The sequence below is a fragment of the Crinia signifera genome, chromosome 8 (assembly GCF_055691185.1).
Source record: "Crinia signifera chromosome 8, ASM5569118v1, whole genome shotgun sequence".
NCBI classification, from domain to species: domain Eukaryota; kingdom Metazoa; phylum Chordata; class Amphibia; order Anura; family Myobatrachidae; genus Crinia; species Crinia signifera.
This window is the reverse complement of record NC_139224.1, coordinates 142,013,009-142,085,097: the sequence shown is the minus strand read 5'-3', so window position 1 is coordinate 142,085,097 and position 72,089 is coordinate 142,013,009. Positions and strand designations below refer to the sequence as shown.

At 47.1% G+C, this 72,089-nt stretch overlaps 1 long non-coding RNA gene across 1 annotated transcript; it reads right to left on the bottom strand.

Annotated features, from left to right (window-relative positions):
- Positions 1-18,466: 18,466 nt before the first annotated feature.
- Positions 18,467-46,379, bottom strand: LOC146027114 (uncharacterized). The gene is made up of 3 exons (XR_014454680.1): positions 46,261-46,379; positions 20,779-20,924; positions 18,467-18,591 (listed from the first exon to the last, which is right to left on the bottom strand). It is a non-coding gene; the product is annotated as an uncharacterized LOC146027114 (long non-coding RNA).
- Positions 46,380-72,089: the final 25,710 nt, after the last annotated feature.

Below are 72,089 nucleotides of genomic sequence, written 5' to 3'. Positions count from 1 at the left end.
TACTCCGTACTACATCACTACACTATATACCCCATATACTCTGCACTACACTATATACTCCCTATAATTCCCACTACATCACTACACTATATACCCCCTATACTTCACACTACATCACTACTCTATATAACCCCTATACTCCTCACAACATCAATACACTATATACCCCTCATACTCCGCACTACATCACTAAACTATATTATATACCCCCTATACTTCACACTACATAACAACACTATACAACCCTTATACTCTGCAGTACATCACTACACTATATACCCCTATACTACCTTTTACATCACTAAACGATATAAACCCTATACTCTGTACTACATCACTACACTATATACCCCCTATACTCTGCACTACACTATATACCCCCTATAATTCACACTACATCCTTATACTATATACCCCCTATACTCTGCACTACATCACTACACTATATACCCCCTATACTCTGCACTACATCACTACACTACATACCCCCTATACTCTGCACTACATAACTACACTATATACCCCCTATACTCCGCACTACATCCAGGGGCTGGCTGGCTACTTTCAGCCTGGGGGGCACACACAGGCAAGTGGCCCCACGCAGCAGATCCGATTTCCCACTCCGATTGGATTTGAAACACAGGCAATTTGCCCACCTTTTCACCGATTTCTCAGCCTGATCTGTCAGAATCGATTGAAAAGTGGCCAAATCGCACTAGTGTAGGGCCAGCTTTAGGGCCGCATTCATCAAACCATATTTGTGGCTGAATCTCCAAAAACACCAGTTTTCAGGGGTTAGCCGCAAATATTAAGTATCACTGAATTGTACCAAAAGGGTACCGCAGCAGGGATCGGAGATTCCTGCTGCGGTCCCCTTTTGGTGCAATTCAGTGATACCCCCTGCACCTCCGCCGGCCAAATCCCCCATAGGTTTCTATGGGGGATGCAAAGCTGCCCGATTTATCAACATCGGGCAGCCCGGCTTCGCATCTTTGGGCTATCGCTATTCTGAGATGGCGATAGCCCATTGTAGCCTATGGGATAGTGATCCCAATGCTGCCAGGGCAGTGCGGTTAGCTGGGTTGTTGGGGGGTCAGCATTAACCGCACCCGCAGATCCCCCGGCATCCGGATGAGCGCATCACAGCGACAGGCTGGCAGGTGATACATTCCACTGCTGGTATTGCATTTTACAATGCGATCCTGGGCGGTAATATTACACCCAGATCGCATTGTAAATGCGATAATTGATAAATGGACCCCTTAGTATCCGACACACATACACAAACATACATTAAAGAAGAAAACAGACCCCCCACACATATATATATGCAACACTTACACATATTTTTACACACAAACACATACACACTGACATGCAGACAGACTTAAGCACACACAACACACACAATAAAGAAAACTACAGACACACACACATGTATGGAACACTGACACATGGATGTTTCCATACACACATTTAGAGTCAAGCACACACATTAAAAATAAATAAATAAAAGCCACTCCCCCCCCCCCAATACACACATGACATACATGTATGCCACAGTTACACACACACACACACACACACACACACACACACACACACACAATAAAGAAGAACCCCTCATACACATGTAAATAACACTGAGACATGTATTGTTCTTCCGTTTATCACACAACTCTTATAGCAGCTATCCCCACCCCTGTCCCTTCTTCCCTCTACTGCACTCACCTAGCCTAGCTCCTGTAATGGGTGAGAAGGGAGGGATCAGGATGGAAGCTGCTGCTGCTTAGCTGCCCGTGAGGAGAGAAGTGGATGAGGTCGCGTTACAGGAGGGGAGGGACCAGCCTGTATGGCAGCACAGTTCATTGGTGGCTGGTACCATGGGGAGGGGCTGGCCACAGCAATGAACAATCCCGGACTGCAGCTGTCACTGTGTGTTTGTAGGCTCCTGGGCTGCGCGGTGCCACTGTCCGTCTCAGTAGGATCCGACTGCTCCAGCCCTGAGCTTGGGTCAGTGATCTCAGAGCAGCCAGGCCAGGAGCACATGCTGCACTGCCTCCTGGCGACAAGTATAGGCAAGCACAGCGCTTCTGCTGAAGTGGCCCCAAACTGTTCAATTGTACTGGCCTGGGGGGCACCTGGCACCCTGCCCCCCTGCCCAGCCCGCCACTGACTGCATCACTACACTATATACCCCCTATACTCTGCACTACATCACTTCTCTATATATCCTCTATGCTCCGCACTACATCAGTACAATACATACCCCCTATACGCCGCAGTACATCACTACACTATATATCCTCTATGCTCCGCACTACATCACTACAATACATACCCCCTATACTCCGCACTACATCACTTCTCTATATATCCTCTATACTCCATACTACATCACTACAATACATACCCCCTATACTCCGCAGTACATCAGTACACTATATATCCCCTATGCTCCGCACTACATCACTACAATACATACCCCCTATACTCCGCAGTACATCAGTACACTATATATCCCCTATGCTCCGCACTACATCACTACAATACATACCCCCTATACTCCGCAGTACATCAGTACACTATATATCCCCTATGCTCCGCACTACATCACTACAATACATACCCCCTATACGCCGCAGTACATCACTACACTATATATCCTCTATAATCCATACTACATCAGTACAATACATACCCCCTATACTCCGCACTACATCACTACAATACATACCCCCTATACTCCGCAGTACATCAGTACACTATATATCCCCTATGCTCCGCACTACATCACTACAATACATACCCCCTATACTCCGCAGTACATCAGTACACTATATATCCCCTATGCTCCGCACTACATCACTACAATACATACCCCCTATACGCCGCAGTACATCACTACACTATATATCCTCTATAATCCATACTACATCAGTACAATACATACCCCCTATACTCCGCACTACATCAGTACAATACATACCCCCTATACGCCGCAGTACATCACTACACTATATATCCTCTATGCTCCACACTACATCACTACAATACATACCCCCTATACTCCGCACTACATCACTTCTCTATATATCCTCTATACTCCATACTACATCACTACAATACATACCCCCTATACTCCGCAGTACATCAGTACACTATATATCCCCTATGCTCCGCACTACATCACTACAATACATACCCCCTATACGCCGCAGTACATCAGTACACTATATATCCTCTATGCTCCGCACTACATCACTACGATACATATCCCCTATACTCCGCAGTACATCAGTACACTATATATCCCCTATGCTCTGCACTACATCACTACAATACATACCCCCTATACTCCGCAGTACATCAGTACACTATGGGCCTGATTCTGGTTAACTCAGTAAATTGCAAAGCTCGCAGCTTATCGAGTGCCAGTTTGCCCACCCCCACGAATCGCTGACCTCCCGCCGCCAGATCCCCTTCGCAACCATGGTATGAAAACACATCCCCTTACATGTCCCGCTGCTGGAGAAATCATTCGATGGTTGGTGACCATCTTATGATTTCTGCAGGGCTCACATATATAGTCAGTGGGCTTCCGGCTGAAGACAGGGCGAGCGGCTAATAATGGGCCCCATACATCAGCAATCACAGTTAATGGATTTCCAGATCCAGGGATTTTTTGGCCAGATAAATGGATTCTACAATCTATCTGACTTGCCCACACATTACAGATTTATTTCAGTGATCGGCAGATTTTTCCATCTAAAGATTGCATCTTCATATCTGGAAATTGCCCAATCGATTGTCATTTCAGCTGTTCATAATGTAAATAGATGAAGAAGACGAATTGGGAATGCCCACACATATAAAAAAGATCTGCAGATAATACCAGATTATTAAACATGTTTAAAAACCTGATTAAGCAATTGATTGGCGATTTTGATTGGGATTGCCAAAAGGGGGAGCCCACACCTCTAAAATTAATTGTGGCAATCATCTCCATATCTAAAAAATTGTCACAATTAATTGCTGATGTATGAGACCCATAACATCATGTGATGTCAGCCACCTGCTACCGGAAACCCCGGGAACGTCCGTGAAATGCTGGGCGTTCCCACGGCCCAAAGCCGCCACAACCCACTCCCCCCTCCTGTATGAGTGCCATGCCGTCAGTGCTGATTATGCGCCATTGTAATGGCATGCGATGTGACCCGATTTTAAAATACTCAGCCCTGAAAAAGTCTGAAATCGGGTCCATCGCATACCTTAATTAGTGGTATTAGTGGATAATACACAAGTCCCCCAAATATGTACCTCAATATATATAAATTGTATTCTAATCAGTCTGCTTATAAAAATGTCCCCCCACCATAATTTAGGAAATCACTATTAAATCCAATGCTAATATCACACACTCCCCCCAATTGATATAACATATACAACTTGTATGTAGTGCACAGATATAACTGGGTAATGCCACAGCACAGCACTTGCTGCTTTGAATGTTGTCATGGCAACCAAGCTGTTTACTTTCCACCCTCTGCTGCATAAGTGGCAGTTGGTAGGCAGATGACAGTTGGTAGCTAGAGATGTGAAGGAGAGCTACAGGCAAGATCGCTACGTGGATGAGGAAGGCTTTGCAGAGAGAAGAGATGAAGAGGACGGCTACGAAGACAGCGATGTGGAGCATGGCGATGCGGAGGATGACCAGGTGGAGTTTGGCCATGCGATGGAAGGCCAAGTGGAGTTTTGGCATGCAGAAAAGGACGGCGACGAGGAGGAAGGCGGCCACAAGGAGAAAGAAGATCTGCAGGAGGATATCACCCTGCTCAGAGGAGACCAGCGCGGTAAGAAAGAAGAGAGAAGACCCACGAGCACATGCAGACCGAAGAAGTAAGTGATACATACATACACACGGTGGTTATACAGGCACTGAATGTAGTTTGGTAGCTGTAGTATAGGAGCTAGGGGCTGAGGCCTCTGTGTCTATTACTTATATTAGAAAATACATCTCCATGAATTTATGTACAACATGCTCAGTTACTTGCATCCAAATCTAATTCAGTGATATCTACTGTACCTTATTGTTAAATCCAGTAACACTTTTATTTAGCAGTACAGGTATACCAAGATAACTGTGTTGTGCTGGATCCCCTGCTCCCGCAGTCTGTCCCCCCCCCCTCCCAGCATGACAACTCCACGCACTGGTCTCACCACCGCAACTCACTCTTTCTGCCCCCCCCCCCCTCAGCATGACTCCCCCATGCACCGTTCTGACCCCCCCTGCAGTGTGACTCCCTCCTGCAGTCTATCCCCCCGCAGCATGACTCCCTCCTATAATCTGTCCCCACTGCAGCGTGACTCCCTCATGCAGTCTGTCACCCCCCACAGCGTGACTCCCTCCTATAGACTGTTCACCCCGCAGCGTGACTCCCTCCTGCAGCCTATCCCCCAGCAACGTGACTCCCTCCTATAATCTGTCCCCACTGCAGCGTGACTCTCTCCTATAATCTGCCCCCTCCTGCAGTGTGACTCCCTCTCTCCGCCAGCAGCAGCGTTTTTCTTGCTGACAGTAAAGGAGATATTTTTGCTGTTTTCTCCCTATGTTTATTGTTATTAATTAAACAGACTAGTTATTCCATCAGTTTTAAAAATTATTTCTGTAAATCATGTTTAATAATAACAAGTGCCAGTTTTATAATAGTCGTTATAGGTAGTGTAAGTGGGTAAGGCCCAGCGCTGATCAGTGTCTGTGAGAGAAGCAGATAGAGGTGTAGATAAATGTAGTCAGCACTTAATGAGAGCGGTACATAAGCTCCTCCCCTCCAGCCCCTTCCTCAGATTAAACATAAAAAGCGTGATGGGTCAAATTGCATAAACAGCTGCTGGCATCCGTCTCCTATACCCAACCAATAAGGGAGGGACGAAGTGTCCACCAGATGTGGTCTCCATCCAACCATACAATAATTCCTCTTACCATGTATCTTACTCAGCCAGTAATTATTTTGTGGTACTTATGTATTAGCTGGGCACCAGGCTACGCTACGCTGACAACGTAGCTTATGCTACGTTGTCAGCGTAGCCACTGACGGGCGCCTGGCTAATACTGTATGTGACTTACTGCTTAGGGGGGCCGGCGGGGGACATACCGGCGGACAGCGCCGGAGTTTCTGCGGGCGGAGGGGGACATCCCGGCGGGCAGTGGCGGAACTTGCGCGGGCGGCCGGAAGGGGGGGGGGGGATATGGCGGCCGCCGGAGAAATGTATGTAATTCACTGAAATGCCGCTGGGGGAGCATCTCATGGTTTCCCTGCTCCCCCAGCGGCAATACGCTAATTGAGTACATTTCTGCCGGGGAGGACTGTCATGGCACCCGCCTGTGCGAGGATCAGACTGCCAGAGGCGCTGTGGACATCGTTGAGGGGTAAGTATGATGCACTACACACAAACACAAACTACAGTACACACACAATCACTAACACAATCATATCCCCACTATCCAAGTCAGTGGTCTCCAACCTTTTTTGGGTCGGGAGCTACTCGTGACAAAATAAACCGCCCGAAGAGCTACTAAAGTAAAAAAAAATAAAAAATCTGCATAATATCCCAAAAAATGCCCTTTACACATAATGCCACAAACTGTAATGCCCCAAAACAAACCTCCCAACACTGGAGGCAGAGGAGAAGAGTCATCTGCGCGTGCCGAAGGCACGCGCCAAAAATTAGAAGGTTCAGCTACTACCGTGGAACTCCTGCGAGGCTACATCCCCCATTTTTTCCACACACACACACACACACACACACGATGCCCATTATACATATGCCCAACAACGTGATACTCCGTTATACAAATGCCCCACACCGTGATGCACCATTATACATATCCCACAGTGATACTCCATTATACATATGCCACACACCATGATGCTCCATTATACATATGCCACACACCGTGATGCTCCATTATACATATGCCACACACCGTGATGCCCATTATACATATGCCGCACACCGTGATGCCCATTATACATATGCCGCACACCGTGATGCCCATTATACATATGCCGCACACCGTGATGCCCATTATACATATGCCGCACACCGTGATGCTCCATTATACATATGCCACACTGTGATGCACCATTATACATATGCCACACACCGTGATGCACCATTATACATATGACACACACCGTGATGCACCATTATACATATGCCGCACACCGTGATGCCCATTATACATATGCCGCACACCGTGATGCCCATTATACATATGCCGCACACCGTGATGCCCATTATACATATGCCGCACACCGTGATGCCCATTATACATATGCCGCACACCGTGATGCTCCATTATACATATGCCACACCGTGATGCATCATTATACATATGCCACACCGTGATGCATCATTATACATATGCCACACACCGTGATGCCGATTATGCCTATGACCCATAACGTGAAGCTCCTTTATACATATGCCCCACACCTTGATGCTCATTAAACATGTGCCACACAAATGATGCCCATTACACATATTGCACACAATGTCCCACAGTAAGGCTTCTAATAAAAAAATGTAAATTACCTGCTTGCTGTCAGGGGTTGAATTTTGTTGCCAGGGGTTAATGCTCATTGACAAGGGGGTCACTGCTTGCCCCCTCCACTATGCCCGTCTTCACATGGTAATTGCTGCTGGTGCTCAGCTCCGTCATCACCCTGCTGGCAATTAGCGTTCTTCCCCCCCACAGCCCCCACCATGCTAGAAGTCATATTTGACTTCTAGCCTGCTGCCTCCGTCATCACCCTGCTGGCATTTAGCGTTCTTCCCCCCCACAGCCCCCACCATGCTAGAAGTCATATTTGACTTCTAGCCTATGACAGGGAGGGAACACAGAGCTGCGCTGCTGCAGCGTTACCCGGAAGTGCCGGGAGCGCTTAGCGCGGTGCTCCCTGTCAGACGCTAGAGGTCAAATATGACTTCTAGCGCCTGTGTGCTGTCTCTGGTCCCCGCGGACTACAGCGGGGCAAGGCGGCGGCTATAGCGGCGGCTATAGCGCCGCAAGCCAGCGGCAACAACGGGCGGGCGGACTGGGCAGGGCAGGCAGCAGTGGTCGAGCCACCCGTTTCGCTCAGGCGAGCTACCGGTAGCTCGCGAGCGACGGGTTGGCGACCACTGATCCAAGTCATACCTCCATTATCCACATGGGCGAGCGGAGCGTGGCGAGTGCAGCGAGCCCCGCGAAGGGACGCCTCGCTGGGCTCGCCACGCTTCGGGCTCAGCTGGCACGCTACACTCGCCACACTTTATAAAATTAACTCCACGCCCCCATGGATAATGGGGGTATGACATGGATAGTGGGGATATGATCCATTATGTATTAGCACAGCTCCAGTTACGAAAATTACGTAGTTTACTTAGCCAGCATAGTGGTGTATTGGTATTCTCATTACACCACTACGCAATGGGCGCCCTGCTAATACATAAGTACCTTATTTGTTGCACACTTATTTGTTGCATTACCCAATGGGGAAGGGATACAGTCGGTGGAGTTGGATATGTACTTCTCCCGTCAGAGCTGCACACGTGTGCATATGACAATGTGCATCGCTCTGTCCTGTTTTCATAAAAGAAAATCTCTAAGCAAAATAGCTTATTAGCCTCCTGATGCTACTGGACTAACATTTTCCTCAGTAGGATAACTGAATGGAAATCTTCATGTCACTTGGCTGATTTTCTGGTCACTTTACCCTGTTTTTCTGCTGTAATACATTCTTCCAAACTGTCCTGATTTTCGCTGAACCATCCCGTTTTTTATGATAGTCTGCCATCCCACCCGGGGCCGGCAGCGTTCCGCAGTGGTGATGGTGCGGCAACAGGGAATCCCCCCTGTGCACAGCATCTATTCAGGCAGGCAGAGGGGCTGGGAGCATGGCCAGTAGCTCACTAAGTGCTGGACACGCCCCCAGAGCTGCATAGATGGGGCGTGCCTCGCAGCAGTTCCATGAGCATAGGTCACACCTATGGAGCATGAGGCCACGCCCACAGAAATTTGGGCGCACACAAGCGTCCTTCTTCCTCATCTGCCAATGTTGGGGGGCATGGTAATATAAATGTCACCTTAATTTATGTTTATATATGGGCACTGTTGAAATGTTCTCCTCTGGCTTCTCTCTCCATCAGAAACCAGCAGTGCTCCATCATCCTGCCTCAGAGATGCAGTCTCTCGTACCATCCAGGGACTGACGTTATCCCATCAGTTAGGCCAAGGTGGTTTTGGGAAGGTAAGCAATGAGGTTTCAGTTGTCACAGGGGAATTACTATATGTCTCCATATTATTAGAGGTGAACAAGGCTGCAGTGCAATATCATTCAATGTCAGATGTGATTCACCATTCCATGTAATGATATTGCACACAGTATAACTGCATGATGTGTAACATTCCCCCGCTATAATATAACACTACAGTGTCCGATGGTTCTGGTAGGGCGACCTCTTCTAGTAGTCACTGTAATAAGGTTACAGTATGTGGGGTGATAGAAGCATGGAAGGATAGACGCACTGTGTAATGTGTGACCTCCTACCGCTATAGAGTCGCCCCTTTTCTTACATTATCAGTGCAGCATCAGCTAGAACATCAGGGAATGTTGCCTGTATTACATGTGGCACTTATATACGTGTGAAACGTCTTTACTGTACATTGTGTAGAAGATGCTGCTTCACTGAAACGCAACCTGCAAGGTGCAAAACCTCTGGCAGTAAAAGTATTATATAATACTCCAGAGTGGGTACGGCCTGGCTGCTTGGGGCATCACATGGTAGCATTCAATGTAGCACTTTATTATTGTTTACCAGTGTAACACTGTCTTATTTATGTCCATCACTTATATATCACTCCTTAGCACATAGCTCATGTTTTTCTTATTAACATATTTCTAGGGTGGTGCCCGGTGGTGGCTGGTCTTTACCGGCATGGGGGGATTCCGTACCCCCGATGTAAAGCTGGCCATGGTGTACGGCCATCCACCCCCCCCCCCCCCTGGAGCTGACCTGGATCCTTCTCGGATGGCAACATCGCTTGCCATCCGTTAGCCTCCGTTATGATAGGGGACCATGCACTGGATCCGATGGCATGTCATACACATGGCTCAGCCCGATCCATCAGATTCGGATGAAATTGGCTAAAATCGAATTCAGCTTAGATATAGGGACCCGCAAGGGATGACGTCCCCAGGACACTGTGGTTATGAGGTTAACACTGTGATATTTCCTCTAGGTTCTCCTGGCCTCACACTCAGCTCACAGCCAGTTGTTGGCTGTGAAGGTCATGAGCAAGAGATGGCTCCTAGAGATCGGCGTAGAACATGCATTCATGGAAAGAAAAGTGCTAGACCTTGCATCTGGGTGCCCATTCCTCATCCATGGCTACTTCTCCCATCAGAGCACGGTACAGCTTTGACTGCCTCTGACCTTTTACATGTCGACCTAATGCTTGTGTCAACCTTTTCATCATGTCCACCTAATGCAAGTCGACATATTTCATGTGTTGACCTATTGACTATTGACCTCTATTGGTTAGCCTAATGACTGTCCACCTATGTACTGTTGACCTAGGCACCGTCCCCCTGGTCCCGTCCCCTCCTAGGGACGGGACGTCCTAGGGATGGCCATCGACCATCGATGATTCAAAATCATCAATGGTTTATGGCCGATGTTGAATACTTTTGCCATCAATGGGGGAGAACCAGAAGGTTCTGCCCCCCCGACACACGCAAAGCCCCGCCCATTTGTTTTGATTGGCCAATCAGGCCTACAGGCCAATCACTGAAACATAATAGATGACCATCGATATGTAAAACTATCGATGGTCACCCATTGCATAGTTTTACACTATTGATGGCCTTTTGCACTTTTGCCATCGATGGCAACCATCGATGGCAAAGGCACCGATGGCCATCCCTAGACTGTCCCATGAGAAGTGAATGAATAATGTATAGAATTTCCCCTTACTTAGTTATTTCGGACAAAGGTGACATTCCCCTCGCCCTAGCTCTGTCCCTCCTGCCTGTCCTGCCATGTATAATAACACTATTTCTTCTACCATACACAGAATCACGTGTTCTTTGGGATGGAGTATGCCAGTGGCGGAGACTTCCGTAGTCTCCTGATGAGGAATGGGCCCATGGACATCTCCAGTGCAAGGTGAGGATATAGAGTAATGTGTTGTTACAGCTGCTGATAGAGGGAGGACTTACTGACCTAACCCGTGTTGACCTTTTTATGTTGTCAAATTAATGAACATGTCGACCTAGACTTATGTGGACCTTCATGCATGTTGACCTAGACTCATGTCGACCTAAATGCATGTCGACCTAATGACTGTCAACCAACATGCTGGTGAGCCAATGACCATATCCCCTCTGTGTAACCTATTAGTAGCAGTGAATGACAGCGGCTAGTAGGATAAGTCACTGTTATATGCGTACGCCTTCCCCATAGTTCCATGGCCGGTGACCATGGAATTATATGGGCTGATTGCACAAGGCAGCGAATGGATGTTACTGTGTAACATCCATTCGCAGTCCCTGCCAGCGAATCGCCCTTGCGAATGGTGGGATGGTGTACCACCAACCGCACTGCGGGGTTACATGGATTCACAAGGCTGCGAATTCATAGCCTTGGGAATCAACCAGAATAACCCCCAATATGAAGTGAATTGCACCAATGCACAAAAACAGAAACCTCATATTAACCTCATATGGGAAACCTCATATTAACCTCATATGGGAAACCTCATATTAACCTCATATGGGAAACCTCATATTAACCTCATATGGGAAACCTCAGCTGGTGAATGTGAAACAAACCAAATGATTCCTTTGTCAGAGAATGGGGGAGCGTCATCTGGGAATCACTCAGCCATTATTTATGGGTGCTGGACAGGGTCCCGACTGTCAAAACACAGACAGCCGGGTGCCCGACGGCCACCGGCTATTCTCCCTCGTGGGGGTCCACGACCCCCATAGAGGAAGAATACAATGGGTGGCAAGCAATGTTCCCTCTAATTTTACGAAGGCTGTGTGCGGCTAAAGATTTTGGCTGTGCAACTTTGGAAAGAAATTTACATTTTTGTGCGTCACTTATATATAACTGGAAAATGACGTTCAGCATATGTGTTAACTTTACTTCAAAATGATATTAAACATTTAAACATTCAAAATAGAGTACACAATGTAGTTAATGGGTGAAACACACATTAATTGAGTCCACAACTGCAAAAAGGACCACTGCTGCTTTGTGCGCTCAGTTGTAATGTCTGTGCGCACACTCATCGAGGTGTGTGCGCGCGCACGTGCGCACAGCTTAGAGGGAACACTGGTGGCAAGCGTAGCGAGCCTCCGTGCCCCCAGTGTGAGGAGCGCAGCGAGCCCGCAAGGGGCTTTATTGCGCTCACCATGCTGTCTGATTCCGGCCAGTCGGGATCCCGATGTCGGGCTAATGACTGTCGGGATCCCGACTGTCGGACCCCTATACCACACCCTTTATTTATACATCCTACAATGTAACATTTACCTGTTTTCTATCCAACAGGTTCTATGCAGCAGAGATAGTATGCGGGATTCAATTCCTCCATTCCAAGGGAATAGTCCATGGGTAATTATATAGTTACAGTATGATAATAGTATAATAAAGCGATATTACTATGGAGTGTATAATGCAGAATGTAATATACTGATCATGTCTGCTTCCTACATTCTACACGCTATACATGTTACCAATTAGCACATATTTCCCACTTACATGGTACATGGCCTCCTTTACATAGTAATGTATAATCGTTATCTACAGCTCTCAGTAGACACAGAGGCTCTCTCTGCACAATTGTTTTATGCTTTTATTGTCAATTATGGCTGATGAGAGTATTGATTAGGGAGTGAGAGGTGCAAGGGAAGGAGGTGCTGAGAAGTGCAGGGGAAGAAGGTGGTAGGGAGTGAGAGGTGCAGAGGAGGGAGGTGGAGGAAGGGAGTCGGAGGTGTAGAGGAGGAAAGAGGGAGTGAGAGGTGCATGGGAAGGAGGTGCTGAGAAGTGCAGGGGAAGGAGGTGGGAGGGAGTGAGAGGTGCAGAGGAGGGAGGTGGAGGAAGGGGGACGGAGGTGTAGAGAAGGAAAGAGGGAGTGAGAGATGCAGGGCAAGGAGGAGGAAGTGAGAGGTGCAGGGGAAGGAGGTGGAGGTGCAGAGGAAGTAGGTAGTGAGAGGTGCAGGGGAAGCAGGTGGAGGGAGGGAGTGGGAGGCGCAGAGGAGCAAGGAGGGAGTAGACATGCAGGGAAAGGAGGTGGAGGGATGGAGTGGGAGGTGCAGAGGAGAAAGAAGTGGGAGGTGGAGGGGAAGGAGGTGGAGGGAGAGAGTGGGAAGTGCAGGGTAATGAGTTGGAAGGAGTGGGAGGTACATAAAAAAGAGGAGGACGGAGGTTATGAGAGGTGTAGTAATGGAAGTAAGAGGAGCAGGAGTGACAGGTGACAAATTAAGGAAAGCTAAAATAAATAATATGCGGAAGAGGTGGATGGACACCGTTTGGATAACTTCACCTAATATGGTTCCTTTAATTCCATCTCCAATTGCTATTTATATGAATTTAAAGGTATCTGGCACTCACTACACAGGTAAATAACTCACCCATTGGGCCTTATTCAGATCTGAGCTCAGTACAAATATGTTTGGAAAATGGGCAAAACCATGTGCACTGCAGGTGGGGCAAATGTAACATGTATAGAGAGTTAGATTTGTGTGAGTTATTTTGTTTATGTGCAGGGTAAATACTGGCTGCATTATTTTTACACTGCAATTTAGATTTCAGTTTCAGCACACCCCACCCAAATTTAACTCTCTCTGCACAGGTTTCATCTGCCCCACCTGCAGTGCACATGGTTTTGCCCATTTTCCAAACAAATTAGTACTGAGCTCAGATCTGAATAAGGCCCATCACCCCTAAAAGCTTACAATCCCCAATGATAAATTGCAGCGGCTGCACTCAGGGAATAACAGCACAATAAGCACAATGTGCTGCCTGGCCCACGTGTCAGTGTATTGTTATTATTTATTTTCTGGTTACAAATAAGAATAAACTGACCCCATTTATAAGCTGCTCCCCTTCCCCAGCTGGGAACGACCAGCATCAGCCTCCATTTGCCGCTTACTATGACATCAATATCACTAGTTATTTACAGTCTGCTGTAACCACACATATTAGTATCACAGGGGTTATTGGGCTGAGGAAGGTTCCACTATTAAATAACCTAGAATTCTGCAGAACACATACAGATGTACATGACATGGTGGAATCACATGGACACTAACCTAAATATGATTACATTAGTCCTTGCTCCCAAACATATAAAACTACTATTAGTTAGAATGTACACATGTAACGTGCAAAATAATTTATGTACCAAATAATTCCTGTTTGTATGAAAACAAAGATTTTATTTTCTTCACAGCGACCTAAAACCAGAGAACATCTTGGTGACTCCAACAGGACATCTCAAGATCGCCGACTTCGGTCTGGCCCTTGAGATCACGCCTAGAGACGAGGGTGTTACTGGCTGTGCTAGAAGGTGTGGAGTCATTATTCCTGAGGTAAATGCAAAGGGTTTCCTACTGTTTCCTCATGTAGCAATATACATGGGGCCTGATTCCAACCCCGTATGTGACGGCATATAGCCAAGCTGGGTAAAAAGGATTCACTGTAGCACGCACATGCATCGTTGCACATTTCTAATAATAATCCCATATAATCCCTCTTTCCATAAGAGCTGTCAATTGCAATGCAGCTCTGGCATTGGACTTCTGGGTCTGGTGCAGAATTAACAGTAAACAATACGACTCTTATGTTGGGTACACACCGGAATGATCATGACTAAAAAATACAAATCAGACCAAAGTGCGCAGCTGAACCCAAAGTGCTGCAAACATATCATGCACAAAGTAATAATCCCAAGAGTGATAAAGATGGAAATAGTGCATACATACAATAAGCGCTCAAAGGGTAACCATCAGATCGGAATCGGATCTAAAACATGCCAAAACGTGCCCAATTTACATAAAATCGGACTAAATTGCATCGACATTAATGGGACCGAGCAAAATCGTTCTGGTGTGTAACCAGCATTACCTTAAGTGACTACCCTCCACCATAGCGTCCTCCATGGGAACGGGTACATGTGACTTCCGGTCCGGCTCTTACCAGGGGAAGATGACGTGAGACTGTTGCCGTGTGTTGGCAGGACAGCTGCTGTAAACAATATATAGTACGTGAACTAGCATATACAAGTGAAAGAGCAATAACTCGGGATTAAATATACCTAAAAACAGCGAAGTACTTATTATTTATAAACAATATAAAATATTGGGTACTTGTTTCCTAGCACGGCCACAACGATTTGGATCTCGGGCATCGCAGGTAAAAAAATCGCGTCGGTCGCATCGCATGCGTGCAAAAAAACGCATGCGATGCGACCGACGCGATGCCCGCGATTATACATAGGGAACAATGTAAAATGCCTCAATTTACCCAAATAAACATAGGGAACAATGTCAAATGGCCCACAGACCCCAAAAACACCCCCTGAAGTGTGAAATGGCCCCCCAAAAAATTGATAACGCCACCCTACGATCAACGTGAACCCGAAGCGTTGCGAGCACAGCGAGCAAGCGAGGGGCGGCGGTACGCATCCTCCGACCTTTTCATACCCCTACTATCCACGTCGGTGTGGAGTTGAGAATAGAAAGTGTGGCGAGCGCAGCGAGCCACCGAGCCCGAAGCGTGGCGAGCGCAGCGAGCCTCGCGAGGGGATGCGGATACCTGTGAAGCCTGCGAGGGGACGCATATACCTGTGAAGGTTTCCGCTCGCCACGCTTCGGGCTCGGTGGCTCGCTACGCTCGCCACACTTTCTGTTCTCATCTCCACGCCTATGTGGATAGTAGCGGTATGAAAAGGTCGGAGGACGCGTACCGCCGCCCCTCGCGGGCTCGCTGCGCTCGCCACGCTTCAGGTTCACGTTGATCGTGGGGTGGCGTTATCAATTTTTGGGGGGGCCATTTCACACTTCAGGGCTTTTTTTTGGGGTCTGTGGCCCATTTAACATTGTTCCCTATGTTTAATTGGGTCAATTGAGGCATTTTACAATGTTCCCTATGTAAAATCGCAGTCGGTAGCATCGCATGCTTTTTTTGGCAGCATGCGATGCGACCGACGCGATTTTTTAATTTTCAATGCTTTTCAATGGGAAATCGCGGGCATCGCGTCGGTCGCATCGCATACCCTTAAAAATGACCCGCGATGCCCGCGATTGTGGCCGTGCTAGGAAACAAGTACCAAATATTGCTGCTGTTACTATAACATGTAGGGGTTATCTTTACTGCTATTTTGTTAATTTACAAAAAAAAAAGCAAAAATTAAAAAACAAAGTGATTATTATTATTAAAATGTTGGTAACCAATCGCTCTCTTCTGGTAGCTGTATTTCGGCAAGGAGTACATGATTGGCGAAGACTGGTTCTCATTTGGAGTCATCCTGAACGAAATGATAACCGGAGGTCATGCTGCTCACTCAAGATTCTGCGCAACAGAATCTGCCGCCATGGACCTCATTAACATGGTAAATATGATATTACATTTATAAATTATTAATATAAATGATGTCATTGGTTGTATATACCTTTATAAGATGTTGGATGTAAGTAACCATTAGTCACCGTGTTATAGGATCAATCTGTTCAGTCCTCTGATCTCTATTGAAAACCAGAGTATCTGATCTACTCTACTGTCCAATTACTGTTACAAGTAAACTCTGCACTCTGACAGCCGGCCACTATTACTGACTACAGATGTGTCTTGCTACAGCTTTGCTGCGTATAGCAGCTTGCTGTAGTGGGATTGCAGTGTGAGCACATCGCAGCAGGCTCCCATAAAGCAGCAGGGTGCATGCGCCCGCACCAGCCAGCTCCTATATAAGTGTATGCATAGCGGGAGTGTACGTATACCATATGCCACGCTATGCCACGCATTGTGCAGCAGTGAATAAAGATTGTGGCTTTATGGAAAATAGCTGAATCTTTTCTCTGGCGACGGCTGACGCAGCTGTTAGCTATGCTATAACTATTGGCAGATAAGTAAAAGATCTACATGGGTGTTTTTTTATTGAGAGGTGACTTTTCTGCATTTTATAAATAAGATTAATAAATATAAAGAGCATCACAATGGAGTACATACTCAACTAAAGCCCTGTACACGGGGAGATGTGAGTCCTGTGCTGCTTAAGCACAGGTGGCTCAGCACACATCGCTGCACACATGGGAATAACCTGCTATATGTGCTGAGCAATCTGTGCTGAGCAGTGTTTGCCTATGCGGACTGGTAATGTAAGCAGGATAGAACGTGCATGCACTGTCTATATCTGTGGGCGATAGTGACGTGCAGGGCTGCGAACCACAATAGCTGTAGGGTGTACAAAGGGAGCGATCCGAGCTTCATTTCTAAGTGTCCTAGACAGATCGCTTAGAAATAGGGCATAAATCGCCCGTGTGTTTGCCCCTTACCTGCATCATCCCACTGGTTTCTCTGCAGTCATTCCTGTTAGACAGACAATAATCAGATAAGTAACGTTAGACTATTGTATAGTGACAATATAACAATGTACAGATATGTTTCTATCAAACACCAATACATATATTTCTAGTGATAACAGGTATAGAAAGTTCTGGCCGATGCCACTTAGTGCCCCATGCCTATGTGATATGTTGTGTATATCTATAAGATGTATGTAAGTAATGCATGTAGTTCTATTTACAAATGTCTATACAATTGCCAAGCAAGACCTGAGCAGCCATTGTTACACAGACACATCAGCATTAAGGCCCATAGACACTGGGCGACTTTAAGCTGAAAGTCGCTCAAAAAAGCAGGTTTGAGCGGCTTTCAGCTCAAAACCGCCCAGTGTGTGTGCCCAGCGGTGAGCGCTGCTGCACGCTCCCGCATCATCGCCAGGAAAGCTATTACAAGCAGATGAGCGGCTTTGAGGACGGCTTTGCATAGCTCTGCACTATGCAAAGCCGTCCTCCCCACCGGGCAGGGGGAAAGCCGCTCAGTGTGTATGCACTGAGCAGCTTTCCCCCTCAGCGATGATAGCGATCATCGCTGTGCACACACACACACGGCATAATCGCCCAGTGTGTATGGACCTTTAGGACACATATGACAGGAAATGGCAGAATGGTTACATGTTTTTGGAATGGGGAATGTAATGTGAGACACAAGACAGATCCCAGATAGAATGTCAGTAGTAACATACTGTGGCCATGGAGAAATCCCTTTATATTCTTCTGTGCCGGCAGCAGAAATGTTTGTACAATGATTGTATTGAGCAACTGTGCTGTATAATTACATCCAAATACCTTTTTCAGCTTGTCAATAACCATCTGGGCCAAGAACCAGGAGTTAATGACAGCATCCGCCACCACCCCTTCTTCCAGCACATTGATTGGGTCGCCATGGAATCCCTTGGGATGGAGCCCCCATACTTCCCTGTAAGTATAAAACAGAACTTCCATGAGCTACTCATTGCTGGTCAGCAGATAATGTATAAGTGCCAAACACATACATGGGGTGTGGATTAAGGGATCGGCTCTGTCTATATAGACAGCCATTATGTCAGCATGCAATAGGCTGACAGGGTCACTAATTAGACAGTGTCTAGGATAGACAGGGTGAAACGTTTAACTGACAAATTGTCAAGTTTTAGTCATTTTAGCCCTACTCCACCCCCTAATGCCTAACCCTAACTATACACCCCAGTGTCTAAGCCTAACTCTCCCCTTCTGCAGCCTGACCCTGACCTTAATCCTAACTGCCACCTAGTGCCTAACCCTAACTGTCCTCTTCTGCAGACTAACCCTGACCTTAATCCTAACCCTACCTGAGAGAGCTCAATAAGATTTGGCACATGATGTGCCTTTTCTTACACATGAATTACATGCGATTTATCACACATAATCTCGGAGATCTGCAGGCAGGGGGTGTATGAATTGAAAAATACTATTCAAAAGATCAGGTGGCTGCTGATTGGCTGAAAGAGATCTCTCAGCTAAACAGTGGCCACCAAGTCTTTTGAATAGGTTTTTCAATTCTCCTTGCCACCTGCCGCACCCTGCTCACCGCACCCAGGATGTTCTGCTGACTGCTGCACATAAGATGTATTTTATGCGCAGCCCGTCCGAGCTCTGATCCGATGCGCACGGGACTGCGCATCGGATCCGATCGGATGTCAGAGACAATCTGCTGGATCCTCTGGCCCAAATCGCGTAACATATGGGGGCCTTAACAGTGTAAAGTTCCCTAACACAGTTATTCTTGTGCTCAGGGTTACATAAAAATCACTGACAAAGACACATTTTTAGTTTTCGTTCTAGCAGGGGACACACAAGTAGAAAGGACATAATTACTATGTTACCAATACTTTCTTATTGCCCCAGATGTGACCTCCGACATTTTTCTAATATAATTGATAATCCTGCGCCTCATAATAAACTGACAAGGAGACAAAGTGGACTATAGAGCACAGGCTACACTTTCCATAGTGAGCTTCTGGAATGTCATTTTCCTCTCTGCACTTCTAGAGTATATAGATGTCTCTTGATAGCACAGAGTAGACGAACACCTGTAATTGCACCATAGCGACCTCACATCTACTGTAATGCTGTGGTTATATATATATATATATATATATATATATATATATATATATATGGTCTGATATATATATATAGTCTTAGGGTCTATAATGGAAACTACTATAAATAACCTTTACATAAAGAAGTTTGGTAAATGCCTCTGTCTGTCTTACACAGTCCTATGGTAGATGTAATAATCACTGATATACACCGTTACTTCTTATTTCTGTAGGCATTCTTTCCACCCTCTGCCTCCAGTAATAACCATCTAGAACTAATGGAGGCAGAAGAGGCCAATTACCCACCAATTACAGCGGCGGAACAGGCAAATTTTACGGGTTTCTCGTCAATTACCTCCAGCTGGAGAACCTTCCCAAATCCACCTGGTCTAAGTACATCTAGTGAGGCAGAGGCACTGCTGGATGCGACCATGCCAGGTTCTGCATGTAAGTACATTATATCTTCATTTTTCTTATTATTTTTAACCATGTTTAATTGAAGACTTCAACTTTAAATGGGGACATGATAAAGAAAGAAAAATGGAGCTAGATCTGGGTATAGCAGTATTATACAAACCAATAATACATGTTCAGAATGGGGCGTACACCCGGGGTGATTTCAGGTCATTCTCTAAGTGATCTCACTAGAAAATGACCCTACATTTGCTGGTGAATTTATTCCAGCACTACATTATCTATGCGGCATGTAATATACATAGATGGTACGTACAGCAAAAGGATTAATCAGTGTATTGGAATATATGTATGATAGTAGTAATGCAGAGAACTCAGTGTACATATATCCCTATGGAGCGAAGGAGAAATAAACTGAGTTTTCTGCATTATTACTATACTGTAGGGTGGGGGAATTCTGTGATTCTCTTGCCTTATTTAGCCCCTACCTTGCCTAAACTAGCCCCTACCTTGCCTGAACTAGCCCCTCCCTTGCCTGAACTAGCCCCTCCCTTGCAAGCACTTGCAATGGACCAATGAGTTCATTTGAGCAACTTGCCACTTCTGTGTACCACATATTTATTTCCTACCTGCTATTCATTATAATCACCCTGGCCCTGATTCGCAGCCGTGCAGGGGGAGGGGGGGTACGCAGGCACTGCGGAAGAAGTTTGGTCCACACGCAACGCTGTGAAATTAATTTCATGGGGACCCGAATAAGGTCTTTACTGAGAACCTGTAAAAGAAAGATCCGTAAGCAGGGAAGAGATTTTGCGACCTCTCTGTAACTAAAGATACTCAGTCTGTACCCCTTCAGTCTCATTTACATATTATATCCTGTAAATGCAGCCAGCCAACAATTACTTACAAACACTCTGTCCCATCCACCATTTCCCATAAGATGTGGCCCCTCCCCATAGAACCCCCTGATGTGCAGGTCCAGGTGCTTACTCTACAGATGAGCGCATTAGTGCAAACAGAAGCGTCACAAAGCAGCTTATGCTCTGCAGTCCCGTAATGTTACATTCTAGTAACTTATCCAAGTGTCTATAGATTTCATCATGGAAACAAAAGATATATATTATGCTACAATGTATCTTGTTATAAATGTGACCAGACTGCACATGGAGTAATAGGTACAATGTACTTTTGTTATCATATAGAACATCAGCTGTAATACAGAAGGTAAGAGGATGGATGTCAACAGGTAAGATATGAAGGCGTGTGATCTACAGTGGCAAAGGCTACACACCGGTCAGGTAGTGTAAGACCTTTGTATTTGGTGGTGACGCTGGTAAGAGCAGTTTGGGAATAGGATGCAGGAGGCAGAAAGGTGGTGGTGGTGGAAAAGAAAGGAGAGGAGAGGAATGGGATGAAGAAAGCAGGCGGTGGCAGCAAAGAGAGGAGGTGACAGGGAATGAGACGCAGAATATAGGCGGTGGCAGCATAGAAAGGAGAGGAGAGTATGGGGAATGAGACGCATTAAGCAGGCGGTGGCAGTAAATAAAGGAGAAGAGGTGACAGAATGGGATAAAAAATGCAGGCGGTGGCAGTAGAGAGAAGGTGACGGAAGAGATGAAGCAGGCGGTGGCAGAAATTTTTTTAAATTTACATTAGAAAAAAAATGTAAGCATATAAATTATAAGAAATTATAGTGAAAAGATTTAGTAGAGTGAGATCTATAGTGAGATATAGAGTGAATAAATAAATAGATAGTAGATAAATAGATAGATAGGGGAATGAGATAAAGAAAGCAGGCGGTGGAGGTTGAGAGAAGAGAGGAGGTGACGGAAGAGATGAAGCAGGCGGTGGCAGCAAAAAAAATTTAAGCAAATAAATTATAAGAAATTATAGTGAAAAGATATAGTAGAGTGAGATATAGAGTGAATAAATAAATAGATAGTGGATTAATAGATAGATAGGGGAATGCGATAAAGAAAGCAGGCGGTGGAGGTTGAGAGAAGAAAGGAGGTGACGGAAGAGATGAGGCAGGCGGTGGCAAAAAAATATGTAAATTTACATTTCAAAAAAATTGTAAGCATAGAAATTATAAGAAATTATAGTGAAAAATTATAGTAGAGTGAGATATATAGTGATATATAGAGTGAATAAATAAATATATAGTGGATGAATAGATAGAAAGGGGAATGCGATAAAGAAAGCAGGCGGTGGAGGTTGAGAGAAGAGAGGAGGTGATGGAAGAGATGAAGCAGGCGGTGGCAGCAAAAAAATTTTTAAGCATAGAAATTATAACAAATTATTGTGAAAAGATATAGTAGAGTGAGATATATAGTGATATATAGAGTGAATAAATAAATAGATAATGGATGAATAGATAGATAGGGGAATGAGATAAAGAAAGCAGGCGGTGAAGGTTGAGAGAAGAAAGGAGGTGACGGAAGAGATGAAGCAGGCGGTGGCAGCAAAAAAAATGTAAGCATATAAATTATAAGAAATTATAGTGAAAAGATATAGTAGAGTGAGATATATAGTAAGATATAGAGTGAATAAATAAATAAATAGATAGTGGAAGAAAAGAGGAATGCGATAAAGAAAGCAGGCGGTGGAGGTTGAGAGAAGAGAGGAGGTGACGGAAGAGATGAAGCAGGCGGTGGCAGCAAAAAATTTTTTAAAGCATATAAGTTATAAGAAATTATAGTGAAAAGATATAGTAGAGTGAGATATAGAGTGCATAAATAAATAGATAGTGGATGAATAGATAGATAGGGGAATGCGATAAAGAAAGCAGGCGGTGGAGGTTGAGAGAAGAGAGGAGGTGACGGAAGAGATGAAGCAGGCGGTGGCAAAAAAATATGTAAATTTACATTTGAAAAAAATTGTAAGCATAGAAATTATAACAAATTATATTGAAAAATTATAGTAGAGTGAGATATATAGTGAGATATAGAGTGAATAAATAAATAGATAGTGGATGAATAGATAGATAGATAGATAGGGGAATGAGATAAAGAAAGCAGGCGGTGGAGGTTGAGAGAAGAGAGGAAGTGACGGAAGAGATGAAGCAGGCGGTGGCAGCAAAAAAAATGTAAGCATATAAATTATAAGAAATTATAGTGAAAAGATATAGTAGAGTAAGATATAGAGTGAATAAATAAATAGATAGTGGATTAAAAGATAGATAGGGGAATGCGATAAAGAAAGCAGGCGGTGGAGGTTGAGAGAAGAGAGGAGGTGACGGAAGAGAGGAAGCAGGCGGTGGCTGAAAAATATGTAAATTTACATTTGAAAAAAATTGTAAGCATAGAAATGATAAGAAATTATAGTGAAAAATTATAGTAGAGTGAGATATATAGTGATATATAGAGTGAATAAATAACTATATAGTGGATGAATAGATAGTTCGGGGAATGCGATAAAGAAAGCAGGCGGTGGAGGTTGAGAGAAGAGAGGAGGTGACGGAAGAGATGAAGCAGGCGGTGGCAGCAAAAAAAATTTAAATTTACTTTTGAAAAAAATTTTAAGCATATAAATTATAAGAAATTATAGTGAAAAGATATAGTAGAGTGAGATATAGAGTGAATAAATAAATAGATAGTGGATTAATAGATAGATATGGGAATGCGATAAAGAAAGCAGGCGGTGGAGATTGAGAGAAGAGAGGAGGTGACGGAAGAGAGGAAGCAGGCGGTGGCAGAAAAATATGTAAATTTACATTTGAAAAAAATTTTAAGCATAGAAATTATAAGAAATTATAGTGAAAAATTATAGTAGAGTGAGATATATAGTGATATATAGAGTGAATAAATAAATATATTGTGGATGAATAGATAGATAGGGGAATGCGATAAAGAAAGCAGGCGGTGAAGGTTGAGAGAAGAGAGGAGGTGACGGAAGAGATGAAGCAGGCGGTGGCACAAAAAATGTTACATTTAAATTTGAATTTTTTTTTAAGCATATGAGTTATAAGAAATTATAGCGGAAATATATAGTAGAGTGAGATATATAGTGAGATAGAAAGTGGATAAATAAATAGATAGTGGATGAATAGATAGATAGGGGAATGCGATAAAGAAAGCAGGTGGTGGAGGTTGAGAGAAGAAAGGAGTTGACGGAAGAGATGAAGCAGGCGGTGGAAGCAAAAGAACATTTTAGCATAAAAGTTATAAGAAATTATAGTGAAGACATATATATCAGAGTGAGATGTCTAGTGAGAGAGAGAGTGGGTAAATAAATAGATGGTGGATGAATAGATAGATAGATATCTAGTGGGTAGATAGATAGATAGTGGATGAATAGATAGATAGTGGGTAGATAGACAGACAGATAATGGGTAGATAGATAGTGGGTAGGGGAGTGCGATAAAGAAAGCAGGCGGTGGAGGTTGAGAGAAGAGAGGACGTGATGTGGAAAAGGAAGAAAGCAGGCCGTGGCAGCAGAGACAGTAGGTGGCAGGGGATGGGACACAGGAAGCAGATGGTGGCAGCAAAGAGTGGAGGTGATGGTGAATAGGGCACAGAAAACAAACAGTGGCAGCATAGACAGTAGGTGAAGGGGAATAGGATGTAGGAAACAGGTGGTGGCAGTAGAGAGAGGAGGTGACAGAATGGGATGAAGAAAGCAGGCGGTGGCAGCAGACAGTAGGTGAAGGGGAGTGGGACGCAGGAAGCACGCAGTGGCAGTAAAGAGGAGAGTAGGTGATTAAATTGGATGTAGAGAGCAGGCCGTGGCAGCAGAGAGAAGAGAGGAGGAGATGGGGACAGGGATGAAGCAGGTGGTGGCAGCAGGTTTCATATTTTTGTGTCAGTTTATTTTTTCATAACACAACAACACAATAAAGGCGTGTGATGGTCTGGCTAGAGGGGGAAACGGATGGAGGCCAGGTTTTTTTTTCTTCATTTCAATAATTTTGTGATGTTGTATTATGAAAAAAAAACTCAACACAAAACATGCCTAGAAAGGGTCAGTGGTGGCAGAGAGAGAAGGTGATGGGAAACTGGATGCAGAAAGTAGGGCGCAGCAGCAGAAAGCACAGAGGAAGACATAGGGAATAGGATGCAGAAAGCAGGTGGTGGCAGCAGAGACAGTAGGTGACAGGGAATGGGACACAGGAAGCAGGCAGTGACAGCAGAGAGAGGAGAGGAGGTGATGGAATGGAATGAAGAAAGCAGGCGGTGGCAGCAGAGACACTAGGTGAAGGGGAATGGTACGCAGACTACAGGCAGTGGCAGCATTTAAATGAGTGTCATCTACAGTGGCAAAGGCTACACACAGGTCAAGTAGTATAAGACCTTTGTATTTGATGATGACGCTGGTAAGAGCATTTTGGGAATAGGATGCAGAAGGAGGCATAAAGCAGGTGGTGGTGGCAAAGAAAGGAGCGGAATGGGATGAAGAAAGCAGGACGTTTCAGCAAAAGAGAGGAGGCGACAGGGAATGAGACACAGAATATAGGCGGTGGCAGCACAGAAAGGAGAGGCAAGGATGGGGAATGAGACGCAGGAAGCAGGTGGTGGCAGTAAATAGAGGAGGTGACAGAATGGGATGAAAAATACAGGCGAGGCAGTAGAGAGAAAAGGAGGTGATGGAAGAGATGAAGCAGGCGGTGGCAGAAAAAAATGTAAATTTACATTTGAATTTTTTTTTAAGCATATAAGTTATAAAAAATTAAAGTGAAAAGATATAGTAGAGTGAGATATATAGTGAGATAGAGAGTGGATAAATAAGTAGATAGTGGATTAATAGATAGATAGATAGATAGGGGAATTCGATAAAGAAAGCAGGCGGTGGAGGTTGAGAGAAGAGTAGAGGTGACGGAAGAGATGAAGCAGGCTGTGGCAGCAAAAGAAAATTTAAGCATAAAAGTTATAAGAAATTATAGTGAAGACATATATATTAGAGCAGTGGTCGCCAACCCGTCGCTCGTGAGCTACCGGTAGCTCGCGGCAGCGATTCGGGTGGCTCGACCACTGCTGCCCACCTGCCCGTCTCCCCCTCCCTCCCCCTCAATCCCCGGCACTAGTTCAGACTAGAGGGGAGGAGAGAGCATCGTGCGTCTCTCCATTCCCCTCATTGTATATCCCTGTGACTGGGTCTGAGCGGTCAACCAATCAGAGCTCGCTGGCCGGCAGCCAATCAGGAGCCGGCCTGCGAGCTTTGCTTTGCTGACCGCTCAGACCCAGTCACAGGGAAGGGAAGTGACAAGAGACGCAAAAGGCGAGACGACGCGTGTGCGACAGCATCAGGGTGGACAGGGAGCCGGGTGACGTGCCGGCGTCTGTGAAGAGACGCATATCTACGAGCCGGGTGCTCAGGCGGTGATTGACAGGAGGATGGCGGCAGATCAAAGGAGGAGGCCGCAGCGGGAGAGAGTGACGGTCGGAGCCTGCATATGGGGCAGTCCTGAGGTAACATCCCCTGGTCATCCCATCCACCAATTCACCCCTTACCCAACAACGCTTACCCATTCACCGATTCCAATCACTTAAAGGTGCCTCACCTGAAACCCCAGCAGGGCTCATAGAGACACTGTGTATGGCGATATTGTGGGCATATCTGACACTATTGTGGGCATATCTGGCACTGTGGGGGCATTGCTGGAACTGTGGGGCATACATGTTCCTGACACTGTGGGGGCATTCTGGACACTGTTGGGGCATACCTGTTTCTGGCACTGTGGGGGCATACCCGGCACTGTGGGGCATACGTGATCCTGACACTGTGGGGGCATTGTGGACACTGTGGGGGCATACCTGTTTCTGGCACTGTGGGGGCATACCCAGCACTGTGGGGCATACGTGTTCCTGACACTGTGGGGGCATTGTGGACACTGTGGGGCATACCTGTTTCTGGCACTGGGGGCATACCTGGCACTGTGGGGCATATCTGTTCCTGACACTGTGGGGGCATTGTGGACACTGTGGGGGATACCTGTTCCTGACACTGTGGGGGCATTGTGGACACTGTGGGGGCATACCTGTTTCTGGCACTGTGGGGGCATATCCGGCACTGTGGGGCATACATGTTCCTGACACTGTGGGGGCATATCCGGCACTGTGGGGCATACGTGTTCCTGACACTGTGGGGGCATTGTGGACACTGTGGGGGCATACCCAGCACCATGAGGTCATACCTGGCACCATGGGGGTATTCCTGTTTCTGGCTCTGTGGGGGCATACCTGGCACTGTGGGAGCATATATGTATTTGTCACTATTGGGGACATATGTGTATCTGGCACTATTGGGGGCATGTGTGTATCACACCCCCATTTTCATTGGACGCATGATGTGGCGTGGTTACACCCATTTTTTGGTGAGCGTGTACGCCGCACACACAGTACGGTATGTGGTATAATGTGTCAGGGGCATTACAGTGTGTGGCATAATGTGCAAAGGGCATTATTTGGTTATTAGGCAGATTTTTTATTTTTTTTACAATTTAGAAGCTCTGTGGTTTATTTTGCCGCGAGTAGCTCACACCCCAAAAAAGGTTGGAGACCACTGTATTAGAGTGAGATGTCTAGTGAGAGAGAGAGTGGATAAATAAATAGATGGTGGATGAATAGGTAGATAGATATCTAGTGGGTAAATAGATAGATAGATAGTGGATGGATGAATAGATAGATAGTGGGTAGATAGACAGACAGATAATGGGTAGATAGATAGTGGGTAGGGGAGTGTGATAAAGAAAGCAGGCGGTGGAGGTTGAGAGAAGAGAGGACGTGATGTGGAAAAGGAAGAAAGCAGGCGGTGGCAGCAGAGACAGTAGGTGGCAGGGGATGGGACACAGGAAGCAGATGGTGGCAGCAAAGAGTGGAGGTGACGGTGAAAAGGACACAGAAAACAAACAGTGGCAGCATAGACAGTAGGTGAAGGGGAATAGGATGTAGGAAACAGGTGGTGGCAGTAGAGAGAGGAGGTGACAGAATGGGATGAAGAAAGCAGGCGGTGGCAGCAGACAGTAGGTGAAGGGGAGTGGGACGCGGGAAGCACGCAGTGGCAGTAAAGAGGAGAGTAGGTGATTAAATTGGATGTAGAGAGCAGGCCGTGGCAGCAGAGAGAAGAGAGGTGGTGATGGGGACAGGGATGAAGCAGGCGGTGGCAGCAGGTTCCATATTTTTGTGTCAGTTTATTTTTTCATAATACAACAACACAATAAAGGTGTGTGATGGTCTGGCTAGAGGGGGAAACGGATGGAGGCCAGGTTTTTTTTTCTTAATTTCAATAATTTTGTGATGTTGTATTATGAAAAAAAAACTCAACACAAAACATGCCTAGAAAGGGGCAGTGGTGGCAGAGAGAGAAGGTGATGGGAAACTGGATGCAGAAAGTAGGGTGCAGCAGCAGAAAGCACAGAGGAAGACATAGGGAATAGGATGCAGAAAGCAGGTGGTGGCAGCAGAGACAGTAGGTGACAGGGAATGGGACACAGGAAGCAGGCAGTGACAGCAGAGAGAGGATAGGAGGTGATGGAATGGAATGAAGAAAGCAGGCGGTAACAGCAGAGACACTAGGTTAAGGGGAAGGGTACGCAGACTACAGGCAGTGGCAGCAGAGACACTAGGTGAAGGGGAATGGTACACAGACTACAGGCAGTGGCAGCATTTAAATGAGTGTCATCTACAGTGGCAAAGGCTACACACAGGTCAAGTAGTATAAGACCTTTGTATTTGATGGTGACGCTGGTAAGAGCATTTTGGGAATAGGATGCAGAAGAAGGCATAAAGCAGGTGGTGGTGGCAAAGAAAGGAGAGGAATGGGATGAAGAAAGCAGGCGGTTGTAGCAAAAGAGAGAAGGCGACGGGGAATGAAACACAGAATATAGGCGGTGGCAGTATAGAAAGGAGAGGCGAGGATGTGAATTGAGACGCAGGAAGCAGGCGGTGGCAGTAAATAGAGGAGAGGACGTGACAGAATGGGATGAAAAATGCAGGCGTGGCAGTAGAGAAGAGAGGAGGTGACAGGGAAAGAGATGAAGCAGGCAGTGGCAACAAAAATTTAAAATGTACATTTTAACAATATTTTAAATCATATAAGTTATAAGAAATGATAGTGAAAATATACAAAATCAAATATACAAGTCAAGAAATCAACATACATTTGAATACTTTTGTGTTAGTTCACCGGTTATAGGAGAGGTGATGGGGAACAGGATAAAGAAAGCAGGCTGTGGAGGTTGAGAGAAGAGAGGAGGTGATGGGGAACAGGATGAAGCAGGAGGTGGCAGCAAAGACAGGAGGTCTAATATTTTCGCGTCAGTTTATTTTTTCATGATACAACACCACAATAAAGGCACTTGATGGTCTGGCTAGAGGGGACGATTGGAGGCCAATTTTTTTTTTTTTACATTTTAATATTTTTGTGATGTTGTATTATGAGAAAAAACACAAAACATGGCTAGAAAGGGGCAGTGGTGGCAGAGAGAGGAGGTGATGGGAAATGGGACACAGGAAGCAGGCGGTGGCAGTAGAGAGACGAGAGAGAGTGACGGAATGGGATGAAGAAAGCAGCCAGTGGCAGGAGAGACATTAGGTTAAGGGAAATGGGATGCAGGAAGCATGTGGTGGAGGCCAGGTTATTTTTTTTAATTTTATACTTTGTGATGTATTATGAAAAAATAAACTAACAAAAAAACATGGATAGAGAGAAGCAGGTGGAGATTGGAAACATGGATGAAGAAAGTAGGTGGCGGTAGCAGAAAGCGTAGAGAAAGAGATAGGGAAAAGGATGCATAAAGCAGGCCAAGGCAGCAGAGAAAGTAGGTCAGGTGGAATGGGACGCAGGTAGTAGGCGCTGACAGCAGAGAAAGGATGTGACGGAATGGGACACAGGAAGCAGGTGGTGGCAGCAAAGAGTAGAGGTGATGGTGAATGGGACACAGAATACAGACGGTGGCAGCAGAGACAGTGGGTGAAGTGGAATAGGATGCAGGAAGCAGGCAGTGGAAGTACAGAGAGAAGAGGAGGTGATGGAATGGGATGAAAAAGCAGGCGGTGGCAGCAAAGACAGTAAGTGACGGGGAATGGGACGCAGGAAGGAGGCAGTGTCAGAAAAGAGAGGAGGTGATGGTAAATGGGACATAGAATACAGATGGTGGCAGTAGAGACAGTAGGTGAAGGGGAGTGGGATGCAGGAAGCAGGCAGTGGTAGTAAAGAGAGGAGAGTAGGTGACAGAATGGTATATAGAGATCAGACAGTGGCAGCAGAGAGAAGAAAGGAGGTGATGGGGAAAGGGATGAAGCAGGCGGTGGCAGCAGAGACAGGCGGTTGAATATTTCGGTGCCGGATGGGGTCCCGACAGTCGGGATCCCGACAGGCATTCACCCAACGTCGAGATCTCGACTGTCAAAACACAGACAGCCGGGGTCCACAACCCGCATAGAGGGAGAATAGAATAGGTGGCTCGCCTAGTGAGTCCGCAAGGGGCTTTGTTGCGCTCGCCATGCTGTCTGGGTCCGGCCAGTCGGGATCCCGTCGTCGGGATCCCGACTGTCGGACCCCTATACCACACCCGAATATTTTTGTGTCAGTATATTTTTTCATGATACAACAACACAATAAAGGCGTGTGATGGTCTGGCTAGAGGGGGGACGGTTGGAGGCCAGGTTTTTTTTTTTACATTTTAATATTTTTGTGATGTTATATTATGAAAAAATAAACTAACACAAAACATGGCAAGAAAGGGCTAGTGGTGGCAGAGAGAGGAGGTGATGGGAAACTGGATGTAGAAAGTAAGTGGCAGCAACAGAAAGCGTAGAGGAAGAGATAGGGAATGGAATGCAGAAAGCAGGCAATGGCACCATAGAGGAGAGTAGGGGAATGGGATGCAGAAAGCAGGTGGTGGCGGTAGAGAGAGGATACATGTCAGGGAATGAAATGCAGAAAGCAGTTGGTGGCGGCAGAGCGAGGATAGGTGTTAGTGAATAGTGAATGCAGAAAGTAGACGTGGTGGCATAAAGGAGAGGAGGAGAATGGGATGCAGAAAACAGGTGGTAGCAGCAGAGAGAGGAGGTGAAGAGGAATGGGAGGCAGAAAGCAGGCAGTAATAGCAGAGAGAGGAGGAGAGGAGAAATGGGATTCAGAAATGAAAGCGGTGGTGGCAGAAAGAGGAGAATGGGAGGTTGGCGGCTGTTTCTATTTTGTTTACAATTTACATTTTTTTTTATTGTTTTTGATACGACAACAACAACAACACAAAGAAAGGTATGCGATGGTCTGCCTAGAAGTGGCAGTGGAAGACTGTTTTTTTTTTTTTTTACATTTTTTCATGATACAACAATACAATAAAGGCGTGTGGAATCCAGGTTTTTTTTTATGTACAGTTTAATATTTTTGTGATGTTGTATAATGAAAAAATAAACTAGCACAAAATATTACAAGAAAGGGGCAGTGGTGGCAGAGAGAGGTGATGGGAAACTGGATGCAGAAAGTAGGCGACGGCAGCAGAAAGTGTAGAGGAAGAGATAGGGATTAGGATTTAGAAAGCAGTTGGTGGTGGCAGAAAGAGGATACAGTACGTGACAGGGAATGGGATGGAGAAAGCAGGCAGTAGCGGCATAGAGGAGAGAAGGTGAATGGGATGCAGAAAGCAGGTGGTAGTAGCAGAGAGAGGAACTGACTGGTAATGGGATGCATAAGGCAGGTGGTGGTAGCAGAGAGAGGAGGTGACAGTAAATGGGACATAGAAAGCAGGCGGTAGCACTATAGAGAAGAGGAAGCAATGGGGAATGGAATGCAGAAAGCAGGTGGTAGTAGCAGAGAGAGGAACTGACTGGTAATGGGATGCGTAAGGCAGGTGGTGGTAGCAGAGAGAGGAGGTGACAGTAAATGGGACATAGAAAGCAGGCGGTAGCAGTATAGAGAAGAGGAAGCAATGGGAAATGGAATGCAGAAAGCAGGTGGTGAAAGCAGAGAGAGGAGAGGAAGTGTTAGGGAATGGAATGCAGAAAGCAGGTGGAGCCAGCAGAGAGAGGAGAGGAAGTGTTAGGGTACCGAATTCAGAAAACAGGTGGAGGCAGCAGAGAGAGGAGAGGAAGTGTTAGGGAATGGAATGCAGAAAGCAGGTGGTGTCAGCAGAGAGAGGAGAGGAAGTGTTAGGGAATGGAATGCAGAAAACAGGTGGAGGCAGCAGAGAGAGGAGAGGAAGTGTTAGGGAATGGAATGCAGAAAGCAGGTGGTGTCAGCAGAGAGAGGAGAGGAAGTGTTAGGGAATGGAATGCAGAAAGCAGGTGGTGTCAGCAGAGAGAAGAAAGGAAGTGTTAGGGTCCCAAATGCAGAAAGCAGGTGGTGTCAGCAGAGAGAGGAGAGGAAGTGTTAGGGAATGGAATGCAGAAAGCAGGTGGTGGCATCAGAGAGAGGAGAGGAAGTGTTAGGGAATGGGATGCAGAAAGCAGGTGGTAGCAACAGAGAGATGAGAGGAAGTGTTAGGTTACAGAATGCAGAGAGCAGGTGGTGGCAGCAGAGAGAGAGGAGAGGAAGTGTTAGGGAATGGGATGCAGAAAGCAGGTGGTGGCAACAGAGTGAGGAGAGGAAGTGTTAGGGTACAGAATGCAGAAAGCGGGTGGTGTCAGCAGAGAGAGGAGAGGAAGTGTTAGGGAATGGAATGCAGAAAGCAGGCAGTGCTGTCATAGAGAGGAGGTGAGGGAATGGTATGAAAAAAGCATGTGCTGGCAGAAGAAAGAAGAGAGGAAGTGACTGGGGAAAGGGTTGAAGCAGGCGGTGGTAGTAAAGTGAGAAGGTGATGGGGAAAGTATAAAGCCCCATACACACAAACAATATTGCCTAATGTGTCTACTCCATATTGTTAATGATGCTCACTCCCTTTCATTGTTTAACGAAGATGGGGGAGTCCTCGATATTGACGGTCATGCTGCAGCTGTAGCATGACCGTAGCTCTATTCCCCTCCAGCATGAGAAAGTGTGCACAGGTTGCCGGATTCGGCATCCCTGCCGCTGCCGATATTGCCGTAATTGGGGACTCATTAAGTGTGTATGAGGCTTTACTTTCCTCCAACCATCCAACTGACCAACTACCCAACTTGTCTGTTCATCTAAAATGCTGCTCCACATACGTAACCGACTTTATCATCAGACCAGCCAAATTCTCTACGACTTGTGATGCCACAGAAGTAGGCGGCAGTGTCTGCATACGTCTGCATGCTTTGAGTAAATAAATATTGCAATAAATAAATAAACAAACAAACAAACCATTTTGCATGTGTATTTATTTCAATAAGTTCCAGAATGCCCTGGTATCTGTAAATTAGTATCTCCTACAGTGATTAAAAACTTGAAACCTTTATAAAAAGGTTCCCAAACTGTGTGCCGTGGCTCCCTGACACATGCAGGGGTGCCGCGGCTAGGTGGTCCAGGACCAACTCAAATTATTAATGGTTAATTATTTAGGAGTAAGACCAGTGCTGGTGGCTGCCAATCATAGAATGTGTACAAACAGAAGCAAATCCTGCCCTTTACCAAATAACTGCCGCTAAGAATCGCATATAAACCCAATCTAATTCATTTTTTTTTGACCTAGGGGTGCTGTGAAAAAAATTCAGATTTTCTAGGGTGCCGTGAATCAAAAAAGATTGGGAACCTCTGTTGTAATGTATAGAAAAAAAAATTGGTAGTGCCAACGCTCAATATACAAAATAATGAGTGATGCATTCCCTAGAAGTCAGTATTTTTGTGCATGCCCTGCATACCTCCCAACTGTCCCTATTACAGCGGAACAGTCCTGCTATTTGAAGACTGTGCCGCTATCTTTCCCGCTAGTGGCAATGTACCCTTGCTGGGGAGAGGGGGAGGGGCAGTTGTAGGGAGCCGGAGATTACCGCTGCTCAACTCTGTATGGCACTGCATCTCTCTACATGGAGGGAGCAAACCAGGAGCTGCCCAGCTTCCAGGGGAATGCTGGCATGGTCCCGAAAAAAAAAAAAAAAAAAAAAGGCTGCGATGATAGGCCACGCCCAACTGCTCCTTAGCCCCATCCCTTTTCTGGACCGGCCGAGACAGGTCCCGATTTATAAATACCTAAATAGATGTTTGCATGCATGTGGCGGTACTGCCAGATCCAATGTGCAGAAACTAGGGTCCTATGTCCTCTGCATACTGCAGCATGGAAAGTCAGGATGATAGAAGTCACCCAGGAATCCGACCCTGGTCCCCACCATGGGGGGGACTCGGGGTGCCTTTGGTGTGAACAGTGCGACCTGGGTCACGCTAAAAGGACAAGAGAGCGGAATGACCTCATCTACAAGTACCGGCAGATCAGGTAGGCTACACACGGGTGCGGTCTGAAAGGGTTCTACCTGGTAATATTGCGGGTCCAGCCGGCAGTGTGAACAGCGAATCAGTTGCTGAGACAGGGCTTGTAACCATGTACAATAATTAGTGTGAAAGGGCTATTATGAGAAAAGAGGATCGGGTTCTGCTGCTTCTCATTAAGGACCTCGGCTATCAGGCTGGACCCTGAACATTTATAAAGGAATAGCTACCCCCTGACTGATACAGCAGAGCAGACTGGGCACCCGCTGACTGATACAGCAGACCATATAATCTTCACTACACTATATACCCCTATACTATGCACTGCATCCCTACACTATATACCCCCTATACTCCGTACTACAACAATTCTCTATATACCGCTATACTCCACACTACGCTATATATACCCTATACTCCGCACTACACTATATAGCCCCTATACTCCGCACTACAACAATTCTCTATATACCGCTATACTCCACACTACGCTATATATACCCTATACTCCGCACTACATCACTACACTATATAGCCCCTATACTCCATACTGCATCACTACACTAAATAGCCCTATACTCCACACTACATCACTACACTATATACCCCTATACTATGCACTGCATCCCTACACTATATACCCCCTATACTCTGCACTACAACAATTCTCTATATACCGCTATACTCCACACTACGCTATATATACCCTATACTCCGCACTACATCACTACACTATATAGCCCCTATACTCCATAATGCAACACTACACTAAATAGCCCTATACTCCACACTATATACCCCCATATTCCTCAGAACATCCCTACACTATGTACCCCTATACTCTGCAGTACATCATTACACTACACTATATACCCCTAAACTCTGCAGTACATCACTACACTATATACCCTATACTGTGGATTAAATCACTACACTATATACCTCCTATACTGAAAGCCCCCCCCCCCCCCCCCTCGCTGTGAGCGGCATGAAGAATAAAGACTACGCAAGTCTCCGAGCACGCATCGTTGGAAATTTGCAACAGCGAACCAATCAGAATGAGATCCTATATACCTACTATACTCTACACATCACTACAATATATTCCCCCTACACTCCACACTACATCAGTACACTATATATACCACTATACTCCACGCTACATCACTCACTACACTATATACCCCCTATACTCCACACTACATCACTACTGTATATACCCACTGTACTCCGTACTACATCACTAAATTATATACCCCTATACTCCTTACTACATTATTACACTATATACCCCTATACTCCGCACTACATCGGTATACTATATACTCGCTATACTCCGCACTACATCACTACACTATATAGCCCCTATACTCCACACTACATCACTACACTATATACCCCCTATACTCTGCACTACATCACTACACTATGGCCCTTATTCTGGTTCACTCGCAAAGGCAAATTCCTTCCCAAATGGAAAAAACCATGAGCACTGCAGGTGGGGCAGATGTAACATGTGCAGAGAGAATTAGATTTGTTGGAGTTATTTTGTTTCTGTGCACGGAAAGTACTGACTGCTTTATTTTTACACTGCAATATACTGTAGGTCTCCCTGTACTCTGCACTACATCACAGCACTATATACCCCTATACTCCGAACAACATCACTACACTATATACCCCCCTATACTCAGCACTATATCACTACACTATATACCCCCTATACTCCGCACTACATTATATACCCCCTATACTCCGCACTATATCACTACACTATATACCCCCTATACTCCGCACTATATCACTACACTATATACCCCTGTACTCTGCACTACATCACAGCACTATATAGCCCTATACGCCGAACTACATCACTACACTATATACCCCCTATACTCCGAACGACATCACTACACTATATACCCCCTATACTCAGCACTATATCACAACACTATATACCCCCTATACTCCGCACTACATCACTACACTATATACCCCCTATACTCCACACTACATAACTACACTATACAACCCTTATACTCCGCAGTACATCACTACACTATATACCCCTATACTACATCACTATACTATATATGCCCATACACTCTGCACTTCATACCCCCCTATACTCCGAACTGCATCAGTACACTATATACCCCCTATACTCCGCACTATATCACTACACTATATACCCCTGTACTCCGCACTACATCACTGCACTATGGGGGTTATTCTGTTTGGTCCGGTGAAACGTGCGTACGGTCCATCACACCGTGCGTTTTCCGTACGCTCACAGTGAGTGTAAGGCCGCCCACAGAACAGCCGCACACGGACGGTCACAGACACCGACAATGGGGAGTGGCGTTCACTTGAGCGTACGCCACCGTGCACGGACAGATCTCCCTCTTAGTCACCGATACCTGTCGTACATCAGAGCGTACGCCACAGTGCACGGACGGATATCGTCCTGTTTTCCCACCGACACCTTCCGTATATCTGAGCATACGCCACATGCAAACATGTTCTACTATTGTTCAAAATAAGACTTTAGAGTGTGATAGGCAGATGTAGGGATCCTTTGTTAGAGATATGTGATTGCAATAATGTGCTTGGTGGCATCTTACATACAGAGTGTGCTACATAAAGTTCATAGCAGATATGAAAGTGCATAATGTACAGATGGGGCAGGTCCCATCTTGGCAGGGGAAGGTGATGGCGATGCCAGCCGCCATCCCCCGCTAGCGCCATATCGATTGCGAGAAGGGGCCGAGCGCTCACGAGAGGCGCGCGCGTCCCCTTCCGACGGCTCTTCCAGCTGCTCCCCCGGGGTCCCTGCCGCCCCCCCCCCCCCCTCTAACCCTGTCCGTCTCCCCGACGGAGATTGAGACGAGCGTGCGCATGAGACGCACGCGCGTCTCAGACTGATAACTGGCGAGACTGCTGGCAGATCGCCAGCGGGGACGTTCTGGCGATTCGCCAGCCAGGAAGAGGCCTGCCCCATCTGTATGTTCTTGGCGGAAAAAATACAGATTGTGTGCAAAATAGTGGCCATGGCCTTAGGACATTGCTCCACCATTGCAAGTAGAAATGGAGTCCAAAAACATCATTGTTGCTCTTAGACGTGGTTTATGTGTCTTTTTCATAATAAAAAACTGGTATCTTTGTGTTACAGTGAAAAAGTTGATACATGTCGACTCCTGTGAATTGAGTGTCCTGCTTTTTAAAGTATAAAAAAAGGGATTTTTGTAAGAACTTACCGTTCGAATCCCTTTCTCTGATATGGTCCTGGTGACACAGCTCAACATTGGGATGTAGGAGGGTCCGTAGGAGCCAGGCACCTATCCTAAAGCTTTTGGAGGGTAGGCTCCTCCCCTTCTGCATCCCAGACTCCTCAGTTCAATCTTGCAAAGCCACTGGAATACATCAACTCAGTACAAACGCCTGCACATATTATATGCACAATTTTAAAAATAACTTTTCAACCATATATAACATGAAACATCATGAACACTGGCATACTTACTGAGTGTAAGGGAGGGATCGCTGTGTCACCAGGACCATATCAGAGAAAGGGATTCCAATGGTAAGTTCTTACAAAAATCCCTTTTTCTCTTTCAATAGTCCTGGTGAAACAGCTCATCATTGGGACGTTCCAGAGCTGGTCCTTTGGGAGGGTACGCTCAGGTCTGCAGCTCTCATCACTGCTCGCCTGAATGATGCGTCCTCCGACGCAAACTCATGAAACCTATAGAATTTGGCAAAAGTGTGAACAGATGACCAAGTGGCGGCCCTGCAAACTTGCTCAGCTGTGGCCCCATGTCGACCGACCTGGTGGTATGCGCATTTATCCTGGCCGGAACAGGCCTACCAACCTTAGTATATGCCAAGGCAATGATGGAACGCAACCACCTAGCAATGGTCTGCTTAGAGGCAGGCCAACCAATCTTGTGCACATCATACAAGACTAGCAGAGTGTCAGTCTTTCTGACACCCTTCACCCTGTCCACATAAATGCGTAAGGCGCGCACAACGTCCAAATTCCTCAATTTGTCCCTTTTCCTTGAACCCTCTGGGGGCTGGAACACAGGCAGAACTATCTCCTGATTCAAATGAAAAGCAGAGACTACTTTTGGCAAAAATTGGGGTACTGTTCGAAGAACAGCCCTGTCATCATGAAATATAAGAAAAGAAGACTTGCAGGACAATGCTCCCAACTCCAATACTCTCTTTGCTGATGCAACTGCCAACAAAAATACAAGCTTCCATGTAAGGAACTTAAGGTCAGCCGACCTCAACGGCTCAAAAGGCGCCTTTTGAAGACACTCCAGTACCAGCGATAAATCCCATGGAGCCACTGGTTGCTTGTAGGGAGGTTTCAATCATGAAACCCCTTGCAAGAAAGTTTGCACCTCCGGTAGCAATGCTATCCTTTTCTGGAAGTAAATCGACAAGGCCGATATCTGTACCTTGAGTGACTGAAGGCTTAACCCAGACGAGAAACCATCCTGCAAAAACTCCAGCAATTTAGACAGTCGAAATCACGATGTATGCGACTTCTGCCTTTCACAACACCTAATATAGGTCTTCCAGACCCTATAATAGTTAGCTGAAGACACTGACTTCCTAGCTTTCACCATGGTGTTAACCACAGCCTCCGAGAAACCCTTGTTCTTCAAGATGGCGGTCTCAATAGCCAAGCCGTCAAATCTAGCCGAGCTGAATCCAGGTGTAAGAACGGCCCTTGGCTTAACAGATCTGACCTCAGAAGTAGACACCACGAGTCCACCGACAATCTCTGAAGCCTCGAGAACCAGGACCTCCTTGGCCAATCTGGAGCTACAAGAATCACCGGAATTCTTTGGGACTGGATTCTTTTCAACACTCTCGCCTGCATTGGAAACGGCGGGAAGGCATAAAGTAGATTCCCCTCCCATGGGATAGTCATTGCATCCACTGCTTCGGCCAGTGGATCTCTTGTCCTGGCATAGAACCTGGGCACCTGATGATTTAACCTTGATGCCATCAGGTCCACATCCGGAGTTCCCCACTTCACTGTAATCTGATGAAATACCTGTGGGTTCAGGCTCCATTTCCCCTCTCGCAGTTCCTCCCTGCTCAGAAAATCGGCCTCGACATTCTCCACCCCTGGGATGAATATCGCTGATGATGCTGGAACATTCTGTTCCGCCCACAAGAAGATCCGGGAAACCTTCCACATGGCCAGCTTGCTGTGTGTGCCTCCCTGATGATTCAGGTACACCACAGCCGTGGCGTTGTCGGTCTGAAACCTCAAAGGAAGACTCTGCAATCTTTCTCCTGCCAGAGATATCACTTTCCACACAGCCCACAGTTCTAAGATATTGAGGCAGACTCCTCCGAGGTCCATAAGCCCTGAAGGCGTAGGTCCAGAACCACTGCCCCCCAGCCCCTGAAACTGGCGTCGGTAGTGACTACCAGCCAGTCCCAGGACAGCAGAGACCTACCCCACTGAAGGAAATCCACCTCCATCCACCATTGCAGGGAAGACGGTGTTTCTGGAGACAACACTATGTGCTCTGATTTCATGGTCTGAGTATTCCCCGACCAAAATGTCAGGATGTCCCACTGGAACACTCAAGAGTGGAACCTGGCAAACTGTAGCGTCTCAAAGTCGCCACCATTTTCCCCAGCAGTTTGAGACACCTCCAAACCGATGGACTCTGAGACCCCCAGGATCTCCTGAACCAGGGTGGCTATGTCCCTGGCCTTTGTCTCTGGTAGAAATACCCGATCTCTTTTGTAGATGGGTATCCAGGACAACCCCTAGGAACTGGATTCTCTGTGACGACACAAGCTGAGACTTTTGTAAGTTTAAAAGCCAACCGTGAGCTTGCAAAAAACTGATGGCTGCTGCCAAGTGACTCTGCAATCTCTCCGCCGACTCTGCTTTGAACAGCACTTCGTCCAAATATGGAATCACAGTGATTCCCCTCAGTCGGAGGGCAGCCGCCATTACTGACATCATTTTGGTGAATACCCTTGGTGCTGTGGCCAGACCAAAGGGCAACACCTGGAATTGCAAATGCAGGTCTCCTATCGCAAACCTCAAGAGAGCCTGATGTTCCGGGTGGATAGGAACATGCAGATATGCGTCCTGGACATCCATGGACGCCAAAAATTCTCCCTGGTCCAGGCTTAGCAGCACAGACCGTAGAGATTCCATCTTGAAATGGTCTACCCACAGATGGAGATTCAAAGACTTTACATTTAAGATTGGTCTGAAGGACCCGTCTGGCTTGGGCACCAAAAACAGAGTGGAATAAAAGCCTTTCTTTCACTCCGCTCGAGGGACCGGGATCACCACACTTTTCTCTAAGATAGATTGAGCCGTTCTCAGAAGAGCAGCATGGAGCCGAGACTCCTTTGGCAGTGGTGTAGAAATGAATCTTCTCGGAGGAAGACCTTTGAAGGGAATCCTGTAACCCTGAGATACAATGTCCAACACCCAAGGATCCTGGCCCAACAATGCCCAAGCGTCCCGGAACCATCTCAGACGCCCCCCCACCTTGACTACCGCTGGGATATTTCCCAGGTAGTCATGCTGAGGGCTTGTCCTCACCTTTGGTGCTCAGTTTCTTATGAAAGGAACCGAACTTTGACTTTGGGCCCTTGCCCCTGGAGGACTGAAACTTTCCCCTAAAGGACTGTCCTCAAAAGGACGCACCCCCTCTAGGGGAGGGCTAAAAGGACGGCCTAAAAGCAGAAAACCTTGAGGCCTGTTTAGCTGCAGGAGCCGGCAGGAAGATACTTTTGCCTCCCGTGGCCTGCTTAATAATCTCTTCCAGCTCTGAACCAAACAACAGCTTTCCTTTAAAAGCTAATGCCTCTAAGGCCTTTTTTGATTCATTATCCGCCTCCCAGGCTTTAAGCCAAAGCACTCTCCTGGCATTGACGGACACCGTGGATACTCTGGAAGCCATTTTGAGAGCTTCCTCCTCAGCCTCAAGCACATACTCCGCAGCTGCTTTTAGCTTCTCAGCAAGCAGTAACACACCTGGATCAGCATGCAAAATTGTACATAAGTCTTTGGCCCACACAATCATGGCCTTAGAGACCCAGGCTGATGCTATAAGAGGGCGTAAAGTAAAACCCACCCCTTCAAATATTGCCTTGAGGTTACCTTCAAGCTTCTTGTCTACGGGGTCCTTAAAGGCTGCCCCCCCCCTGGACAGGTAGCACTGTGGCTTTACAAAGCCGTGCCACAGAAGCGTCTACCACCGCAACTTTTTCCCAGAGGTCTTCATGAGCCTCAGGCATGGGGTATAGACTTAAAAATCTCTTAGGCATCTGAAGCCTTTTATCGGGTGTTTTCCAAGCCCCTTCCAATAAATCCTGTAAACCTTCATCCGCAGGGAAGGTAACAGTTTCCTTACGCTGCCACTTAAGTACACCTTTTGCAGGAGTTTTATCCTCCACAGACAAATCCAAAGCCTGTTTAACAGCAGTAATCAAATCCTCCACCCCTGGGGCAGAGGAATCCTCAGAGTCATCACCCTGATCCCAGGGGATGTCTGTGTACTCTCCCTCCTCTTCAGCAACAAGCAATGGCACTGAATAAGACCTTTTTGGGGTCCCTACAGTATCACCATCAAATTTGTCTAAGAAATCATTAAACTTGCTGATCCCCTTAGCAGTATCTTGCATGACCTGTAAGAAACCAGGATCTGCTTGGGTCAAAGGCAAGGAGCCAGAGGACTGCTGAGATGATGACATAGGTCTAGGGGAAGCTACCAACACATCACTCTGCCTGTCCAGCAATTGCACTAAGGCATTTACAGACCTGCCCAGGGCACTGGCCCACGCAGGCTCCGATTGCTCTACCCTCTGGGGTTCACTACCCATGGGTCTCACACCAGCGCAAGTAATACACAAGCCCCCCTTGGCCATCTGCTCAGGGACAAATTTTAGTGTACAAACACTACAAGCGCACAATGCATTAAGGGCTCCCTCCCCCAAAGCCACAGACTGTTGCTCAGACATGATGCAAAAAGTAACACAGTCACAGTGCACAAAGTACAGGTGTTTTATACAGAGCCAATGTACCACAGTCACTTATCTGTCTGAAGCTTTCAGAAGTGGGGAAAACGATGCCCAGGAAATCCAATCCCTGCTAGGATCTGTCAGCCAGCTCAGCTCCGCTGCAAGCATTCTGAATGGCGCCAAAACAGAGTGAGGGAAGAGACCAAGTCCCTGCTGTTGCGGGGTCCATGGCTTTTGGCGCCAACCACCCCCAGACAGCCGCTCCTACTGCAGGATCTCCAAGTTCCAGTGTCTCCCCCTCTGCTGGGGACCACTTGGAACATGCCTGTAACACACTGCTGTCCTCTCATACAGGAGCTCAGTGTGTAAGCTCTACAGAAAATGGCCGCCGCCATCACGGAGCGCCTGTCCCCCATGATCCCCACCTAGCGTGAAGCCGGTTTCAGAGCGCTCCAGAGCCCAGGCAGCTTCTTAATAGAAGCTGTAAGCGCTGCTCAGGGAGACCAGACAGTGTCTCCCCTGTGCGCAGAGAGATGGCAGGAAGCGCTTCTGCCAGCTCCTGCTGCGCTGTCAGTGTGAGGATTCAATGAGAATCCTCACACTGTGCCTACCTAGCTAGTGTAAAAGTTAATAAAATAAAAAACTCCTAACTAACTCTAATCCTTCGGCTGCTCCAGCAGACCTTTAGAATAGCACCCACTCCAGTGGGCACCTAACACGAACTGAGGAGTCTGGGATGCAGAAGGGGAGGAGCCTACCCTCCAAAAGCTTTAGGATAGGTGCCTGGCTCCTACGGACCCTACTACATCCCAAAGTTGAGCTGTGTCATCAGGACCATTGAAAGAGAAAAACACTTTCTGAATGGGTGTAGATGGTTATAAAATAACTACCTGGACATATATAACCAGGTATTAGAATGAATATTAGCTAAGATTAAACGGTACTCTTTACCTAGCACGGCGCCCACGATTCTCATCGCCGTCATCGGGGCTAAGAAATCACGGGCATCGCGGCCATCGCATGCACTAAAAAAACGGGTGCGACGCGACCGACGCGATGCCCGCGATTTCCCATAGGGAACAATGTTAAAAGTCTCAATGGACGCGATTTTACTGTTCAATGCCTCAATGCCCGCGATTTTTCCATAGGAAACAATGTTAAATGGGCCACAGAGCCCTAATAGTCCCCCTGAAGTCTGAAATGGCCCCCACAATTGTTAACGCCACCCCACGATCAACGTGAACCCGAAGCGTGGCGAGCGCAGCGAGCCCACGAGGGGCGTCGGTACGCATCCTCCGACCTTTTCATACCCCCACTATCCACGTCGGCGTGGAGTTGAGAATAGAATAGTGTGGCGAGCGTAGCGAGCCACCGAGCCCGAAGTGTGGCGAGCGCAGCGAGCCCCGCGAGGGGACGCGGATACCTGTGAAGCCCGCAAAGGGACGCGTTTACCTGTGAAGGTATCCGCGTCCGCTCGCCACGCTTCGGGCTCGGTGGCTCGCTGCGCTCGCCACACTATTCTGTTCTCAACTCCATGCCGACGTGGATAGTGGGGGTATGAAAAGGTCGGAGGACGCGTACCGCCGCCGCTCGCTACGCTTCGGGTTCATGTTGATCGTGGGGTGGCGTTAACAATTGTGGGGGCCATTTCAGACTTCAGGGGGACTATTTGGGCTCTGTGGCCCATTTAACATTGTTTCCTATGGAAAAATAGCGAGCATTGAGGCATTGAACACTAAAATCGCGTCCATTGAGACTTTTAACATTGTTCCCTATGGGAAATCGAGGCCATCGCGTCGGTCGCGTCGCACCCGTTTTTTTAGTGCATGCGATGGTCGCGATGCCGGCGATGGGCGCCGTACTAAGTAAAGAGTACCGATTAAACCAACCTTTACATGTTGAAGTGTAGAAAGATACGCTTCCAATGTGTTTGAGGGCTGTGTGTGGCTTGCAGGTAGTGAAATAATGGTTTTCACTTAATAGCCTGCAGCATTGCTTATTACATTCAGGTGTATGCGTTTGACTAGTAATCAGCATTAATTAGCAGACCCAGGCGTCTGATCTCATGCGGTATCTCTAGGGGTGGTCAGGAGCAATCTTTGGTGTCCGCCTGTTTTTGGGCCAAAATGCACGGTGTGTTCGCCGATCGAGGAGGTTGTGGCACCGTGCATTTTGTGTGCACACCCCCGTGTACGCCCATGTTTATGCCCAGTTTTCCTCATTATTCCGGCCGCTCCCATAAAAACGCCCACATGCCGCCCACAATGACCGCGCTCCGGCGGACAGGTTTTTTCGCACGGAGAGACCCGTCCGTGAGCAGTGTGAGGTCGCCGCACATGCGCATTGCGAAAGATACGCATGCGCAGATGAAAAAAAAGCCTGATCCGCCCGTATACGGTCCCACCGTACCAAACAGAATAACCCCCTATGTACCTTGTTCTCATTGACTTGCAAGGCTGTGAAATCAGAGTGCTGTCCGCAGTGAGCCCCCCTCCCCCCCCCTGCACATGGCTGCGAATGGATGATTTACATACTCATCCATTCGCAGGCAGGGGGAAATCATTCGATGGTCGGCGATACGGTGTCTCTAAGCATGCGCAGAAAATGTGAATGCACAGAGGACCAGATGGATATGAATAAGGTCCTATATACCCCCTGTACTCCGCACTACATTAGTACACTATATGCCCCCTGTACTCCACACTACATCAGTACACTATATACCCCCTATACTCCACACTACATCAGTACACTATATACCCACTGTACTCCGCACTGCATCAGTACACTATATACCCCCTGTACTCCGCACTACATCAGTACACTATATGCCCCCTATACTCCACACTACATCAGTACACTATATGCCCCCTATACTCCACACTACATCAGTACACTATATGCCCCCTATACTCCACACTACATCAGTACACTATATGCTCCCTATACTCCACACTACATCAGTACACTATATGCCCCCTGTACTCCACACTACATCAGTACACTATATACCCCCTGTACTCCGCACTACATCAGTACACTATATACCCCCTGTACTCCGCACTACATCAGTACACTATATGCCCCCTATACTCCACACTACATCAGTACACTATATGCTCCCTATACTCCACACTACATCAGTACACTATATGCCCCCTATACTCCACACTACATCAGTACACTATATGCCCCCTATACTCCACACTACATCAGTACACTATATGCTCCCTATACTCCACACTACATCAGTACACTATATGCCCCCTATACTCCACACTACATCAGTACACTATATACCCCCTGTACTCCGCACTACATCAGTACACTATATACCCCCTGTACTCCGCACTACATCAGTACACTATATGCCCCCTATACTCCACACTACATCAGTACACTATATGCCCCCTACACTCCACACTACATCAGTACACTATATGCCCCCTATACTCCACACTACATCAGTACACTATATGCCCCCTACACTCCACACTACATCAGTACACTATATACCCCCTGTACTCCGCACTACATCAGTACACTATATGCCCCCTACACTCCACAAGGGTCAAATGCAGGATTTTCATGGGGGTATTTCCATAAATCGACATTAAAATAAATGATTAGGAACTAAATATATTCATATCAATTAGTAAAATATTGAATGTGTGCGCACAAACAGCTGCAGGTGCCCGCTGCGTCTCCGTCAGGTACTAGTACAACAGATTGTATTCAAACAAGCAACATAGCCTAGTGCTTTTGGGGACGTAGCCCCATTCTCATGGCAACTGCAGATATCAGACCAACAGAGAATCAGAGACACTTACCCGCATAAGTACCCCTCAGTGTCTGCTATCCCGTTTTCTCACCAGACACCCACCCCTGAAAGTCCAACAGCCACACTTCAGGGATCACGGGCCACGTAGCCAGGATCTGCGTTCCACCCATCACTCTTCTGTATTCCACAGCATTGATGGGCACCAGGAGTATTACATGGGGATAAGCCAGAACCCTGCAGAAAAAGGAACAAATGACACCCGTGAATAACATACATATTATAACACTATTGTGGCCTCTATACAGAAACATGTTATATAGTAAGACATTGCACGTATCAATTTTATTTAAAATATCAAGTAATCGTGGCTGACAACTGCCAAGGACTGGCCAACAACCAGACTTAGGGGGGTATTCAATCTAGGATCACGGCTGTCGATCCCTGCCGACAGCCGTGATCCTGGCCCGTTTGCGGTCAGCCCGACAGCTGAACAATGTCCCGCCTGCCGATCGGCGCAAAGGGGGCATGGCCGCGAAAACGCCCGTGGATTGTCGATTTGTGGCCGGGATTGCAACAATCCGCAATCCCGTATGCAGCGGATCAGACCCCAGAGATCTTATATGAAGCGCATAAGATAAATCTCATCAGCGCAACATCGTTGGGGCTTTTAGCATCCGATTTCGCTTGAACTCCCCCAGCAGCACCCGCCATGTGTCAAGTTAGATGGAGCCCTCCCGGGGAGCTGCCAGGGGAGTTCAAGGTAAATCAGGTCCGACAGGGTCAACACAAGCATCAGGACGACAATGGGAAGGTCAACAGGTCAACACAAGCATTAGGACGACAATGGGAAGGTCAACAGTTCAAGACAAGCATTAGGATGACAATGGGAAAGTCAACAGGTCGACACAAGCATTAGGACGACAATGGGAAGGTCAAAAGTTCAACACAAGCATTAGGACGACAATGGGAAGGTCAAAAGTTCAAGACAAGCATTAGGACGACAATGGGAAGGTCAACAGGTCAACACAAGCATTAGGACAACAATGGGAAGGTCAACAGGTCAACATGAGTTTTTCACCTTTTTTGTACAAACCAGGCGGTATACCATACCCTACTATACACCAGGGCATGGAGGGAGAATACTATAGTGTGCCAAGTGCAGCAAATCACCACGCCCGAAGCATGGCGAGCATAGCAAGGGGACGCAGTACACTGATACAGTGTCCATGCTGACTATATTACAGTGTAAAAATAAAGCAGCCAGTAGTTACCCTGCACAGAAACAATATAACACCCAAATCTAACTCTGCACATGTTACATCTGCCCCACCTGCAGTGCACATGGTTTTGTCCATTAGAGAGAGAATTTGCTTTTGCAAGTGAACCAGAATCAGGCCTTTGATGGAATGTCTGACTCAGGCCCCTATGGGGTAAATATACTAGACCTTCTAAAAATAAAAAGAGGTGATGTTGCCCATAGCATTCCAATCAGATTCAGTCGCTCTTTTCTCTATTGCATCCTAGAAAGTTATAGACAGGCTGTGGTTGGTCAGCAGATGTCAGCTGCCCCATAGCTTCACGTACAGGGACCCGCAGACCTAAGACACCAGAGAGGTGAAATTGCCGGGGGGAAGGGGGGGGGAGGCAATCGTGCGGGCATCGGCATCTAGAGGACAGGCTGGTACTTGTTACACAATACCTTCACCTGGATGCTGAGAGTAAAGTTGCCCACGACCTACAAAGATCTGTGATCTTAAGATTTCCCTTAAACTCCCCGTCAGTCCTGAACAAAATATTTAGGGCGGGATGTTACATATACCCACGTACACAAACCCTTCAGTGGCATCTGTGGAGGAGCCCCAAACTTGGCTTGGCCAATCCTATATCCATGGCTCCATCGTGTCTTCATTTGGGATGGTATAAGCATCCCAGCGCTTGGTATGTTGGCAGTCAGAGGACCGACAGTGGCATCCTGATGTGCAGAGTCCTGACAACTGGGTGGTACATATTCTAACCCCCACAACCTGCCCTACCTGCAGCCAGGGCCGGCGCCACCACTAGGCAGCTTAAGGCATTTGCCTAGGGAGCCGGCCACTGGAGGGCGGTAATGAGCTGCAGGAGGAGCAGCAGCAGGAAATGTCCCGCCGACGCCGAGGAGAGCAGGAGGAAAGCACCTGGGAGCAGGTGAGTGAGCCACACCGCCACCCCTGGAGCCCACTCATAGATAGGGGCCGCAGCCACATCTCTCGAGCCCATTCGGAGCCGCATCTCTAACTCCCCCCGGTGGAGTGAGATGCTGCGGTCGCATCATACCCCCAACGGAGCATAGCGGCGGCAGCCGGATCAGCCCCCCTGGAGCAGGTGAGCGCTGGCCCTGCCTGCAGCCTAAACCCCTGCCTCCCCATCAAAGCCAAACCGTTACCCCCTTAGGGCTGTTTCACACAGTACGGTTCCTGCCGCACGGTGAAATCCCGTACGGTCAGGGAGCCGCGCCGCACTCAGAATTTTATAATGGCAGGGATGGCCACAGCCCGGCAGCCGTCCCTTCCAGTGGGGGGATCCGGCTGCAGCCGTGCGGCCGGGCCGTGGCCGTCCCGTGTGAATGGACACAATAGTGTCCATTCACAACTGCTGAGTGCGGCACGGCTCCCTGGCCGTACGGGATTTCACCGTGCGGCAGGAACCGTACTGTGTGAAACAGCCCTTAGTGCCTAACACCTCCCTCCCCTCTGTAGTCTTACATCTCCTATACTGCTACACCTACACTTCTGTAAGGATTACTGTTACATTGTAGTTACTTAATGACACTGTAATAATACAGGCATACGTGCACCCTTCTATGACGGCTAATGTGTTGTGGGTGTATGTGTGGGCCACATGAATCACGCCAACATCTCTCTCTGCTACCTGTACACAGTCAGTAAGAACCAATTGCAGGAGCCTCCCAGATATTCCTGGATTAAAGGAAGCTAGATATTACCCAACAGAACCCCTCTGGTTCAGAGGCGGATTTTCCACAAGGCAATGTAGGCACCTGCCTAGGGCCCAGCAGGTCCCAGGGGGGCCCCATAAAGATATCCTGGCCATCCAAACCATTCATAGAGGAGTATTGTAGGACTACCGCATGATGTCATGACATCACATGGACCTGCTCACACTCCCAAAGTCCCTTTGATGTTCTTTGATAGGATAAAAAAGTATGTAAAGTATAACAGGCAGTCAGATTACTGTAAGAAGGGGGTGTGCTCCCTGGGGTGCACTAGCAGGCGCTACCAGGGGTGCCTTGTTAATAGCTGCCACTTAATAATGGAGTTGTCAATCCCATGTAGGAAACAAACCCCCCCCCCCCTGTATGGACCAGACTTTACACTTCAATCTTCTTTAAGCGGACTGGGACTCTCTCCAGCTGCTGGTTTCATCTATACATTTGGTTGTCTCCAAACATCGGGAGCACAAGCAATACAACTAGCCACCAGCAATACCACTTGGATTACAAATCTACCCACTGGTCATACAGCCGTACAGCTTTGAGGACATTTTATGCAATGCGATCCCAAGAGATGGAAATCCTCTAGTGGCTTTGGGTAATTATCAGCCACATTTGGGAGTCTCTGACATTACTATAATCCAGCATCAAGCCACGCTTAACTACAGCTGAGACAGGACATTCACCCTCACCCGTTTCCCTTACCAAGTCTGATCCAGATCCATCCGTTATTTTGTCAAATGCACCTTTCTTACCTTAGGATGTTCAGTGCTTTTTATCAATATTTTTTATTTTTATTTCTATGTGATTGTATGTATTCATTTTCTAATTGATCAGTTTCATCAAACAAGCGCCTCTTCCTTCTCTTTTGCAGTCAGATTACTGTGTGAATGTGACACAGGTATTAGGCCGGCTTCCAATACTGATGGTCACGCAGTTGAGCATTTATCAGTAGATTGCGTACGTGCCAAGCTGCTCTACTGATGCCAATCAGCAGCAAAATATAGTGCTATGGAAAGTTGGAGGGAGGAGGGTCCCAAAAAGGTATTTTCCATCAGGCCCCATGAGGTGTAAATCCGCCTCTGCTCTGACTATTTTACTCATTGTAACATCCGTCTTATTGCTATGTAATAATCCAGGCCTGTGATAGTGTCACATGCAGCGCTAAGCAATTTGCAGGCTTGCACAGGGCAGGATTTCACTCTGGCTGGCTGTACCTGATTGCTGGACCCTGCAAATCGCACAGTGTTTTCCCGTGCCCGATCCTGATTTGATCACAATATGTGGCCCGAGATAAAAACAAAAAAAGACTGTGCAGGAACGTGCATAACCCGCCTCCACCCCCCTGCCATCCGATTGAAAGTCAATTGATACTGGCAGCCGCCAACCCAAGTGTACGCATCATTAGGCCTATTGTCTGTGAGCTATACCATACCAGAGGCGGATATAGACCTCATGGGGTCCTACACAAGACCGATTTGGGGCCCACCTTCCTCAAATAGCGCTATATATTTGCTGCTGACTGCAGGGGGCATCGGAAGAGAACCTTGTCACGTGCACAGTCTTCCCATAAGTGCTCAGCTGCGTGAGCATCGGCGTTGCGTACAAATCTGAATCATTGTCTAGGTATTTTGGAAGTAGGCCTAAAGTAACCTGACTTTCCACATACAGTGGATGAATATGTATTATTGGTATGTAATAATCCATTTACAAAGTATTAGCTTGGGCACGTCATAAAAATTACTATGGATATCAGCAACATCGGCAGAGGTGGAGTATGACAAGAATGACTGGTCACGTGACATACAGCATAAAGAGGCATTAGACCATTTATAGTGTCAGGCGCTCACCTGGTGTGAATTTATAGGTGCAGAGGGATATGTAAATGAGGAAGGATGCAATCTGGTATATGAGAAATCGTTTATTATTAAGATGCAAATAAGTGACCGAAAATGTCATAAATGTACATATAGGGGGACATTTACCAAAATGGATTCGTAGAAAAAAGGTGTATTCGTAGGGAGAAATACACCTTTTGTTTACGAATTTGTATTTTCGGGATTTACAATCCCAAAAATACAACAATTCGTAGTCCTAAAGATGGGACATTCGTATTTGTAGTTACAAATACGAATGTCCTACACCATCGATAGGATACGACAGAAATCACCATTCAAAAGAATGGTGGTTTCTGATTTACTAAGCAGCCGTACTGATAATACGGCTGCTAAGTGGTTTAAAACACCCACGCAAATACGACAGGAAAATAGAACACCATTTTCCTGTTCTATTTGCGTTTTAGCCTGCACGGATCAGTCGGATCCGTGCAGGCTGCGGTGTAAAAAAAATAAATATAAAAAAAAAAAACGGCGTGGGGTCCCCCCCACAGCCATAACCAGCACCAGGCTGAAGGAGCCGGGGCCGGTAATTAAAAATCAGGGAACCCGACAAATAGGGGTTCCCCGATTTTTAACAACCAGCCCCAGGCTCCAGGTCCGGGGCTGGTTCCCAAAATACGGGGGACAAAATGACTAGGGGTCCCCCGTATTTCAAGAACCAGTCCCAGGCACAACCAGCCAGCAGGGTAATGCCACAGCCGGGGGGAGACTTTTTATACAAGTCCCCCCGGCAAAAGCATTCATCCCTACTGACCAGTCAGCCTGGCCAGGGGCCTTGGGGGAGTGGGGACCCCCCCAATGAAGGGGTCCCCCCCCCTCCAGGACTTACCTGACCAGGCTGAAGCCTGGTGCTGTCCTCGATGCCCCTGGGCGGTGGGCATCGAGCTGATAGCGGTGTAAAAAAAAGATTTAACTATTGTCTAATACTGGGGCACTATGAGTCCCAGCAAGCCTCCCCCGCAAGCTGGGACTTGGAGAACCACAAGTCCCAGCCTGCGGGGCATTAAAGGGCCCGCTGGCTCTTGTAGTGCCACAGTATTAAAAATAGTACAATAAAACACACTGACACACACTTAAAATAAAACTTTAATACATACAAAGCCCACACATACTGATACTTACCTATCTTCTTTCCGTAGGTAGCCCTGATGTCCTGGTCCTGTGTCGTCGACTTCTGGTCCTGTGTCGTCTTCTGGCTCCATGTCTCCGCCTCCCGAATGCCGCTATTGGCCGCCTTGCTCCTGATTGGCCGCTAGGCCGCAAGGCGGCCAATAGCGGCATTCGGGAGGCGGAGCCGCACGATGTACACAGAGTACTGTGCGGTTCTCAGTCCGGTCTGGATTCGGGGTTCTCGGTTTGTTTTTTTGCCAAGACACTTACCTGGACTACGTCGCGCTGGGACAGGTGAGTATGGTTTCCTTCCACAGCTTCCCAAATGGATTTCGTCGGATCCGGATGGCAACTGCGACGGTCGACATGGAGCCAGAAGACGACACAGGACCAGAAGACGACGACACAGGACCAGGACATCAGGGCTACCTACGGAAAGAAGATAGTTAAGTATCAGTATGTGTGGGCTTTGTATGTATTAAAGTTTTATTTTAAAAGTGTGTCAGTGTGTTTTGTGCACTATTTTTTTAACTGTGGAACTACAAGTGCCAGCGGGCCCTTTAATGCCCAGCAGGCTGGGACTTGTGGTTCTCCAAGTCCCAGCTTGCTGGCACTTGTAGTGCCACAGTAAAAAACAATAGATTAGTCTTTTTTTACACTTGAATCAGCCCGATGCCCACCGCCCAGGGGCATCGGGGACAGTACCAGGCTTCAGCCTGGTCAGGTAAGTCCTGGAGGGGGGGGACCCCTTCATTGGGGGGGTGCCCACTCCCCCAGGGCCCCGGGCCAGGCTGACTGGTCGGTAGGGTTAATGTTTTGGCCGCGGGACCTTATATCATAAGTGTCCCCCGGCTGTGACATTACCCTGCTGGCTGGTTGTGCCTGGGACTGGTTCTTGAAATACGGGGGACCCCTAGTCATTTTGTCCCCCGTATTTTGGGAACCAGCCCCGGACCTGGAGCCTGGGGCTGGTTGTTAAAAATCGGGGAACCCCTATTTGTCGGGTTCCCTGATTTTTAATTACCGGCTCCAGGCTCCGTCAGCCTGGTGCTGGTTACAGCTGTGGGGGGGGACCCCACGCCGTTTTTTTTTTTTATTTATTTATTTTTCTATTTTTTTTTTACACACTGCAGCACTCCGTGCAGACTGCTAGAAATAATTCGTATTAGCAGCCGTATATTCGGCCGCTAATACGAATTGTTACACCATCGGAGGGTTATAAAGCAGTCGTATCTGACTGCTTTGTAACTGATCCTCCGGAACACGACTTTGCATACGACTTAAACAGTCGTATGCAACCGTAGGGGAAATACCAATACGAAAAACTAGGTTTTTCATATTGGTAAATTTCCCCCATAGAGTCAGTGACCTGGAAATGTCGACAGGTCGGTACAGATAAGTCAATATGCAATGAACCCTTTTAACCATAAACCTCCTGTGGTTTATGTCTCATTACATGTATCTGATAATGACATGCAATGAGACATACACCACAGGAGGTTTATGGTTAAAAGGGGTATGCTGACACCCTCATTCCCACCAGGGGTCATTGCATATTGACTTATCTGTACCGACCTGTCGACATTTCCAGGTCACTGACTCTATGGGTGACATTTATGACATTTCCAATCACTTATTTGCATCTTAATAATAAACGATTTCTCATACACCAGATTGCATCCTACCTCATTTACATATCCCTCTGCACCTATAAATTCACACCAGGTGAGCGCCTGACATTATTCTGTTTAAACTCTGCGAAGTAGCAGACTGGGCGATTATCGATAGACTGCACATGCTTAAGACCCGTAGGCCGTCATGGTAACTGGCTATTTTCCAGTGCCAGCCCTATCACACAGAGTGTCGCACTGCCCGACTAATTACATAGAGAGTGTCATAGTGCCCGCCTTATTATACAGAGTATCGTAGTGCCCACCTTATTACACAGAGAGTTGTGCAGTTCCCGCCTTATTACACAGAGAGTGTCACAGTGCCCATCTTATTACACAGAGAGTGGTACAGTGCCCACCTTGTTACACAGAGAGTGTCAAAGTGCCCATCTTATTACACAGAGTGTTGCAGTGCCCTCCTTATTACATAGAGATTGGTGCAGTGCCCGCCTTATTACACAGAGAGTGGTACAGTGCCCACCTTGTTACACAGAGAGTGGTACAGTGCCCGCCTTATTACACAGAGAGTGTCGCAGAACCCACATTATTACACAGTGTCGCAGTGCCCACCTTATTACACAGTGTTGCAGTGCCCTCCTTATTACACAGAGAGTGTCATAGTGCCCACCTTATTACACAGAGTGTGTCGCAGAGCCCACATTATCACAGATTGTCGCAGTGCCCTCCTTATTACACAGTGTTGCAATGCCCACCTTATTACAGTGTGTTGCAGTGCCCACCTTATTACACAGAGAGTGTTGAAGTGCCCATCTTATTACGCAGAGAGTGTTGCAGTGCCCACCTTATGACAGTGTCACAGTGCCCACCTTATTACACAATGTTACAGAGAGTGTTACAGTGCCCACCTTATTACACAGTGTCGCAGTGCCCACCTTATTACACAGTATTGCAGTGCCCGCCTTATTACACAGTGTTACAGAGAGTGTTACAAAGTGTCTCAGAGCCAAAGTCACTATTACAAAGTGTCTCAGAGCCAAAGTGACTATTACAAAGTGTCTCAGTGCCAAAGCGATGCAGAATATGTATGCGCTATATAAGAAACTGTTTATGAATAAATAATTACAAAGAGTATTGCAGTGCCCACCTTATTACATAGAGAGTGTCCCAGTGTCTTATTACACAGAGTGTTGCAGAGCCCACATTATAACAGATTGTCGCAGTGCCCACCTTATTACAAAGAGTGTCCCAGTGCCCACCTTACTACACAGAGAATGTCACAGTGCCAACCTTATTACACAGAGAATGTTGCAGTGCCTGCCTTATTACACACAGACTAATGCATTACCCGCCTTATTACAGTGTCGCAGTGCACGCATACTTAAACAGTGTCACAGTGCCCTCCTTATTAGAGTGTCGCAGTGCCCGCATTATTACAGTAAGTGTTGCAGTGCCTGCCTTTTTATGTTGACAGTGTCGCAGTGCCTTACTTAGTAGACATAGTGTCACAGTGCCAGCTTTATTACACAGAGAGTGAGCAGTGTCCACCTTATTACAGAGAGGGTCCCAGTGCCCACCTTATTACAGGGTGTCCCAGTGCCCACTTTATTACATAGAGAGTGTTGCAGGGCCCAAATTATGACAGATTGTCACAGTGCCCTCCTTTTTACACAGAGTGGTACAGTACTCACCTTGTTACACAAAGAGTGTCAAAGTGCCCACCTTATTACACAGAGAGTGTCGCAGTGCCCTCTTTATTACATCGAGAGTGGTGCAGTGCCCGCCTTGTTACACAGAGAGCGTCGCAGAACCCACATTATTACACAGTGTCGCAGTGCCCACCTTATTACACATTGTCGCAGTGCCCACCTTATTACACAGAGTGTTGCAGTGCCCACCTTATTACACAGTGATTGTCGCAGTGCCCGCTTTATTACGCAGTGCCCTCCTTTTTAAACAGAGTGTCGCAGAGCCCACATTATTACACAGAGTGTCGCAGTCCCCACATTATTACAGAGTATCACAGTACCCACCTTATTACATGGAGAGTATCGGAGTGCCCACCTTATTACACAGAGAGTGTCGCAGAGCCCACCTTATTACACAGAAAGTGTCGTAGTGCCCACCTTATGACACAGAGAGTGTTGCAGTGCCCGCCTTATTACACAGAGCGTCGCAGTGCCCTCCTTATTACACAGAGAGTGGTGCAGTGCCCACCTTATTACACAGAGAATGTTGCAGAGCCCACCATATTACACAGAATGTTGCAATGCCCACCTTATTACACAGAGAGTGTTGAAGTGCCCATCTTGTTACACAGAGTGTTGCAGTGCCCACCTTATTACACAATGTTACAGAGACTCTCGCAGTGCCCACCTTATTACACAGTGTTGCAGTGCCCACCTTATTACACAGTATTGCAGTGCCCGCCTTATTACACAGTGTTACAAAGAGAGTTGCAGTGCCCACCTTATTACAAAGTGTCTCCGTGCCAAAGCGATGCAGAATATGTATGCGCTATATAAGAAACTGTTTATGAATAATTACAAAGAGTGTCGCAGAGCCCACATTATAACAGATTGTCGTAGTGCCCTCCTTATTACACAGAGTGTTGCAGTGCCCTCCTTATTACAGAGTGGTGCAGTGCCCGCCTTGTTACACAGAGACTGTCGCAGTGCCACCCTTTTTACATAGAGTGTCGCAGTGCCATCATTATTATATAGAGAGTGTCGCAGTGCCCAAAGTATAACAGATTGTCGTAGTGCCCTCCTTATTACACAGAGTGTTGCAGTGCCCTCCTTATTACATAGAGAGTGGTGCAGTGCCCGCCTTGTTACACAGAGACTGTCGCAGTGCCAACCTTATTACACAGAGAATGTCGCAGTGCCTGCCTTATTACACACAGAGTGTTGCAGTACCCGCCTTATTACACAGAGTGTCGCAGTGCCTGCATTGTCTCACGGCATAACGTCAACACACTAGATCTTGCTGCCTTCTCAAACACGCTGTGTCTTCTTCTCGCCCCAATCGCCATCATGTCCTGCCCAAACCTCGCCGCCTCCCTCTATAATGACACGGTATCTTCGGCATTGAACTCTGCCTGCCCTCCCTCCTCTATCCCCCTTCGATGCTCCAACCCCCAACTGTGGCACTCGGCTATCACCCGATTCCTTAAATAGTGCTCTCGCATTGCTGAGCGCTTCTGGAAGAAATCACGCTCCCTCGCGGATTATGTCCATTTCAAATTCATTCTTTCCTCCTTCAGCTCTGCCCTTGCTCTGGCCAAGGAATCCTACTTTAAGACCCTCATACTTTCCCAATCATCCAACCCCCGCAGGCTCTTCGCCACCTTCAACTCCTCGCTCCCCCCCCCCCTCCTCCAGCTCTTCCATCCTCCATCGTAGCCGCTGATTTTGCTACCTACTTTTCAACCAAAATCTCCTCTCTCAGGAGTGCCATCGCTGCTGCCATGACCTCACCCTCTCCCTCCTACATCCCCATTCCCCTCCTCATTTTACCCCACCACTGCCGCTGAAGTCCACTCTATCTTTCAATCCGCTTCTCCCTCCACCTGCTCGCACGATCCTATCCCCTCCAATATTATCCGTCGTCTCAGTCCCTCAGTCTGCTCTCACCTGGCTCACCTCTTTAATCTTTCCCTATCCTCTGGGATCTTCCCTTCCTCCTTCAAACACGCTCTTGTCTCCCCAAATCTCAAAAAAAAATCTGGACCCCAACTCTCCATCCAACTACAGGCCCATCTCCCTCCTACCTTTTGCCTCCAAGCTCCTAGAATGTCTGACCTATAATGGTCTCCTAAGCCACCTTACTGCTAACTCCATTCTAGACCCCCTCCAATCCGGGCCTTTACATTCCACTGAAACTGCCCTGACCAAAGTCACTAACGATCCACTATCGGCTAAATCCAAAGGCCTCTTCTCTATCCTCATCCATCTTGATCTATCGGCTGCCTTTGACACTGTTGACCACCCTCTCCTGTTTAACACCCTCCCCTCCTTTGGCATCACTGGCACGGTCTTCTCCTGGTTCACCTCATACCTCTCCGATCGCTCCTCCGTCTCCACTCCGAGTTCCTCCTCTCCTACTACCCAGCAGCCAGTCGGTGTTCCCCAAGGGTCAGTCCTTGGCCCTCTCCTCTTCTCCCTCTACACCACCTCTCTGGGCACCCTCATCAGCTCTTATGGTTTCCATTACCACCTTTATGCTGATGATACCCTAATCTATCTCTCCTCCTCCGACCTATCCCCATCACTCCTGTCCAAGGTCTCCGAATGCCTCACGGCCATCTCAGCTCGGATGAGCCAACGCTTCCTGAAACTAAACATGGCTAAAACTGAACTTCTAATCTTCCATCCCCTGAACATCCCCTTTTCTCCCACTATCTCCATCAGCATTGGTGAAACCAAGATCACCTCCATCGACCAAACGCGCTGCCTCGCTGTCATCATTGACTCCTCCCGCTCTTTAACCCCCCACATTCGTGCTCTCTCACAGTCTTGCCGCTTTCACCTATGCAACATCTCGCGCATCAGACCATTCCTCTCAACTGGCGCAACCAAAATTCTCATTCACTCTCTTGTCATCTCCCGCCTTGTCTACTGCAACATCCTTCTCTCTGGGCTACCTCTCACCCGCCTTGCACCTCTCCAATCCATTCTTAACGATGCTGCTAGGCTCATCTTCCTCTCCCGCCGCTCTACCTCCACCTCCCCACTCTGTCTATCTCTTCCCTGGCTCCCCATTCCTTTCTGAGTTCTCTTTAAAATCCTCACCACCACCTACAAAGCTCTCTCCTCCTCCACCGCTCCTTACCTCTCTTCACTGATCTCTATCCACACTCCCTCCCGTCCTCTTCGCTCCGCCGCTGACCTCCGACTGACCTCTCACCTAATCATCTCCTCCCACTCCCGTGTCCAAAACTTCTCTCGCGCTGCCCCCCCTGCACTGGAACAACCTCCTGCCACCCATCAGGCTCTCTGATTCCCTTACCTTCTTCAAGCGCTCCCTCAAAACCTACTTTTTTCGACTAGCCTTTCCCTCCTCCTAACCTCTTTTGATCCTCCAATCCTGCCTCCTTCCCATCCGTTCCTACTTATCCTATTGTTTTTCGTTCGTCCACCCACCTCCTTTTAGTATGTTAACTCTTATGAGTAGGGCCCTCCTTCCTCACGTACTCACCCTACCTCTATACCTCACCATTGCTCCTGCCCGGTTCTTCCCTTCCTCTACTTCATCTTCAGTCTTCTCGACAATTTCGACACCTAATTCAGAACTGATGCTGATTTTAGTTCTACCAGCTATACCCCTATTTATGCTGTATTTTATCAACGCAACCTGTATGTTACCTTATAATTTGTTTTTTTGTTTGCTATGTACGGCACTGTGGACACTTTGTGGCGCCTTATAAATAAGTGTGCTACTACTACTACAAAGAGTGGTACAGTGCCCACCTTGTTACATAGAGAGTGTCAAAGTGCCCACCTTATTACACAGAGAATGTCGCAGTGCCCTCCTTATTAGAGTGTTGCAGTACCCGTCTTATTACACAGATAGTGTTGAAGTGCCCACCTTATTACACAGTGTCACAGTGCCTGCATACTTAAACAGTGCCACAGTGCCCTCCTTATTAGTGTCGCAGTGCCCGCATTATTACAGTAAGTGTCGCAGTGCCCGCATACTTAAACAGTGTCACAGTGCCCTCCTTATCACAGAGTGTCGCAGTGCCCGCATTATTACAGAAAGTTTTGCAGTGCCCGCCTTTTTATGTTGACCATGTCGCAGTGCCTTACTTAATAGACAGTGTCCCAGTGCTCACCTTATTACAGAGAGTGTCCAAGTGCCCACCTTATTACAGAGAGTGTCAAAGTGCCAACCTTATTACAGAGAATTTTGCAGTGCCCGCCTTATTACACAGTGTTACAGAGAGTGTCGCAGTGCCCGCCTTATTACAGAGTATCACAGTGCCAAAGTGATGCTCAATATGTATGCGCTATATAAGAAACTGTTTATGAATAAATAAATAGTTTCACAGTGCCTGCCTTTTTATGTAGTGATGCAGTGCCTGCCTTCTGACAGAGTGTGTCGCAGTGCCCGCCTTCTTACAGAGAGTGACGCAGTGCCCGCCTTATTACAGAAAGTGTCACAGTGCCTGCCTTCTTTCAGACAATGTCGCAGTGCCCGTCTTATTACAGAAAGTGTCGCAGTGCCCGCCTTCTTTCAGACAATGTCACAGTGCCTGCCTTCTTACAGAGTATTGCAGTGCCCGCACTATTACAGAAAGTGTCACAGTGACCGCCTTATTACAGAGAGTGCCTGCCCTATTACACAGTGTCACAGTGCCTGCCAGAACCGACCCCCCCCCACGCCCCCCCACTCTACATCGTCATGTAGTCACAGACACATATATTCAGAGTTACAGATACACGTTACCATTACACAGACACCTATACTCTAACACATATACAGATGCCTACACGGTGTAATTACACAGACACAATATAACTGAATGTTCTTCATAACTTACAGTGACAGTATTGGCAGCTTCTCATTCCTGTGTCTCTCCGTGGGACAAATTACACTGCAAGAATCCTTTTTAAGTAGTCAGGGCCAGTGACACACACCCCCAGAGACCCCCTACTGCGACCACCATTCTCTCAGTGAGACTGCCCCTCCTCGTCTGGGAGGCAGAGCCTCTGACTGTCTTAGGGCGGTTTCACACACTCCGGTTCCTGCCCGGCGGCGAAAACCCGCACGGCCAGAAAGCCGTGCAGCACACAGTAGTTTATCGTGGAGGGGATGGCCACAGCCCGGCAGCCGTCCCTTCCAGTGGCGGGATCCAGATGCAACCGGACGGCCGGGCCGTGGCCGTCCCGTGTGAATGGACACAATAGTGTCCAATAACAACTACTGTGCACGGCTTAATGGCCGTGCGGGATTTCGCCGTCCAGCAGGAGCCGGACAGTGTGAAATAGCCCTTAGAGTCTTTCCGGGAAGTACAAGAGGCAGGAGGAGGCGGCGCTATTCTGCCTGGTGATCATCATGCTGCACCAAGGATGGGCCTATTTTATGGGGAGGCCTGGAGCTGCAGCTTCATCCTCCCCATTGTTAGTCTGGCCCTGATGCTGTGTTATATACAGGAGAAATGAGTGCAGCTGGTCCATGGTTACAGCTCCCAGCTCAGCTTCTGCAACAATGTAACTAGGAGCAACAGCTGCAGAGATTAACCCTCTCTGTGACACACAGATCTCACACCCGCTATTCATAGGACCAGGGCCAGTTTCAGGGCCTCATGGGTAGGGATGCCAATCCTGGGCCATTTTTTAGATCCGGAAATCGGGATTGAAAAATGCTCAATACCGGGATTCCTGGGATTGGTTTACCTAAAAGAAAACCACCTCCCTCTCCCTCATGTTGCCTTACTTTAAGCGGGGCAGGTGGCAGCGGAATGGAGGCAGGCTGCGAGTGTGATGCCGGAGGGAGGACAGTGTGTCACTAGACTGTGCAGCCGGGAGAAGTCGGACGGCGAGCGGGTTCAGTGCTGCGGCCTGTGCAGCGTGACCCATAGGTCACGCTGCGCAGGCCGCATCGCTACAGCTTTGGTGTCACAACTCGCTTGCCGCCCGACCTCTCCCGGCCACACACAGTCATGCCTAACCTGGTCACAGTGGCAGGCGAGTTCAGCAAAGAAAGAAAGGTAAAGAGTAAGTTCTGTGCGCCTGGGCAGCCTATGGTGGGTACATCCAACAAGGGTGACCCTGGACCCCCAAGAAACAGTGGAAAAAGTGACAAAAGATGGCATGTTCCCTCCACCGGCGCCCTTGTGAATGTAAAATACGTCCCTAGATATATAGGAACGGTCCTCTTCTCCAAATACTGGCTAGCATATACAGATATATATAACCATACGTTCCTCCTGTCCCAATAGCATCTCCTCTTCTCCCAAATCGACTGCTTATTTGGATAGTGGAACACCAATCCTCCCAACCATAAATCATTTATCTCGGTCCGGATGAGACACCAAAATAAATGTAGAAAAGATACATACAGTATGGTGCAATACCACTTTTATTGATATACGACAAACATGTGATGTACAAGAAAAGAAAATAGCTAAGTACCGGATGGAATGGAGAATCTGAATTGAATCAGTTCTCAAAAGCGCTTGAAATACAAAGGATGATGGTCCGGAATCCGTCATCCAAAGTTCTCTGCGGTCGGTAAAAGAAGTCCAGATCCAATTCAGGATTACACAAATAAACACCAAAGTCCTCCGTTCAGCGAAGAGCCTCCAGTTGTAGAGAGCGGCGGCGGTGCGGGGGGCGTGTTCGGTTGGCTGCACAGTGTGACGCCCAGCATGACCTCTGACCACATCACGCTGCGCATCTGAGCTGCACAGCCGGCACAGGACTCGGAGCAGCTGGGCAGCGTCTGAGCAAGTGCTCAGACGCTGCCCAGCATTAGAGTAGTCTAATCCCGAAATATTGGGCAATATTGGGGCCAAATCCCGGGATCCTGCCGATCCCGGGATTGGCCACTCTACTCACGGCTCTGCTGATAATGTACAAGGGCCTATTATGAGAAGTGGAGGAAGTGAGGCCAATGCAATGTAGAACCCATACACTATAAGAACCAATTTCTTGCTAAACACATCAAAATACAAACATGATTTATGGCCCACATTGTGCCCAGCTGGTGATCATCATGGTGCCATGATGATGGGCCTACTTTATGTGTAGGCCTGGAGCTGCAGCTCCATCTGGCCCTGTATAACCAATATTCTCTGCACTGCATCTCTACCCTATATACCCCCTATACTCCACACTACATCACTACACTATACAGTATACCCCTATACTCCACACTACAACACTACACTATATGCCCCCTATACCCTGCACTACATTACTACACTATATACCCCTACATATATACAGCACCTAATCACTACACTATGGGCCTGATTCAGGCTTGGTCTACAAATTTGCAGCGTCAGCAATTATGGACCTATACCCCTACACTATATACCCCCTATACTTAGCACTACATCACTACACTATATAACCCCTATACTTCGCACTACATCAATGAACTATATACCCCCTATACTTAGCACTACATCACTAAACTATATATCCCCATATACTTCACACTACATCACTACTCTAGATAACCCCTATACTCCACAGTACCTCACTATACTATATACCCCCTAAGGCAGGCATGCCCAAAGGCAGGCCCGGGGGCCAATTGCGGCCCGAGCTGTAATTTCAAGCGGCCCGCAGCCTCCAGCTGGAAGCGGGCAGAGCATCAGCTGTGTGAAGCACAGCACAGGACACTAAAGGTGGGGCCCCAGCGAGCGTGCCTTTACCTTGCTGTGTGCTGCAGTGAGGAGGTGCCGGCCGCCACAGTCAGATGTGTTTGGCGTCCTACCCCTGCTGCTGCAATTGTATATCACCCTACTCCACAATCACAGTGACAGCAGTGTTTGGGGAGGGGGGCAGCAAGGGGAAGCTTGCTCCCGAAACATGCAGAGCGGAGGAGGGCAGCAGCGGGAGCCCAAGCATCTCCTGTCCTTGCAGTGCCTGCTTTGCCTCTGCTTCCTCTGGCTCACACAAGGGGCTGGGAAACATACAGTGAATGGGGGCAGAGTGAGGTACATAGTGAATGGGGGTCATACAGTGAATAGGAGTCATACAGTGAAGGAGGGTCAGGCTTGGGGACATACAATGAATGGAGGCACTGATGGTGAAGTGAAGGGTGGCAGGCTGGGGGACAGAGCGAATGGGTGCAGAGTGGGGAACATACAGTGAATAGGGGACATACAGTGAATGGGAGCAGGCTGGGGGAAATACAGTGAAGGGGCAGGCTGGGGGACATACAGTGAATGGGGGCAGAGTGGGGGACCATTCTGATGTGATTAATGATTCAAAGAATGTCAGGCTGAATGGTCGGCCCCCACACATTTACACTTCACCAAATCTGGCCCTCGTCGCAAAAAGTTTGAACACCCCTGCCCTACGGTCTGCAATACATCACTAAACTATATAGCCCCTATACTTCACACTACATCACTACTCTAGATAACCCCTATACTCCACAGTACCTCACTATACTATATACCCCTCATACTCCGCACTACATCACTACACTATATATCCCCTATACTTCACACTACATCACTACTCTATATAACCCCTATACTCCTCATAATATCAATACACTATATACCCCTCATACTCCGCACTACATCACTACACTATATGCCCCTATACTTCACACTACATCACTACTCTATATAACCCATATACTCACAACATCAATACACTATATACCCCTCATACACCGCAGTACATCACTACACTATATGCCCCTATACTTCACACTACATCACTACTCTATATAACCCATATACTCACAACATCAATACACTATATACCCCTCATACTCCGCAGTACATCACTAAACTATGTGCCCCTATACTTCACACTACATTACTACTCTATATAACCCCTATACTCCTCATAATATCAATACACTATATACCCCTCATACTCCGCACTACATCTCTAAACTATAATATATACCCCCTAAACTTCACACTACATAACTACACTATACAACCCTTATACTCCGCAGTACATCACTACACTATATACCCCTATACTACATACAACATCACTAAACTATATAAACCCTATACTCCGTACTACATCACTACACTATATACCCCATATACTCTGCACTATACTATATACTCCCTATAATTCCCACTACATCACTACACTATATACCCCCTATACTTCACACTACATCACTACTCTATATAACCCCTATACTCCTCACAACATCAATACACTATATACCCCTCATACTCCGCACTACATCACTAAACTATATTATATACCCCCTATACTTCACACTACATAACAACACTATACAACCCTTATACTCTGCAGTACATCACTACACTATATACCCCTATACTATATACTACATCACTAAACTATATAAACCTTATACTCCGTACTACATCACTACACTATATACCCCATATACTCTGCACTACACTATATACTCCCTATAATTCCCACTACATCACTACACTATATACCCCCTATACTTCACACTACATTACTACTCTATATAACCCCTATACTCCTCATAACATCAATACACTATATACCCCTCATACTCCGCACTACATCTCTAAACTATAATATATACCCCCTATACTTCACACTACATAACTACACTATACAACCCTTATACTCCGCAGTACATTACTACACTATATACCCCTATACTACATACTACATCACTAAACTATATAAACCCTATACTCCGTACTACATCACTACACTATATACCCCATATACTCTGCACTACACTATATACTCCCTATAATTCCCACTACATCACTACACTATATACCCCCTATACTTCACACTACATCACTACTCTATATAACCCCTATACTCCTCACAACATCAATACACTATATACCCCTCATACTCCGCACTACATCACTAAACTATATTATACACCCCCTATACTTCACACTACATAACAACACTATACAACCCTTATACTCTGCAGTACATCACTACACTATATACCCCTATACTATATACTACATCACTAAACTATATAAACCTTATACTCCGTACTACATCACTACACTATATACCCCATATACTCTGCACTACACTATATACTCCCTATAATTCCCACTACATCACTACACTATATACCCCCTATACTTCACACTACATTACTACTCTATATAACCCCTATACTCCTCATAACATCAATACACTATATACCCCTCATACTCCGCACTACATCTCTAAACTATAATATATACCCCCTATACTTCACACTACATAACTACACTATACAACCCTTATACTCCGCAGTACATCACTACACTATATACCCCTATACTACATACTACATCACTAAACTATATAAACCCTATACTCCGTACTACATCACTACACTATATACCCCATATACTCTGCACTACACTATATACTCCCTATAATTTCCACTACATCACTACACTATATACCCCCTATACTTCACACTACATCACTACTCTATATAACCCCTATACTCCTCACAACATCAATACACTATATACCCCTCATACTCCGCACTACATCACTAAACTATATTATATACCCCCTATACTTCACACTACATAACAACACTATACAACCCTTATACTCTGCAGTACATCACTACACTATATACCCCTATACTACCTTTTACATCACTAAACGATATAAACCCTATACTCTGTACTACATCACTACACTATATACCCCCTATACTCTGCACTACACTATATACCCCCTATAATTCACACTACATCCTTATACTATATACCCCCTATACTCTGCACTACATCACTACACTATATACCCCCTATACTCTGCACTACATCACTACACTACATACCCCCTATACTCTGCACTACATAACTACACTATATACCCCCTATACTCCGCACTACATCCAGGGGCTGGCTGGCTACTTTCAGCCTGGGGGGCACACACAGGCAAGTGGCCCCACGCAGCAGATCCGATTTCCCACTCCGATTGGATTTGAAACACATGCAATTTGCCCACCTTTCACCGATTTCTCAGCCTGATCTGTCAGAATCGATTGAAAAGTGGCCAAATCGCACTAGTGTAGGGCCAGCTTTAGGGCCGCATTCATCAAACCATATTTGTGGCTGAATCTCCAAAAACACCAGTTTTCAGGGGTTAGCCGCAAATATTAAGTATCACTGAATTGTACCAAAAGGGTACCGCAGCAGGGATCGGAGATTCCTGCTGCGGTCCCCTTTTGGTGCAATTCAGTGATACCCCCTGCACCTCCGCCGGCCAAATCCCCCATAGGTTTCTATGGGGGATGCAAAGCTGCCCGATTTATCAACATCGGGCAGCCCGGCTTCGCATCTTTGGGCTATCGCTATTCTGAGATGGCGATAGCCCATTGTAGCCTATGGGATAGTGATCCCAATGCTGCCAGGGCAGTGCGGTTAGCTGGGTTGTTGGGGGGTCAGCATTAGCCGCACCCGCAGATCCCCCGGCATCCGGATGAGCGCATCACAGCGACAGGCTGGCAGGTGATACATTCCACTGCTGGTATTGCATTTTACAATGCGATCCTGGGCGGTAATATTACACCCAGATCGCATTGTAAATGCGATAATTGATAAATGGACCCCTTAGTATCCGACACACATACACAAACACACATTAAAGAAGAAAACAGACCCCCCACACATATATATATGCAACACTTACACATATTTTTACACACAAACACATACACACTGACATGCAGACAGACTTAAGCACACACAAAACACACAATAAAGAAAACTACAGACACACACACACATGTATGGAACACTGACACATGGATGTTTCCATACACACATTTAGAGTCAAGCACACACATTAAAAATAAATAAATAAAAGCCACTCCCCCCCCCCCCCCAATACACACATGACATACATGTATGCCACAGTTACACACACACACACACACACACACACACACACACACACACACACACACACACACAATAAAGAAGAACCCCTCATACACATGTAAATAACACTGAGACATGTATTGTTCTTCCGTTTATCACACAACTCTTATAGCAGCTATCCCCACCCCTGTCCCTTCTTCCCTCTACTGCACTCACCTAGCCTAGCTCCTGTAATGGGTGAGAAGGGAGGGATCAGGATGGAAGCTGCTGCTGCTTAGCTGCCCGTGAGGAGAGAAGTGGATGAGGTCGCGTTACAGGAGGGGAGGGACCAGCCTGTATGGCAGCACAGTTCATTGGTGGCTGGTACCATGGGGAGGGGCTGGCCACAGCAATGAACAATCCCGGACTGCAGCTGTCACTGTGTGTTTGTAGGCTCCTGGGCTGCGCGGTGCCACTGTCCGTCTCAGTAGGATCCGACTGCTCCAGCCCTGAGCTTGGGTCAGTGATCTCAGAGCAGCCAGGCCAGGAGCACATGCTGCACTGCCTTCTGGCCACAAGTATAGGCAAGCACAGCGCTCCTGCTGAAGTGGCCCCAAACTGTTCAATTGTACTGGCCTGGGGGGCACCTGGCACCCTGCCCCCCTGCCCAGCCCGCCACTGACTGCATCACTACACTATATACCCCCTATACTCTGCACTACATCACTTCTCTATATATCCTCTATGCTCCGCACTACATCAGTACAATACATACCCCCTATACGCCGCAGTACATCACTACACTATATATCCTCTATGCTCCGCACTACATCACTACAATACATACCCGCTATACTCCGCACTACATCACTTCTCTATATATCCTCTATACTCCATACTACATCACTACAATACATACCCCCTATACTCCGCAGTACATCAGTACACTATATATCCCCTATGCTCCGCACTACATCACTACAATACATACCCCCTATACTCCGCAGTACATCAGTACACTATATATCCCCTATGCTCCGCACTACATCACTACAATACATACCCCCTATACTCCGCAGTACATCAGTACACTATATATCCCCTATGCTCCGCACTACATCACTACAATACATACCCCCTATACGCCGCAGTACATCAGTACACTATATATCCTCTATGCTCCGCACTACATCACTACGATACATATCCCCTATACTCCGCAGTACATCAGTACACTATATATCCCCTATGCTCTGCACTACATCACTACAATACATACCCCCTATACTCCGCAGTACATCAGTACACTATGGGCCTGATTCTGGTTAACTCAGTAAATTGCAAAGCTCGCAGCTTATCGAGTGCCAGTTTGCCTACCCCCACGAATCGCTGACCTCCCGCCGCCAGATCCCCTTCGCAACCATGGTATGAAATCACATCCCCTTACATGTCCCGCTGCTGGAGAAATCATTCGATGGTTGGTGACCATCTTATGATTTCTGCAGGGCTCACATATATAGTCAGTGGGCTTCCGGCTGAAGACAAGGCGAGCGGCTAATAATGGGCCCCATACATCAGCAATCACAGTTAATGGATTTCCAGATCCAGGGATTTTTTGGCCAGATAAATGGATTCTACAATCTATCTGACTTGCCCACACATTACAGATTTATTTCAGTGATCGGCAGATTTTTCCATCTAAAGATTGCATCTTCATATCTGGAAATTGCCCAATCGATTGTCATTTCAGCTGTTCATAATGTAAATAGATGAAGAAGACGAATTGGGAATGCCCACACATATAAAAAAGATCTGCAGATAATACCAGATTATTAAACATGTTTAAAAACCTGATTAAGCAATTGATTGGCGATTTTGATTGGGATTGCCAAAAGGGGGAGCCCACACCTCTAAAATTAATTGTGGCAATCATCTCCATATCTAAAAAATTGTCACAATTAATTGCTGATGTATGAGACCCATAACATCATGTGATGTCAGCCACCTGCTACCGGAAACCCCGGGAACGTCCGTGAAATGCTGGGCGTTCCCACGGCCCAAAGCCGCCGCAACCCACTCCCCCCTCCTGTATGAGTGCCATGCCGTCAGTGCTGATTATGCGCCATTGTAATGAGAAAGAAAAAGTCTGAAATCGGGTCCATCGCATACCTTAATTAGTGGTATTAGTGGATAATACACAAGTCCCCCAAATATGTACCTCAATATATATATATAAATTGTATTCTAATCAGTCTGCTTATAAAAATGTCCCCCCACCATAATTTAGGAAATCACTATTAAATCCAATGCTAATATCACACACTCCCCCCAATTGATATAACATATACAACTTGTATGTAGTGCACAGATATAACTGGGTAATGCCACAGCACAGCACTTGCTGCTTTGAATGTTGTCATGGCAACCAAGCTGTTTACTTTCCACCCTCTGCTGCATAAGTGGCAGTTGGTAGGCAGATGACAGTTGGTAGCTAGAGATGTGAAGGAGAGCTACAGGCAAGATCACTACGTGGATGAGGAAGGCTTTGCAGAGAGAAGAGATGAAGAGGACGGCTACGAAGACAGCGATGTGGAGCATGGCGATGCGGAGGATGACCAGGTGGAGTTTGGCCATGCGATGGAAGGCCAAGTGGAGTTTTGGCATGCAGAAAAGGACGGCGACGAGGAGGAAGGCGGCCACAAGGAGAAAGAAGATCTGCAGGAGGATATCACCCTGCTCAGAGGAGACCAGCGCGGTAAGAAAGAAGAGAGAAGACCCACGAGCACATGCAGACCGAAGAAGTAAGTGATACATACATACACACGGTGGTTATACAGGCACTGAATGTAGTTTGGTAGCTGTAGTATAGGAGCTAGGGGCTGAGGCCTCTGTGTCTATTACTTATATTAGAAAATACATCTCCATGAATTTATGTACAACATGCTCAGTTACTTGCATCCAAATCTAATTCAGTGATACAGTATCTACTGCACCTTATTGTTAAATCCAGTAACACTTTTATTTAGCAGTACAGGTATACCAAGATAACTGTGTTGTGCTGGATCCCCTGCTCCCGCAGTCTGTCCCCCCCCCCCCCTCCCAGCATGACAACTCCACGCACTGGTCTCACCACCGCAACTCACTCTTTCTGCCCCCCCCCCCTCAGCATGACTCCCCCATGCACCGTTCTGACCCCCCCTGCAGTGTGACTCCCTCCTGCAGTCTATCCCCCCGCAGCATGACTCCCTCCTATAATCTGTCCCCACTGCAGCGTGACTCCCTCATGCAGTCTGTCACCCCCCACAGCGTGACTCCCTCCTATAGACTGTCCACCCCGCAGCGTGACTCCCTCCTGCAGCCTATCCCCCAGCAACGTGACTCCCTCCTATAATCTGTCCCCACTGCAGCGTGACTCTCTCCTATAATCTGCCCCCTCCTGCAGTGTGACTCCCTCTCTCCGCCAGCAGCAGCGTTTTTCTTGCTGACAGTAAAGGAGATATTTTTGCTGTTTTCTCCCTATGTTTATTGTTATTAATTTAACAGACTAGTTATTCCATCAGTTTTAAAAATTATTTCTGTAAATCATGTTTAATAATAACAAGTGCCAGTTTTATAATAGTCGTTATAGGTAGTGTAAGTGGGTAAGGCCCAGCGCTGATCAGTGTCTGTGAGAGAAGCAGATAGAGCTGTAGATAAATGTAGTCAGCACTTAATGAGAGCGGTACATAAGCTCCTCCCCTCCAGCCCCTTCCTCAGATTAAACATAAAAAGCGTGATGGGTCAAATTGCATAAACAGCTGCTGGCATCCGTCTCCTATACCCAACCAATAAGGGAGGGACGAAGTGTCCACCAGATGTGGTCTCCATCCAACCATACAATAATTCCTCTTACCATGTATCTTACTCAGCCAGTAATTATTTTGTGGTACTTATGTATTAGCTGGGCACCAGGCTACGCTACGCTGACAACGTAGCTTATGCTACGTTGTCAGCGTAGCCACTGACGGGCGCCTGGCTAATACTGTATGTGACTTACTGCTTAGGGGGGTCGGCGGGGGACATACCGGCGGACAGCGCCGGAGTTTCTGCGGGCGGAGGGGGACATCCCGGCGGGCAGTGGCGGAACTTGCGCGGGCGGCCGGAAGGGGGGGGGGGGGATATGGCGGCTGCCGGAGAAATGTATGTAATTCACTGAAATGCCGCTGGGGGAGCATCTCATGGTTTCCCTGCTCCCCCAGCGGCAATACGCTAATTGAGTACATTTCTGCCGGGGAGGACTGTCATGGCACCCGCCTGTGCGAGGATCCGACTGCCAGAGGCGCTGTGGACATCGTTGAGGGGTAAGTATGATGCACTACACACAAACACAAACTACAGTACACACACAATCACTAACACAATCATATCCCCACTATCCAAGTCAGTGGTCTCCAACCTTTTTTGGGTCGGGAGCTACTCGCGACAAAATAAACCGCCCGAAGAGCTACTAAAGTAAAAAAAAATCAAAAATCTGCATAATATCCCAAAAAATGCCCTTTACACATAATGCCACAAACTGTAATGCCCCAAAACATACCTCCCAACACTGGAGGTAGAGGAGAAGAGTCATCTGCGCGTGCCGAAGGCACGTGCCAAAAATTAGAAGGTTCAGCTACTACCGTGGAACTCCTGCGAGGCTACATCCCCCATTTTTTCCACACACATACACACACACACACACACACACACACACACAATGCCCATCATACA